This window comes from Oenanthe melanoleuca, chromosome 3 (assembly GCF_029582105.1).
Source record: "Oenanthe melanoleuca isolate GR-GAL-2019-014 chromosome 3, OMel1.0, whole genome shotgun sequence".
NCBI classification, from domain to species: Eukaryota; Metazoa; Chordata; class Aves; order Passeriformes; family Muscicapidae; genus Oenanthe; species Oenanthe melanoleuca.
Genome location: NC_079336.1, coordinates 99,477,673 through 99,549,761, shown reverse-complemented (window position 1 = coordinate 99,549,761; position 72,089 = coordinate 99,477,673).

Below are 72,089 nucleotides of genomic sequence, written 5' to 3'. Positions count from 1 at the left end.
TCTTTGGAGGAGCAGCTTCCCTTAGCCCTGCAAACACCCTCTGTTTTTCCCAAAGTCAAGTCCATTTCCCTCAGTAACCTTGATTTCACCAGCTATCAGTTATACCACAAATAATTCAGCCTCTAATTAGTCCATCTGTTAACTATTCAAGTACACATGACTTATCTTTATTATGTAACATAATGGTCAGTTGTCTTACCTGCTAGTGATATTTTGGTATGAAAAATATGTTTTTCTGCTTGTGACATTCCCACGTTGCCAATGTGCCCCCTGTGGAATATACCGCAGATTACACACTTTTGCAGTCTGTGCCAGGCAAAGTGAGAAGGATTTCAACCTCTCTAATATTTTTTTCTGCAGTTGTTGTTACTTCCAAGAACATGCTGGGGCTTTGTAGTTACACCCTTCTGTTCTTTGCCAGATTTCTTCAACTCAGAGAAATTGATGCTAACAAATTTTTATGGAAAAATTTATTTACGTCTGATTTAAAAGTCAGAATATTTTTTACCTTAATTTCCTACTGTCAGTGCTGTGGGCCAAGGTTACATTTCTGTTGCATGATGAGAGTCAGTTATTAATTGACCACTTGAAATAACTAACCTGTATTTTCTGAGCTGGCACAGAGATGAGAACTTTTCATTCATTCAGATTTGTCATGATCTAGAGAACTAAACTTTATTATTGGTCATCAACAGTGCTGTGACAAATCCTCAAGTTTCTAAATCAGTTTTCAGGGAGTTTTTTGCTTCTAGGACTTTTCTTCTAGAATATTTGTCCTTATTTGGCAAAACGAGCTGCATGTTCTGGAAGGTTGTGTTTAAGGGTTGACTTTTTTGGAGCACAACACAAGACTGAGGACAGATAAATGTGATGTATAACAGTTTTACTAGAACATGTCTATTGTACTGTGCTCACAAGGGTTTATAAAATTATTGTTATCAAAAGTTTATTTTTACCCAGGAGAACTATCACATTCCTGATTGTCTTTATTATGACACCCTCCCTACAAAATGGGGAGAATGGATCAGGAGACAGAAGAAAGTTCTGCTTTTGCAATCCTGACAGGATGTGTTCTTCATGGGTTCAGAACTGACCTGAAACCATATGTTGCTGGAGGTCTCGTGGTATCTCAGCTCATGGAGACATTTCAATCAACCCAGCCAGCAGTGAGAGGATTCTTAAAAACTGGACAAGACTTCTGGATTTTACTTCTATAAAACCTCCTTTGTCATTCATTACCAGTCTGTTGCCTACCTTGAAAACTCAGAGTTTTGATTCAACTCAGTGTTGAACTCAGAGTTCCTTTTGCAAACTGGCCAACAATTATTGGCAATATGTTGTTGAGTGTTGTCTCTGATTCTCCTTTATTGCTTCCACCATTCAGGGAGAGTCCCAGAAGTTCTTTGATGGGACAGAGAAGAATGAATGCCAAAGTTGAATGAGTTACAGCCGCTACCACCTAATTAAAATGATTTTGCGCCAGTTGCTTTTGTTGGGCAGGATCCACACATAATATGATTTTAATCCTGTTTATATACACTCCTGGGACAGATTTGAGATCAGTGCTGCCATTTAAGTGAGGTTAATCAAGCATACTGGATGCAGCCTTTGTTTCTGTGCTGTGTGGGAAAGGTGACTGGAGCTGCTGGGATCCTGGCTGGCCGCTCCCTGGAAAACCACAACTTTCTTGTTACCAGAGTGTCTGATCATTAACCTAGCCCCACCCCAGAGCCCCCTCCTGCCTGCCCCTTGGGGCTGTGCAGCTGCTCTTACTCACAGAGCAGCTCAGAGTTATGGACTGGGTCCTCCTGGCAGTGGATCCGTGGCTGTACACAGGGTGGAAAACAAGTGAAAAATAATGACATCTTCCCTCAAAACAAACACTATTTTTTGTATTCTCAGTGCGTTTTATGTGTATGTAAAGGACATTATGGCAAAATGAAAAAGACCCTCATAAAAATCCTTCTTGAAAAGTATTGTTGCTGACAGCCGTGACCTCTGTGAGTCTGCATGTTTACCCATAATTCATAATTAACAAAGACATTAGAACTGCCACTAGAGGATTCTGGGCTTTATTTCTTTCTAACTGGGCAGTACTAATGCTGGAAGTGCTCCCAATTCAGTGATTTAACATTTCAGGAAATCTTGGAGAGGCAGCAGAAGCCTCCTTATATAGTTCATACTCTGGGACTGTGGTTATACAGATATGGCTGAGATAATTATTCAGCTCTTGTTATTGCTATAGTTCTGCACCTGATCCCTGAGCCATTAGAGCACTCTGCAGGTTATTACAACTATCAAACATCAAGGTCTCTTTTCTAGTCTCTCGACTATGTGGTTATCATTTTACTTCTTTTAAATCCTCCATCTGCAGAGAAAGCTTCCATGCTCTAACCTGGAGATCTGCTAACGCTTTTTTTTATGACTTCCCAAATGAGGCCCTTTCCTTACCCGCACATTAACATAAAAATATGAACTTAGACTTTCTCTGCTTGTGTTGTATTTATTTTTTTTTTCTGTCTTGTTCGTTTCTTCTTCAAGAGCCTGAGTGCCTACACTTTACTCTAGGTGGAGAAGGAGCACAAGGAGGTAGAACCATAAAACCCCATGGAATCTCACCAGATCTCAGCATTTATGGGGATGGGTTAAATCAGTGCTGATTTTCAGCTGATACCCTTCTTTGCTTTACAAACATTTCCACCTCACTGCTGCTTTTCAAATGGGTTAAAAATCGAATGAAGATCGAATGGGACCTTCAGATGGGGCTTTGACTCTGGCTGTGCTTGGAGATTGCTGGAGCTGGGGCAGTCCCCAGGTAACACTGAAGATGGGGAAGCTTGTTGGGAGAAAATCCTTGCTGTATGTGATAATATCACTTTATTGTCACCTTGCTGTCACTGATGACCTGAAACCAAACCCAAAAGCATCATTCAAATTGGGGAAATGTGAATAGCCCAGTCCTTGCTGTTTAGGATAATTTTGTGAAGCAAGAGCCCGGAGCAGACCTGTGTCATGGGGGAAAGTAGGAGCTAATGCTGAGAGAGCTGGGCTTTGGGAATGCTGTGTCTGCAACCAAACACCTGCACAAGGATTCCATCAGCACCCTCCTCCACCAAGGGCCAGGGCACTCACAGACAGCATGGCAAAAGGAGCAAACATATGCTGGCCTTATTAATATTGCTGGGCTGTCGTCCCCCTGCATATTCCCCTAAATGGGCATCAGCTTTATGGGCACATCAGGAGGATGTGGAGCAGGAGAAAATAAAAACATCATGCATGTGCTGGGTTTGGGTTTTTTTTTTCCTCCATTTTTTCAGCACAATGTGTAATTTTACAGATATATAATTTATGTTAGACAGAGGAGTGAATGTATAATGCATGTTATGCTATTTTTAAAATCATAGATATTAGCAAGTGTCTCTGGAAAGCTGTGGGTTTCTGAAATGAAAGCAAAGGGTAATTATGCTGTGACTGGTGCTTTACTTTTTCTCTGGTTATTCTTATGTGTTTTTACTGTCTCCTCTGCATGGCATTGCATAAGAATAGCACTTTAGCACCAACTCTTTGTTAAGGTCTTTCAACAGCAACTTTTAATATTTTTGGCTTATAAATACCCATAATTGCCAATTGTGTTTTAAATTCTATTAGTGTGACATTAAAATAAACAGGCTTTACCCAAAGGTTGTTGAGAGGGATTTCAATATTGTCTTACATTGAAATAGCTCTCTGAAATATATCAATATATGTATAAAGTAAGGATGTGTCTGACCACTGGAACTGGTCAAAATGGTAAAAATGCACAGAGTTTAAGATTTAAATCATCCATTACTAGTTTTTTCCTATACTTTTGGGAGCTACCATAAAAGATACCTTTTAAATGATTAAATTTTTTTAAGACTTAAAATTACTGTGGCTGACAAATTGTAAGAACACATTATTCATACACACAACTCCAGCAAGCTACACTGCAGGCCTGCAGAGCCTTTCAACTTAAGGAGTTATATTTAAAAAAAAAAAGTAAACATTCTTATCTTTCAGGTGGCTAATATAAATCTGGCTAAATACACTGCACTGCCTGCAGGATTCCTCACCAACACAACTGATGAAAGCACACAGCTAGGGAAATAAAGATAATTTACTTAGCTGAATATTACTGGCTTTCTTAAAGATAGATTAATTAGGAAGTAGGATCAAAATCATTTAGAGCAGAAAGAAAAGGCATTGGGAAGAGCACTGAGGAGATAAGTGGTGTCACCCTTAATACAGATGCTGTTGTTCTACACAGCTTTCTCTTATTTAAAATCAATGTGTGCTTGCCACTTTAAAGCCAGAGTTCCAATTTCATGCACACATGCAAAAACTTGGACTTGCATCCTGGTGGATTTCAGATAGATATAAGAATTGACTTTGACCTTAGGATGGAATAATCAGCACCTTGTTTTCATTAATCCTTGTCTTTAAATAATAATTACTAGATTTATGACATTTATTATCTTATAACTTGCTTTAGATTGTGAAATTACATCAGTCAGAAAATGGGTCATGAACTAATTTTTGGGTATTTAATATTACACCATGAGTGGAGCCTTGTTATGCTGTTTTTCATTAAGGGTGACTAATGAGAACTTGATAGAAATGGTTAATTATGCATTTTTACTTTTTTGTTGACCTAACATAAAGTTTCTTGCTTCCCTGTGCCATCATTCCTTTGTGGTGTTTGGAGACACCTCTGGGAACGTCACCTTGGGGTGCTCTGTGCAAAAGTGACTTCACTTCAGTGGTTTTCCTTTTGAAGGCAGAGACTCACACATGGGATGTGGCATTATATGGATGGTCTGTTGGACCAACAGGGCAGTTCAACAATAAATCCTTACTTGCCTGGTCTGAGAGTTTAACACTGAACCACCAAACTTCAAATTAGAGGCCAATCTCATTGCTTGAGTTTCAGTGTTTTTGTAGACTTTGGCACAATGACACCTCATTTTTTCATAGGTAGATATCATCCACTGGAAGGAAAAACATACAGATGTTTTATAGGACTGTATTTTATTCAGAATTGTGTCAGCTTTCCTGTTAGTTGTACAGATCCTCCTTGCTGGATTAAGGTATTCTCAGTTCAAGAAAGCAACAAGTTTTAATACCTAGTGGTAAAAAGTACCTACTTTAGTGCACAGAAAATCTTCAGAAGACTTGTCTTCCTGCTACTTTTCCCAATGGATGAGTGTGTGAATGTTGGTAAAATCAGAGTGCAAGGGAAATGTTTCAGGCTATTAACAAAAGTTAAGTGAATGTTTAACAAAGCAATGCTTATATGTTTATCCTTCCATGTATCCCATCTCTGCTCCTGGGGTTTGTCCCACATTGTCACACGGAGATGTACTCATTGACATGTACATCACAAAACCAAGTGAAAAACTTGGCTGCATCCTTCACTTGCTCCACTGCAGCTCCTCTTTGCAGCAAGTATTTCATATAAACTCACCCTCTACTTGGGTCTGGAATAATTGGGTAATAGTGGATGGTGCTTCAGTTCTTGATTTCTATTGCAGTTACACCTTAATGTCTACTGTTTTTCTCATCTTTCTGATGGATTAGAGGCAACAACTTTCTCCCCCCACCCCAGACAAGAGGTTTTAAAGAAGTGAGGTTAGATTTTGATTTGTATTCTTGCATAGTAGTCACTTGCTAATGTCAGAAGTCTCTATTCTGTTCTTTTAATGCATGCACGTCACTAGTGCTTAGGTATGAAGTGATATATCATTTTCCATTTCAAAAGCATCGATCTAAGTCTCCTTCACTGAGGGGGATTTCTTTTTTTTTTTTTTTTTTTTGTTTAAATAAATCTCAGTGCAGCAGTGTAGCAGTGCAGGTCAGTGCTGCAGGAGCGCTCGGGTCTCGGCGTAAGCGCTGCTGCAGAGCCTGGAAACTCGCTGGCACAGGACTGCAAAGTGACTCTGCAGGGGCTGGATGACTTCCAGCCAGCAGTGAGCCACAGCCAAGAAATGCCAATATGGATAATGCAAACAAGAGAGATTTGGGGCACATTTCGATTTAACCATCTGATTTAATTGACAGAATAAATGCACCTGTCATTGGGTAATATTCTTGTGATTAGTTTTGGCTGTGCTGATGAAACGATGTTAAAAGAATGTCAGAACAACCTGTCCTGGGACTCCTACAGGCAGTTTCAAGCTAAGGAAGGTCAGTTCTCAACTAGATAAAAGATTTAGAATTATTTCTTCTCTTCTTGTGATGGCCTGTGTCTTTTACTGAGACACAGAACAATTTGTCTTGCATATTGTCCTTCTGCAGCCATGACAAAATGGTGTCTAAAGCACACTTCAGTGAAATCTTGGTTTCCCAGGCTTTGTTAAGGCCATTCTGTGTGTGCAAGGAGATGCATTCCTGAGGGCACCCTTGGCTTATTTGTGCACTGTCATTCAGAATCCCATGTGGAAATGGCACCTCATTTAAGAGGAGTGCTGCTAGAACCTTTTGCATCCCACTTCCCTCATCCCAAGGAAAAAAGGCCAGCCCTGAGGCCACAGCCACCTTCAGGTGATCTCTGCACCAGGATCCAGGAGTTGGTTGTGAGCAACAGGGCCTCCTTTTGGCTGGGACAGGTGACATTTCTGAGCCTTATCAGGGCATGTAAAGGTTAGATGTGGGTTAATCAAAATTTTCTGTATTGTTACTGCCTGTGATGGGGTGTCTGTAGGTGGACAAGGCCAACTCTGTTGGTGTGTGATGAAGAAAACTCTTGGTTTGCAAAGATAAACTGGCAAGCTGGACAAAGCTTTGGAGAAAAGACAGACAAAGGTCTCCATTTTGTGGGGAACTGTTCTGCTGGAGGGGAGGGGGTCCTGAGAAGGGAATGAATCCAAACTCCTTCAGGCCCAGGGCCTTACCTACACAACTCTGTTCCCTTTAATAACAGAGAAATAGTATTTAAGTTCATCGCCACATTTCTAGGGTGTTTAATGCACATTTTGGTGTACTCAAGAGCTTCAAGTTGATATTGACTGCTTTTAAGTGGGGATGTTACACTCAAAAAGGAGTTTTAATGACATATTTTGTCTTTGAAAACCTGAATGTACAGCCAGCACTGGCTCCCCCATGAACAGAAGCACAGGGCACCCAAAACTGCTCCAGGGAAGATACACACTTGGACACCCATTTCTGGAGAAAGGGAAAAACTTCTGCATCTGCTTCTCACTAGGATGGCTGAAGTAGCAGTGCCAGACAGGGATTTTGGACTAGATAAATAAATTCAGCATATGAATATGTTTCTGTGCTGAGGTTTAATTTGTGAAAAAACAAATTGGTTCTGATTGACAAGTTATCAAGTGGAGAGGGAGGGAAATTTAAGTTAACTTTCTCATGAACAGGATTTCAGAGCCAAAGTAGAACAAAATGTAAAATATCATTCTTTTGAGTAAAGTTTTGTTGGTTTTGTTTTTCCTAAGTCCACATGAATGAGATTGAAGGAGTGGAACTTGTCCTGTGGAGAGATATCCCACAGATTTAGATGCCATTGAATTCCACTGCTGTTCATGGTGAGTGGGGTTTGAAATCACCCTGCTTTATTGCGGAGATGTGAGTCTCATTTAGAGGGCAGAATTGCTGTACAAGTGCACTTGAAGATGCTTTATTTTCTCTTTGCCACTTTTCTAAACATAAACACACATTACCTTCCAGATAGCACCCAAAAATCCCTTGAGTGACACTCAGTTAACCATGAAATTTGGGGTTGCACATGGTTTCACCCTCACATTTTGAATGAAGTTTTGATTTCAGCCTATTTAGACACTACACACTAAAACCAGTTAATGAGCAGCCACTGGATGCAGCAGTGGGATGCTGCATGTGCTGGGTCAGTCACACCAGACAAAACTTGTTCTTGATGAGAATGATGTTAAAATCATTTTTGAGTTCCACTTGAGGCTCTGTTAAAGGAGTCTGCCTGTGCTCCATCAAACAAGCTGCTCCTTTCAGGAACCTTCTTTTAACACTTTATTTTCCATGATGCTGCCTCTCATTGTATGCCCACTTGCAGGGGATTGGAAACATTCAACCTGAGAGATGTTTTCCTCTAATTTACATGAGGAGAATATTTATCAGGTGTAATTGTATTGATTTCAGCAACAGCATGTAAGGCAGGGACTTTAAGACTTCATAACAACTCAGAAAAATGGGTCTGTGCATATTTTAGACTCCAGTTTGTCAGATTAAACACATTAAAATTCTATGAGAGAAGAAACACTAAAATATCGCTGTAAAATGAATTCAGCAGATTGTGCTGTGGACAAGGCTCACAAGGAGAGAGGGGATAAAGAAAATAACAAGTTTGAAACTTCTGTGTGGTTGGAAGTGTGGCTGCTTTAACTCCTTCACCTTGAGCTTTGAAAATAAAATTCTAGGTTATCATGAGAAATGAGGAGACTGAGCAATGTATGGTATTATTTAGAAATATGTTGTAACTTGCAAGCCTGGGAAGTTGGGGTTTTTTCAGTAGTCTTAGAGGGATTTGGCATTAAAGAGAGAAGACTACCTTAATTTGGTTTTGAAAGTAGAGCTGTTCAGCAAATAACATGCAGATGCTTTTTCTGGTTTCTCTCTATCTAGTTTTTTTACATTCTATAAATGATAAACTGAAGCTTTCATGGAAAAGTTCTATTTCTGTCTCTGTCCCAGCTTTAAGTTCCAGCAAACTGGAGTGGATGTGTCCTAGGTAACAGCAGCTTCCCTCCAGCTTTGAAGCACCCTCGAAGCAAGTGCTGCAAGTGCCATCAGAGCAAAGCATGTCTGGCTGATGGATGGGGGACTCATCACTTCCTAGACTGGTTTCCTTTGCTTCCCCTAATCCCTTCCCTGTTGGTGTGAGCAGCTCCTGTGTGCCAGGAGTGCAGTGCAGAGGGGGAAATCAGGGAAATCAGCTCCTTCTGTCTGCAGATGTGGGCTGGAGTTGGGCTGAGAAGAGCCAGGGAGGGTGGAGCAGTTATGTGGCTGCTGCTTCACAGCCAGCAGAGCATCACCTTCTCAGGGCTGGGGCAGGGAACCTGGGAAGCTGGGACAACCTTTTTCTTCTGGAGAAAAACCCCAGATCTGGTGAAGGAAAAGAGAAGTTGAAGCAATACCTATTTTATTCAATTCTGTCTCTGCAGAGGGGACAGGAAAGACAAAGTGACTTTTGATCCCAAGAACTGAAGTCTAGCACAGAGTAAATGGGTTCAGAATCTCTTGAGTTAATGAGCAGTGTGCCTGCTGTCCTGGAGGTGGCTTTGGCACTAAGTCTTAATATTAATTCCCACTTTCCATCCAGCTATCCCACCGCATCATTAAATCTCCCAGGAAATGCAAATACACATTGCCTGTCATTATTCAATGAGAATATTGTTTAACATTTGCAGTGTATACACAACCCATTATAAAACTCAGTGGTGCATGCTCAGAAGCAAAATGTATTACTGTAGATATCAGTAGATAACTATTTATAATTAATCCTGTAGGAATAGCAGTTCTAACAGTAAGAAACATCTAAACTAAATGGAGGGTGAAAATGCCTGAAGTTATTTCCATGGCTGTTTAGGTTACTGGTTTGGTCATTTCAGGGTCAGCCTTCATTCAGACAGCAGGAGAAGGGAGCTGGAATTCATTGCCCAGCAAATAGTAAATATTCAAGGAGGGGCTGAATTTTATGCTGTGATCTAATTGTTGGTGTTTTGAATAAAAGACATTCTGTTTAGATTTGCATGACTGCATAGGTAAAGCTGGGGGGGTTTGCAGAATACCCTGAATTAGAAGGAGTCTGGCTGAGTCCCAGTTTAAAGCTAAGCCAGCCCTGCAGAGGTGCCTGTCACAGGGGTTTCAATCAGTTCTTCCAGAGGAAGAATTTTTAATTCTCCTTAATATTCACATTATCAACTGGGGAGAGCCCTCATTTCCGTCTATTAGCGTGGCTTCCACCTGTAGGACATGAAAAATGATCTGAGTTGGGTTCATCAGTGCTCTTCCTGAGAAATGACTCCAGAATCGATTTTTAGGGGGACAATACCTTTCATTAGTGACATTACTGGTCATTCTGCCTCTAACACCTCCCCATCAGCCCTGTTCTCTCCCTCCCTGGGCACTACCACAGCCCATTTTCTCCCCTGCTTAGGGTCCATATGCAAAGCACAGGTCTTTTACACCTGGTGGCTGAGAATTCCCCAGACAGAGCTAAGTGTCCTTTCTTAAAAGTGTGGGGTGTTTCTCAGAAATAAACTGCATAAAAGGCACATTATTAACCCCAAAATGCAGTCAAATATTGCTGCATGTGAGACTGGAGCAGGAGCTGTTCTGTAGCCCTGGGCTGAAGATCCAAGTTATATATAGAATATAAAAATATACATAAACTATCCATTTATTAAATATGGTTAGGGGTTTTGTTTGGATTTGGTTTTGGATTGTTTTTTTTAAAGGCTCTTGTTTCTAAGCTAATTTACTTTCTTACCATTTGTGGCTGGTTACTCAGACTTTACATTCTCTGTGTTGCTTGCTCTCTCTCTCTCCCCTAATGAAAATAACAATTCTTCAATTTAAACTTGAAACGTATCAGGGCTGTGACCACTATTTGCTGTCAATCTCTGGAGTGTTAAGACAGAACTCCAGGCTTGGCCTAAAAGCCTTTTAAGACATAGAGGAAAAACCACATATGAAAACTAAGTTAAATTCTTACATATCACTTCAGTATTGGAAAATATTAGCATAGCAGTAAACTTAAAAACGATAGTGAAGTGATTTTTCACAGAATCAATTATGCTGGAAAAGATCTTGGAGATAATTGAATCGTACCCCTGGCTGACCACCAGCTTGTCAACCAGAGCCTGGCACTAAATGCAGGGTCCAGTCTTTCCTTAAAGTGGGGACTCACCACTCCCCTGGGCAGCTCCTTCCAATGTTTAACAACCCTTTGTGTCAAGAAATTCCTCCTGAAGTCCAGGATATTGTGTTGGGGATCTGAATTCTACAAGATATGTTAGTTCCATGGAAATTTGTCTTCAATATGTCCCAGCAACTCAAAGTTGTGCTTGATATTCAATATTGTATTGATGCTGCTTAAGTTAATGATATTTGGGTTTAGGGTTTAAAAATACAAAATCCCAGTAATTAGGAATATGCTACTGTGAAAACTCAGTATTTCAGACTGAGTACTCCAAATCACAGTGAAATCATGGATAGAAAATGAGTTTTGCACATATTTGCTATGACGGGAGTGGAGAAAGATGATGTACTTCATCCAATAGACATTTGTCCTCCATGGAAGCAGACAATTAAAAAAAAAAGATGTCCAGAAATTATTAAAACAAAAAGAACATAATTTGGGTTGCAGAGCAATCCACTGAAAGATATTGTCTACATTTATTTTTATGATGGCAACAATTTTTTTTAAAAAGCTAACAGTAGCCAGCTAGCTCCATTTGTAGCTATACTCAGAACAGTACATTTTCCTTATTAAGTTCCTTATTGTTTATACATATTGAGAATAAAAAAAATACTAGGCAATCCAGAGTTTCTTGTTAGCATGAATTGCTCCTTCCCAGCTGCTTGTGCTGCTGTTTGCAGAGGCAGGATCCCAGTCCCACCCTTGCACATACCTTTGGATAGACCTGAGACTCAGACTGCACTGAGGTTTGACTAAACGCCTTTGGTAGTGGAAAAATGTAGAAACAAGCATCAATTTGGTGGCCCTGAGCTCCCATCAGCACTTGTTTGAAAGATAAGAGGATGTTGGTAACTTTGAATAATTCTAATAATAAATGCCACATCTTTTCCCCTACTTCTGTCTGCATGCAAGTTGGACAAATGGCTTGTTTAAAAACCAATATATTGACTTCTTACTTGTTTCAAACAAAACACAACTGATTATTCAAAGAAGGAAACTGCAAGAAAAGAAGCTGTCTGGAAATCCCCAAACACTTGCCCACTGATCTCCAGTGTGCCCCAGCCTCTGGACAACCTTGCCAAAACCTGTCCAAGTCAAGTACAGCACCCCGGGAAAAATTCCTTCCTGTTTTGTTTTTGAATTGCCAAACTTTTCCAGAAAAAGCTGAAATCTGCACAAATGAGCCAAATGTGCCCAGCAGTAACTCAGAGCCCTCATTTAATGCAGATTGTCCCACTTTGAAGGCTCCAATAGAGGAATCCAAGCTGAGAGAGGGGAAGATGCGGTGCAGCGCTTTTACCTTGGCAAAAACAATAATAAAAATGTAAGTATTTCCTATCCTTAAACCTGTATTGAAAGAAAAATATTCCCTAATAATGGAAACCGTTTTATGTAAGCTGTACCTGATGTACTTTTGGAAAATAGAGCACAGGGAAGTCGTGATTCCCCCCTCACCAGCAATCAACCATCTGATCCCACTCAACAGCCTAAAGCACACCTTAAACCTATTTATTTCCAGCACTCAGAAAAGGCAACAAGAACAATTTATTTGACTGAGTTAATATAAATGATTCCATTACAGTTTTGGTGCCCTGAAGGATGGCACACAGGGGCTTTGTATGACCTTTCCTTTAATGTTCCACTAGTTTGGAAGTGCCATTAAGAAGTGATCAGTGGGAATTGTCTTAAGGATGCCACCCACCCTTCTAAGAAGGATGTGCAGTGAGACCCGACCTTAAGGTTTGATTTGAATTTTAAAATGGTATTGCCAGATAAGCAAAGCTCTACATACAAAACCCACCCCCCCAAAATAACAAACCCACAAACCTCAATTCCCTCAGGTAAAAAAAAAAGAAAAGAAAAATGAAAGGGAAAAAAAAAAAGAAAAAGAGCAATTGATCCTGTTGTAATTCAGATCTCATAATAAGAAATGTAATACTAGAAAACAGAATATCTCATTTTGGAATCAGCTTCCATGGTTACAAATGCTCTAAACTGATGTTGAAGATAGACCAAACATGTAGTTAATGTTACACCCATCATCACGATTAACATTTTCCTGATATTATTAGTGTAACTCTTAGATTTTTTTCCTCTTTCTGTCATTCATATTAAATTATGTTCTCACTTCCCTGCCTTTAGTAGCTAACTTTGTACTCTGAAAAAATTTATTATGCCAGCAGAGCAAAGCTGATGGATCTGTGTGCGGGACAGACTCTGTAGCATTCATGTCAATTATATTATATTAGGGCTTTCCATTAATTTTGTCTTCCAACTTCATGAAACACTAGAAGGCAGATTCATCTTTCCCCTGATGTAATTGTATTGATTTCAGTGGTGCTATTACCAAGGGAAAGAGCAATACATGACAGCAAATTCTGGCCCCTGAGTTTTGCCAGCCTGAACTTTGCAGTTCCAGCAGAGTTGCTGGACATGATTGTTAGTATTTGTTTACTTATAGCCCCTTTCTTCCTGTGATCACAGTATTCTGTGAGTGTTGTCATTAGGAAAATTGTGTAATCCTGTTTGATGTTAGTTTTCAGTAATTCAGCATTTGGTTCTAGGATGACAATCTCATTTTGTCAGGAAATTTGTGTTACATTGCACAAGCCATTTATATTCCCAGGTATTCTCTTATTAGACAGTCTCAGATGTGATGTGCCTTCCTCTCCCCTGTAATCCTGTTACCAACACTCTCTACATTAAAATACTTTCTCATGCATATTATTTCCATCCCTACAAGAAATTTCTTATGAGGGAGATGAGCTGTAGTGGCACCTCATTGTTCAGTTTTTTCTGTGATTTACACCAGTTTTAATATAAATAGCAGAATTCTTTATTATCAATAGCTGCTTTATTTGTTTTAGAATAACTGCATAATTATGAATGAGGTGCTGTGATAATTTTTTTTCCATGTTTGCTGTTGCATTAGTGGAGTTGCTGGTGAAGTATGATTTTTGCTTAGTTTTTCTGGTGTAGGATCAATGTCTCCTGCTGCAATTACTAATCTACAGATACATTGACTAGGGCTGTAAACAGCACATTAGGTTAACTTACTGTATCCATTTAGTCAAAAAATACAATAATAGATTCTGGTGTATTGGGAAAAGTGGTCTGTAACTGTGCAGGTGGACTGACTAAAGATCAGAATAGAAGGAATAATTGGATTTTTTGGCTTATAACTTTCAGGGTCTTATACATACAGAAGCCATCCATCTCTAAAGAATGTAGGCTGTTGCCCTCTTGGCTTGATGTGAAGGTCACTGTAGGTGGGCAGGATGACTCCAGCATTTCTCTCTGCACATCTTGGTGGGGGAGATCTTGAGTGAAAGAAGTGACTTTTGTAGCACTGAGAAATCTCCTCGTATGAAAGCGGGCGGAAAATGCAGCTCTGTACAGCACCCGTGGGGAGAATTGCTTTGCTGCCTCTGCAAACTTCCACTCCTCTCAAACACCAGAAATCCTTTGGGGGCTGAGAGCTGTGGAGAAACTGGGAGAAGGTGTCAGCAGTCCTTGGAACTGGGAGGTGTGGGCAGGTTCCTGTTTTCCATCTGTGCAGCCCACTCTAAATGGAGCTATTAAGTCAAAACCAAACAAAAGGCTCAAAACTGATCGAGTAGATTTCAGGGAATGCTGGTGTGGAGAAAGAGTTCCACTATTAGGTATTTCATTTCCAAATGCAGTGCAAGGGGGGAAAAAAATAGCTAACAAAAATCTCTGCAACCATCTAATAAAAATGAAGATGGAAAAAATTGCCTGAAAGTAGAGTCAAAACACCAGGTAAGAGGAGAATCACGAACAGACAAAAATGCTGCAAATTCCATACAACATCTGAGAGGAGATTACAGTGTCAGGACAATGGAATCATACACTGAAAATGGTGTTTAAACTGCATTCTGGAAACATTATTGCTATGCTGTAGTTATATTTAACAGGAAAGTTTTTATTTTATTTTTGTATGCATCCTAAGTGTGAGATGAATGTATGTATAAAAAGTGAAGAGAGTATCTAAAAATGTGCTTTAAAATATTACAATGGCACATATATTTAAAAAAAAATAAATCACTGGTTCCTATTTTTTGAAAAATGGAATGTTTAAGGTATGATAAATGGTAATACAACTTTTCATTTTTGCTAGCCCAGTTATATACCAACTGAAGAATCCATATAAATAGTTGAGGTGGATGGCCTGTGGATATTGTACACAAATAAGCTTTCTTAAAATATCTCTTTGCCACCATCAGTGGTGCCTACTTAGAATAAACTGACCTCCAGGCTTTTAGCACTGCAACTGAAATGGAATTTTTTTTAATTTACTTCTGAGGAAAAAAAAAAAAAAAAGAACCCAACAAATTTCAGCCTACAGATCATTGTTATTACATGAGGAATGTTTGCTGCATGAAATACATTCACAGATGGTCCCTAAACATAAGCAGCACATACTGTGTATACAAGATAAGTCATTCTTTAGTTTCTCTGGGTTTTCACATTTAACCTGTTAGGGGTAAAGACAAAACAAAAAAAAAAAAAAAATAAAGGAAGGATGCCAGGAAAGAAATCTCTCGCTGTATTCAGAGGCTACAGCCCAAATGATCCTTTGTGCAGCTGCTCCTCGAGTGCTGCTGTCTGGCCCCTCAGCTCCTAAGGCTTGGGAAAGAAATGTAGCTGGTTTAGTCAAAGCTCAGGGACAAATTTACAGTTCTGCATGATTTTAGAATTTCTGTTATTAGGAAGTTCACTTTATCTTGTCCAGGCCAGTGTGATGTCCAACAGAGGTCAGAGAGCTCGTGCAGACTGACGGCCAGGAAGCAGGATTCTGCTCATCATCTTCCCAGCAGTTTGGGTAATTTCATGCCAATCAGACACCCTCAGAGAGTGACACGCTTGGAGAGGCTTGTGAAATACTCTTCAGAATGTGCCCTAGTCAGACATAGGTGGTGACAGGGAAATGCAGAGCAAGTTGGTGTTTTGGGAGCAATTGCAATTATGTTTTGTCTGCTCTGGGGGCTGCCTTTCACATGCACACACAACTTTGGGGATGCTGAAAGTTAGCACACAAAGCAATCTGAAGTGGTGGGAGCTGTTGAGCACATCACCTTTGTCTCAGGAAATTCCTGAGCAGTGAATTCCTGAAGTCTGGGTAAAGAAGTTGGGGGAATAAGCACCTCCATGTGCCTCGTGGGCTGCCCAAAGAGAGCTCCAGCTGGTGAGTGGCTGTGTGTGAGCCTGGTTGGAAATGCAGGCAGCACTGGGAGCACTGAGGAGAGGAGAGCAGATGCAGACAAGTCATTCTTTGGTTAAACTATAGCCGTAACCATAGCCAGTCCCTTTTCCCCACTGGCATTAGTCCTCTATTCACTCTGCATCCCAGGAGGTAATGGATGCACTGATGGAGAACAGAGCTCTCACACAAAAGACACTGGCTCAGGGTCTTATCTCTGGGCTCTCTTTTCACGTTGCTTTTGGATCCTGTGTTCATTAACTATTAATTTCTGGTTTACATCATTTTATTTCTCCTTATAGCTGCTTAAAGGTAGAAAGGTGGGAATATTTTTCATTTAGTGCATTAAACTCAAGTTCTACATGACCACTTTGAAGGAGAAATTGAACAAGGTTGTGTTACTATGCAAGAAATCAAATTTAGATAGACATAAATCTAGAGGGGAAAAATTAACCAGCAAACCTAAGAGGATTTCTTCTCTATGTGAGTTTACTAGGGCTCAAATGTGTATCCTTTTATGCAAGTTCTGTGAGGAGGAGAGGATCTGCTCACCAAACTTCGTATTTGCACCCGTGGGTGAGGCTCTGCACTCGATCAGTAACGATGAATGAAGCAGTTGTGTATTCACCCAGACCTGCAGCTAAAACTGAGCTAATCCTTAATTAGATCTTTTCAAAAGTAAGGGGAAAAATAATCCTGGTGTCTTTTAAAAATACTTTTACATTTTCCTGCGCTCTGCACCTTCTGATTCCTCAGAGGAGTGAAGGCAGGAATGCTGAAAATATAGTAGGAAATACTAACTTTATACCTAAGAAATGTATTTTGGATTGCATTAAAGGTCTCGTTCTTTCTGGATTGTCAGCCCAAATCTGCAGGCACCCAAAGTTTCCAAGTCTGTAGATAAAAATCTGTGTTTGTGAGAAGTACTCAGTGTTTTTCTGGCTAGAATTAACAGCTGAGCTTTCTCCATCACTATACACCTTGAGATATGGATCTCCCAATTTTTGTTACAGCTTTATTAAATAATCTATTTTAAAAAAGATTTCTGATTTGCGACTCTCACATAGAGTTCACTCTTCCACCACTCCAAGAAATCACAAAAGCACATTCTTGATTGACAGCATTCAGCTGGATTAATCTCCTGTTTAAACCTGAAGAAAGGGTGTTGTTGGGTTAGAGCCTTGACAAATCTGAGAGGCAACTGGATGAGCAGGGGCTGAAAGAGTGGGTGTAACACAGAGTCTTCAGTTTGGGTTTTGAGAGTTGGAGGTGCTGGAATTTGTATTAATTAAAATGTCTTGGTGGATGTTAGTATTCTACAATATTGTGGGGGAAAGAGGTGGAGATGGGTGGTTTGGTTTGCTTTAATTAGAGAATGTGAAGTTGACTTCTGGCTTTGGTAGAGATGAGATGCATGGGCTGAAAACAAAGGATATGACCTTGCTGAGTGCTGGTGAGACAGTCTAGACAGACTTATATGGATGCTCGAGAAAGCTTTAAGCAAACAGGCTTGTCCTGCTCTGATGTGTCATATTAATATTATTTCACTTCATGGCTCTTGATCATTTGAGTATGTGGCTCTCAAAACAATCATATTTTGCCTAATAAAGTGAAAGCAGTATTAAAAATTACTGTTGCAAAATAGGAGGCACCAAGTCTCTAAAAGATGTAGGCACCTGCATTTCTAAAGCCAACACAAGAAGGAAATGATTGCTGGCTTCGTTATGGCATAGAAAATACAACTTAATATTGAATTCTCATCAATCTGTGCAATGCTTAGAATGTCCCAGATTATGTTAAGTCAAAAAAAACCTCTCTTTGCTAACACTTTTTCTTCTTTCCTTGCACACTGTTTTGCTCTATTGTGCATTCAGGCTGAGGGAAGGCAACCTCTTTTGTGAGGACTAAGTGGGCTCTGCTGTTTCAGTTTGCGTGATGTAAATCAATATATGTGTTCAGAACCTTTCCAGCTAAGGGTATGGCTTTCTCTCCAGCATAGCTTTTGTGACATGGAATTAGAAAATGCCTTTTCCCTTCACATTTATTGTACGTGTCCTTCTGTAGAGTAATCGTTCTGTTCCACGTTTCCAGAGGAATTTGGGTCATTGTTTACTTGTGGCTTCATTAAAGAACGTCCAGTAGGTAACAATTTCCATCGTCAACCTTTGAATATCAAACACACTATTATAATAGTCTTTGAAAGCACTGCATGGAGCACAGAAACCTGAGAGACGCCAGAGCTGCTCTAGTCAAGTTATAAAAAGAGCACTAGCATGGCTGCCTGAACAGAAGGAACGTGTGGGGAGATCGAGGGCATTGCCATGACAATTCCGACCGGCGCCTCTTTGTTCTCCTTGCGTTCCCACATAGACTTTCTTCTCCCAACATCAGGAGCAAATGATGATTAGGAGAAGCCGTGCTTGTTGTGGAGAATTCATGGCCAAACACCTCTTCTTCTGTTTGTTGGAGCTACAAAATACGTGGTCAATGGAGTCTAATTTGAATGAAATTTTATGGGCTCACAGAGGTTGGTGTGAAGTAAGGAATGCTCTACTTTGACCTCTGTAGCCTCTCTACAGAGAGCTTAATAGAGAAAATGTTTTAAATTACAGTATGTTCCAATTATGGCATTTATGGGACGGTGTGAGCTCCCTCTACGGGCTAATTTAACGTCTGCAAATTCCAATAATTCTTTTTTGTAACAAAGCCTCTGTGTAGCCTCGTGGATAAGGTGCCTGCCTAAGGTTTCTAAGGTTGTGCTCTTTTGAGCGTGTGCAAGATGGCTGCCACAAAAGTGTTTGAAGCTGCCGCGTTTGAAGCTGCCGCGTGTGTTTGAAGCTGCCGCATTTGAAGCTGCCAGGTTTGAAGCTGCCGCGTGTGTTTGAAGCCGGCGCGTTTGATGTTGCTGAGTACGTTTGTAAATTTGAGGCAGACTTTAATATTGTTAGACGGTAGGGGAGTCCTTTTCAACCTTTTTTCATTTTTCACTTGAACTTTTAAAAAGTTTTATTTTAACTTTTTTTTTAAACTATTTTAACTACTTATGTCAGCTGAGGAATGCTGTGATTCACAGCCATTATTGTAAGGAGGCTGTTATGTATTTTTAGTGCTGCTGGGACCATAGGAATTTTTGAGTGACTTTGACTGCAGACAACAATGTGGAGAATAATCCTGACTGTGAAAAGTGCTGTTGGGGCTGCAGAAAATTACAGAAAAATTTTGACCAAGGGCAGTCATGGCTGCTCTGAGAAGAAATATAAGTCTGCCCGGGTGTGGAATTGTGGGTTGCTAAGACTGGGAGGAAAAAAAATTGCTGGAAAGAGAAGGTGAAGCTTTGTAGAGAATTGACAGCATGTTCAGTTAGCTGGGAGCTACAGGTTTGGAAAAAAAATTCTGATGGGACTCCAGAGAAGCCTTCAATGATGCTGGGAGGGAAGAACTTGGGCTGTTTGAAGAGTAGGGGAAAAGCATAAATAGTGCCATTTGTTGAAAGCTACGAACCACCAGAAATATTAGGATGGAAATGCTGAATGCATTGTTAAGAGCTGTGAGGTGTAGTTCGTTTCTTCTGCAGGAGAATCATTCTGTAACGTTATATTACTTAGGAATGAAATTTTTCAAGTCTGAAAACCGGCCAAGACTTGGAGTGGGACTGGCAAGTCATTCTCTGTTGGGTGGGAGACACAAAGTTTTTATAAGTTAGCTGAACACTGAGTTTTACATGAGCAAGCAGCATCTTGCTGTTGTGAAAGTGGAGCTTGGTTGAAACCTAGAGGTTCACATAATTTAACTAAGTGAGTGTTCTTCAAATGGGACCGATTTGCTGTGGCTGAACCACAGGTGGTGACTTCTCCTGGTGACACCTCTTCAATGTGCATTGGGAGCACCAAAACACCTGCACTTCCTGCTCTCTGGAGCTCCTTCCCTGCCACTCCTCCAGACCTGGAGCACCCCTTCCTGGTGAGCTTTGTTCACTATCTTGGAGACCCTCTGGACACCCCATTGGCTCAGGTACACTTTGGAGCATTAGGAGATGGGTTTTGCAGCTATGAACGTGTTCCTTTTTTACCATATCTCTCCATCATTTACCACATTGTGTTCTTGGCATGAGATCGGGATCTGGGAGCCTGACTCGGATAACTGACAACAAGATGTTGAGATCACAGATTATTTTGTTTATAGCACTGAGTCTCCCTCAGATTAAATCATCACCTTTTAATTTTTCAGCCTTGTCTCCTCTGTTCCGGTGATTCTTTGTTCAGGTGTGCTCATTTTACCACCGGAGCTGCTAACACCAGCATTGTTTTGTATGGAATTGCACAAGTGATGAAATGATGAAAAAATGGTGTGGTATATGGCAGAGTTGGGTAACTGGTGATGACTTGGCTTCCCTGGGAAATTTTCACTTAGGCATTTTTAATTTCTGCACAGTAACAGGCACTGAATGGATCTGACTGATAGTGTTTGTGATATGGTACTCCTGATTGTTCTACAGGCATTTCTCATCCTTATTTTAGAATATTTGTTATGTTTGTTCGACTTACAATGTTGTTCTTACCCTATCTAATTTATCAGCCCCATAAGGAAATGAACTTCTGTGTTTTCTTTGCTGATTACACAGACTTTTCATTACTGTGAGGCACTTTTTAGGTAAATCAAAGTAGCCTCTGTGCCATGTCTGGTAAAATTCAGAGGAGCTCAGCTGGATTTCCAGTGCTACAGCCTGGCCCTTCTTATTGGTTTTTGCATGGCTCTGAAGCAATGACTCTATCCATGAACTTCCTCCCAAAATTTCAGTTGTGTATAATAACACCTTGTGGTCTTAATAACAAAATCAGATATAATGAGTAACCTCCTCACTTTCGTTTTCCTTCCAATAAAGTTTTTTATTGAGTATCATCAACCTTATCACCATGCATTTTGATGATTTTGAAAATAATTTTGTGTCACACTTGTGTGTGGTTGCTTCTGTCTTTCTGTTTGTCTTCCAGGTTTGGTAAATCAGATGATTACTTACTTTTTGTACAGTGTTGTTAATAGAGAATTTATTGCCATTCATTCTGAGCTTTAAATGCTTTTCTTTTTAGCATTGTGCATGCTTTTTCTGTGGGTTTTTTGCTCTGTCCTTTCCAATCTGTTACACTCCCTTCGTTTTGCTGTGCTCCTTGTTAATTTGAAGTGGAATTTACCTCTGACTTGTGTTTCAGTGCATCCTGCCATCGAGTTCAGCTCCATCCTCTTGCTCTTAACTCAGCAGTGTTATTATTGCTGGGGATTGTGCTGAAACCCTGAGCAGCTTCTTTACCTAAGAGCTTTTCACTGGTGTAAATTAATTAAAGTGTTATCCTAAGCAAAACCATTGCCTGAGCATGAGATAAAGTGTTTTGACTTTCTGAACCAAAGTTGTGAAATTTCAGGCAACTTCTTAATTATTAATTAAAATTAAGTGTCAGCCCTGGTAACTTACATCTTCCCTGTTTCTGAAATTATATTTTTTAGTTCTTTGCCTATATCTATATTATTAGGCTTGGTTTTCCTTTCATTTGTGATCCTGAAATGTGCTTCTGTTAAATGAAGTTGGTGCTATTGTGCTGGTTTATAAAACAGCACTGATAATCAATCTTAGGCATCTCAGTTTATATTAAAATTCTACAATATTTAGTCATCTTGTTGAAAATATTTGTGGAAATAGTGATAAAAAAATGAACACTTCACTGTGCACAGTGTATTTCTTCAAACTATACAGCATAGTCTGTCTAGTCACTGATGTTTTTCCCTTTTCCTAGTGGATTCTTAGCAATTTGTGATATTACTAGTATATAGTTGTACTTAAAAGCTAGGCTACTAGTTATACTTAATTATATATAATTATATTCTGCTTCTCGGTCACATACAAAAGCTTTCCAATGAGTAAGAATATGTGAAGGGTCTCTCTTATTGTTCCTTCCCCTCTATTGTGTGGCTCATGCACAAATGGGATCATAAGGAATGGGAATGTGGTGTTTGCTTCTCATGGATTCTGCCTTACTTTTAGCTGAATTTATATTTTGCATCTCTTGATCTACCCTTTTTTTTCAAGAAAATTGTCATTCAACAGCAGTTGCATGGCTGTAGATGAAAATTATTTATGTTACTGTTTCTCAGATTCTTGGCTTCCTTTTGTTTTGCAACTTCTGTGGTTGAACAGACAACATGTTCCCAGTTAGATGTGCTTCCAGCTAGTTAAACACAGTCCAGCTCCCTTTCAAACTGCAATGCTGAAAATTTAGCTGGAAAATCCATACTTGGAGTGACCTGGTTTGAAAAATGCTGAACTCCGAGATGCCCAAGAATTGGCAGATGGTTGATACTTTGGAGGGACACCACACTTGAGAGTGCACCTTTTGGAGCTGTACTTAAAGCACCTTGATTTGAAAACATCAACCTTTGTCTCTTTCTGAAAAAGCCCAGCCTGTGTTTGGCACTGCACATTCCTTTCCCCAAAAGCTCAGAACAGCCCAAGCGTAGCCAGGAGAAAGTGTGACATCTGGGAAATGGAATTAATGGGGTATTTATTTTTCTTTGTTTAGCAATGGAAATTCATCCCAGGCATACGTCCACCCTCCCTCATTTCTTCATTTTGTGCCTGTGGAGTTCAGATCTCTAAAAGAGAAAATGGAAAGTTTTGTGTTTAGCCATACAGTAAATGTATTGCAGGGTAAGATTTCTCATGGTGCATGGTTCACCTATTCATATGTCATACTTAGACTTTGCAGAATACCTGAAACTTTGCAAAGTTTGGATTATTGTGAACATAAAGGCAATCAGTTACAAAAATAAACACTTTTTATTGTACAGTCAGCCAGATTTGGGGCTGCAGTGGTGACACGATGATTTGCTATCCCGTGGTTAATCCATCCAGTTTCACTCGCCTGATTTGGTTCAAACTTGGAGCATCCTTAATTTTGTTCCCTGTCCAGAGGACAGAGAAGTGCCATTCCTGTTGATTATAAAAGACATGAACAAACTGAGTTGATCTAATAATGGAAAAACTCTCCAGTGCTGTTTTGGTTCCTTCCTGTTCTTTGTTTGGCTGCTTGTCCTTCAGGAAGATATATTTTTCTTATGCACACCTGTATGTGCTTGTTAACAATTTATTTCTATTTTAAAAAAGACATTTTCTACTATGTGGTCAGTATTTTTTTTTATAATTCGTTATGCCCTGCAGAGTAATTCTATCCAAGAGAGAAAACAGCCACATGATTTTTATGAATGGTCAAATACACTTGAAAACTGACTTGCAGAATTCGATTCATGATGCTCAAATAGTGGGAAAGATTTACTTTATTAAAAGTGATGGGAAAGCAAGGAAGTGTTAATCAATTGGATATTTTCTTTGTGATATTTAATTCTACCTGCTCTTCTGTTTCACAGTAAGGATATCTGAATAATAGTGCAGATGATGGGTCAAGAGGAGTCTTATGCCAGCTGAAATCCTTAACTCATTGTCTGTGGGGTTCCCCTTGCTCTCTAAAAGGTTTTTTTGGCATTATATACAGATGTGTCTTTGCTCTGCCCCCTGAAATTCCAGCAAAGAGAAAGCAGCCGAGAAGCAACACACTGGAGTGTGGGGTTCGATTTCCTGTGTGGATTTACCTTTCCACACTCCGGCTGATCTTAGTCTGCTCCAGTACACAAAAAAGCAAAAACCAGAGCAGGTGGGATCGCAGGTGAGCCCTCAAGGAGGGGCAGGGGTTTGTTTTCCATGCACTGCAGTGTTTCCCTCCCACAGCAAGTTAAAGCACACACCTAGCAAGCAGCGTTTCCATCAGAATTCCCAGCATTAAGACACCTGACTGGGAGCTTTTCTGTGCTTTCCAGATATTTATCTGTGGGAAGGAGTGGGATCTTTAACATCCACAAGGGTTCTTTGTGGAGTGCTTGTGTCTCCCACCAGGAAACACCCTGATTCACTATCAATGCAAGGGAATGAGGCTGTACATAACATGCCTTTCTCTGCTCCAGGATTTAAAATAAGCAGCTTTAATCCCTGCAGTGTGCATGGGGAAGCGAGGATAGGTGTTGTTGTTTATGGTCTGTGAACAGGCACCGGAGCGAGATTGGTACCGGCAACACTTTTCCCCTCTGAATAATAAAGTTCTGCACATGAAGGGAAATTTGAGCATTAATATAGAACCTTTTCTTTAAGCTCCAGGACTGCATTATGCATCCATATCTTGGGCCCAATAAAATGAATGGATCCTTTTAGTTTTCCTACTGTTATGGGTTTAAAACAGGCGAAGTCTTCTATTTTTTCTACTGCAATTTAATCCAATTTTAATATTCCCCAGATAATAGTGAAATAACCAATTCTGTCCGATTCTGCCTTAGATAAAAGCATCAGCATGTTTGGAACATAAACCTTATTTTACCTTTTGTTGAGCTGCCCAATTTAGTAAGAGCAATTCAGTGCTGTATCTTAAGTGTAGTATGACTTAGAACACTGGAAGCTGCCTGGAATGTGAAAAAAGGGAATAATTTATATTTAATTGGTCTAAACCTACCTTTCCTAGGTCAATAAGAAGAGGAAAATCAGCAGCATTAATCAAGATAAAATTATCAGCTGATTAATCAGTGTTCTAATTACTGCATAGTTCTTTCCCTTTTCAGTTTTAATTACTAAACTTCATTGTCTTTTCCATATGGCCATCATGCATTCACAGTACACTTTTTCTCCTGGTGAGATCATTAATATAAAAAATGTACATTCAAGACATTACTGAAGATATAAGAAATTGCTACTGCCTACTAAGAAATTACCAAGGAAGCTGCAAATCAGCCATAGGTTATACAGGAAAAGTCTAATAAATCTACTAACACTTAAGAAAATAGATACAGTAGAAATGCAATTATGATTATCAAATCAACCTTTGTCCTAAAGTGAGTTTTGCCAGTCTTATTTCATCAAATCTGTCTCTTGGTTGGGTCAGAAACCAATCAAAATCTGATTTAAGTTGGCAAAATCCATGGGTGACCTCTTAAATTCACAGGGCTAACACTGACCACACAAATACTTTCCTAGCACATTCTCTTGAGCAGAATATTCCTTCTTGCTAAGGCTCAAGTCCTCAAAGGTGTTTAGGCACTTCAAACTATTTCAGTGGATATTAGAGAGATAAATTCTCTTCCAAGGATTTAATCTCAAATAAATAAATCTGCCACGTATGGGCAGAAGTGCCCTGACTTATTTAGGCTCTGTGCAAGTCATTAGGAGAATGAAGAGTCGGGCACTGGTCTTTAATGTTGTTTTTTGAGTGAGGAAGGGGGTTGGAAAAGTCCACAGCAGGAGTGAGTTTCTGCTGAAATCTCAGCATCTCATGATGTGTCAGTCTGCAGTCTCTCACAGCTGCCTTTCTAGAGAAGTCATGAACTTAAAATGCTGAACAGGATGTGTTGCTAGGGTTTTATGGAAGGTGCACCAGTTAATTTGTCAGCACCTAGGGAGTGAAGTGAGGAGCTCAGCGTTCCCTGGGAAGAGCTGGGGCTTCGGCAGTGAGAGCACCCAGTTCTGTACACTTGGGAAACACACAACAGAGTCTTGCATCATTCTCATTTTTTGATGACTGCCTTAAAGCATTTCCACTGCCTGGAACTTGGCAGGTTCTGTATCTGCTCTGCAAGGTCTCTTGCATCCTTCAACATGCTCTTCACCCATGATGGAAATAATAGATTTCTACTATCCAGCTTCCAACAGTCCTCTCATTTAAAAAAAAAAATCAGTATCCTTGTCTAGTGGCTTTTAAAATCAGGTTTTCCTGAGAAGAAATAGTCATACCAGTTATTTGGTTAACTGATTAGTAATTGAAAGCCTAGTTTGGAAATTGTACAAGTTTCCTATGAATATTCATAAAAAATAATTAACTTGGCTTCTGATTTAGAACTCAACAACAGTTCACGTTTGGGTTTGGTTTTCTTTTTTTTTTTTTTCTTGATAGATGAGTTAATTATATGCCGAGGTCTAGTTTGCTGAGGTTTCTTTCCTAAGTGGTGATTGACTAAGTGCTGCTGGTGACAATAATCCCAGGCTTTTTTTTTTGTGCGCGTTGCTTTGGGCTGAGGTTTTTTTTGTTTGTGTGTGTGTGTGTGTCTTTCCCAACGTTGGCACATGGCCACCACCCTGCGAGGGACGTGGGTGCCCCGCTGGAGCCGCTCCAAAGCCCTGGGAAAGGAGGATTGCGAGAGGACTTCAATTCAAATCTGTGCCGCCCCCAAGGAACCCGCTGGCTGTGACAAGGGGACCAAGGAGGCGGGATGGGGACATCGGGATGGGGCTGCGGGATGGAGTGCCCGGCACTCAGTGACCAGTAGCCAGCCTGGATTCGCCGCTCTCCCAGGTCCTTTCCAGCCGAACCCAGTGTGTGACTGTGTGAGGCCAAAGCCAACCCCCCCTTGGGGAATGGCAGGACCACGGGCCCAAGGACACGGGGGCAGCCAGCCGGGTGCTGGGAGGGGACAGCGGCAGAGCCCGGCCGCGGAGCAACGCTGCCATCTAGTGCCACCCGCCCGCCCCGCCTCGCGGCTCGCTGCTCTCCTCCAGCTCCTTTCGCTATTTTTTTTTAATTTTTTTTTTATTTTTTTATTTTTTTATTTTTTTTTCTAAAAGGTTTTTATCCCGTCAAGGAAAAACCGGCTCTTGGAAAACAACCAACTCAGTTGGAACTCGGAGATAATAATCAGTTTCTCTGGGCTTGTGAAATTGGCTCATTAAGCGTGCTTTTTAACAGAAAATATTGGAAGCGATTAAGTCTGCTTTAGTGAGTGGGCATGAAATGGCCAACCTTCGGCCACCCACGGCTCCTAGGTGCCTGGCGTCGTTTTATGCATGCAGAGTAATGTCTTTACTTGAAGTGCTGTTTATTCATCACCTGCTTATTTATCTCTTTGCATTTGGCAGGCACATCGATCAATGTTAAACTGTCACACAAGGTTATTTTTCTTTTACATAACAGTAGAGGCCTAAGGTAGTGGCATATTAAAAGTAATAACTTTCTAACTTGTAGCTCGAGATGACAGCACCATTTGTACCTGAATATATTATAGCCAGAAATTCGGGGGAAAAAATTTAAAAAGGGGGGAAAATATTAAAGAAGTTACAAAAATGGATGATGTCTGTTAAGAATTAATGTTCTCCCAAGGTCAAAGGCTGGGAGCCAGCATTCCCTGAGTTGCTATAATCATGTGTTGTGGATGTGGCTCTCCACCACACAACAGATCCACCTCTGACCCATGGGGATTAACTTTAGGCCTTCACATCCCTGATAAACTCCCAGGGAGACTCTCCTGCACATGCTGTTCAGCACCCAGCCTGCTTCACCCCATGAGAAATCAGCTAGTTCTGCTTACAAGTGGGTTGATTCATCCCCATGTGTGGATCCAATCGCTTGTGTCCATGTTGTGTTTGTGCAGCAGTCACCTGGAAGTCAGGCCATGCCCAGGGAAAACTCGAGTTGAACAAACAGGGAGGGGTGTAGTTATCAACAACGCTGCACAGCCATCTGAAAAACAGCAAAAAAGTCAATGTGGAAGTAAGTCTTTTCATTCTAGTTTCTCTCACCCTCACACCCCCCTTTTCTTTTTTTGGTTCTAGTATTCTGTTGCTTTCAAACACTGCCCAGCTTTGATAGACTTCCTGTCTTGGCACAGGGCCAGGCAAGCTTTCTCTGTACAAACAGGTTTTCTTTTTATTTTCAGTCCAGCCTAAAAATGCCTACAGATAGAAGAATGTCAGATCTTTTTAGTGTTGAATTTCAAAGCGGTCCTTAGAATTCTTTCCTCCCCTTGATCTCGTCTTTGGATTGCAGCTTGGACTCGCTCTCTGTTTCTAAATATAAGCTGTGGACAGTGGCTTTCTAATAAAGTGCTTTGATAGGTTTATGTACATGGGAGTGAAGCATGGGGCTGTGGTGGGCTCTGTGTCAGCACCACTGCTCTCCCACCGCTGCACGTTCTGCCACAGCCCCGGCTCGGAAGTGGCGACGGAGAGATGGAAGCAAGGCCACGAAGTGCACTTGGTGCAGATGGCATCTTGCTTTCTGGCTTGAACAGAATTTATCATTGAGCCTGGTTTGTCTTTGGATCTGCTAATTCATGTATTCATTCCTGCTCTTGGGCAGACACTTCTGCTTTATCTCATGAAGTGCAAACCTGGAAGGGAAGGAGGGGGAAGCTCGTCCATTAAAAAAAGCAGCACCTCCACATGGCTATGCTCTTGGATCAATATTTGCATCAAAGTGGTTTAAATGTATGTGGCTCTAGGGCTGTCCATTCTTTCAACCTGACCTGCAGCATTGATTAGGGCTAGTAGAAGGAAGGGAAAATAGCAAATCCAGTAAGATAAAATTAAAAAAAAAAAAAAAAAAAAAAAAAAGAGAAGTCAGGAATGTCACTCTGACTCCTGAAAAAAAGAAGCACTTAAAGTGCTCCCATCATTTGTATGACCTCAGCAATCCCCTTAGCTAGACACTGCCCCTCTTCACCACCCACATGTGGCACTTGTGGTTCATTTGATGATGTTTCTGAGAATAACAAAGAGTATTTCAGATTTTATCTGAACATAGGTGAAACTTCCTTGCTTGGGATGTTTGAGTTACCTCGATTCTGGTTAAAATATTACATTGATTGTTTTAATTGCTACTTTGCTTTCTGCTTGTGCATCCTAATTCATGGAATGCACAGAGAAAGTTTGTGATGTGGATAAAAATTAACTTCTACATGTTTTCTTCTCCCATGAAGAGTGCAAGCCCTTCCCTGCACTCCTTGGACATTGCACATGCAGGGAGTGCAAGGCAATTCACACCCCAAAGAGATTCTTGTCTCAGGAGGAGCACAATTAAAGCAAAGCTGTAAGACTGACCCTCAGTTTTGCTCCTTCAGTTGTTTTTTTCATAAAATATCTTTCCAATTCATTTTGGAGCAATAGAAATTGAAATCACCAAGAGAGAGGGCTCTTGGTGAAATCTTTATTTAAATTGGTTTTACCAAGTCCAGGATTCCCCTCGAAGACTTTGCCTTTCTGTGCCTGCTGGGATTGGATGGTGTCTTGTGACGAGATCAGGGCTTACCTTTTTTCCCCCTTTTCTCCTTTTTTATTTTAATGTATAGACTAATTTGTTTACATTTGTTTTGCAGTGGATAAATTTGAAAAGGCAAGTTACAGTTTTGGATCTGCATTTCTTTCTCTTTGGTCTCAAATAGACTTTTGGTATTGAATTCTCTGGATGTAGGATCAGCCTTTAAACTTTGACCTGCATGTGTGATTTCTTAGGCAACAGCTAATTTAAAAGCAGAGAAGATTTAAGATCAGCTTTTTTGAGATGACTGTGATTTTTGATAAAGAGAAACAGAGAAACACAATGACAGACCATAGTTTAATACATAAGACAGGGAGGGAAAAAAATGACAGCTAAGAAATTTATCATGTAAACAAAGAAGTCCAGCCTATTGAATGGAATAAAATTGAATAAGTAGAATGATCTCTCCTCCATGCTCTGCAACTCCTGGGCTGGCAAAGCACTTAGCACCTACTCAGATTAAGCTGCACAAATACAACAGTATTAAGTTAGCCTCACAAAAGAGGACTTCCAGTATTGAGAGTGATCAAAGGATTTTAGCAAGGCAGGCTTGCCCACAACCATAAAGGTCTCCTAATAAAGTAGAACTGAGCAATTAATTTACTTGACAGAATGTCTGTGAGCAGTTTGCAATTTCCCTGTATTTACTTGTTATTCAGAGTCACTTGATGTTTTTGGGAACGTTTATCCACAGAATGGATTGTGAGCGGGACTCCATGAGGATTCCATACCTGATATGTTAAATTTGGGCTGGGTTGGTTACAGCTAATTGGTCATTTCAGTCAGAGGGAGAAGCAGAAAATTAGCATGTCTAAGATACTTGCCCAAATGTTAAACCACTGTTGGCCCCATAAACCTTGCCTGCAGCACTTGGCATTTATTGTCCATTCCCCTTGTCTCAGTTCACGTGTCTCCCAGACATAATTTAGGGCACTGGCTGCCAGTAGCCCTGTCCTAAAACTAATATACAGCTCCCCATAAAACAGTTCTTTCCTGACCTGGCATCGGTACCTCCTGTGTTTGTTGTCTTACAGAATTTTATTATCCCCAAGGATAATGGCTCCTGCAAAATGGCTGGGGATTTCATGGCTGTCATGGCAAACACAGGCTTGGAACATGTGCTTTATATCTAAGGCAGATGGGCCAATGTGCTGAGCTTTGGGGGCTGTGAGGAGAATTATGGCTCTAGGCCTTTTCCTCCTCCAGACATGGGGTTTGGGTGCTACCACTCCTCCTCTGGAGGCTGGAGATTCTCATAGTTCCAGCTTGGCTTCAGGTGTGCCTGGAAGTTAAAAATAGTATTTTTCTGGTTGCATTATGTTACCAGCAGCCTAGAGAGTGCAGGGACTGGGAGCACTGGAGAGCCCAAAGTGTTAATAGCCGGCCAGTTCTGAGGTATTTTCATCTGAAACCCAACTTTGTCGCTGTGCAGCATTTTTAATTCATGTTATTTGGCCATGCACAGCAGGTGTGAGTGCTTCTGTGGAAGAATGCACAGCAAGGAGGCTACAGGCATAATAACCTCCATAATTTTATCCAGTCTAGTTCACCAAAGTTTCCTTTTGAGGCAAAGTACCAGCATTGCTTAAAGCTGTGGTTAGCTCTTAGGAAATTAGCTTTTAAAGGAAGTCTTGCTAATACTCCTCCACGTCCTTCCTATTTTCTCTCTCTTCTCCTCCCTGAATTATTTCCTCACTGACAGCCTCATGGCAAGTGGAACATTTAGTTTGGATTTTGCTGCCTAGTGTGTTCCATGGAGTAAGTTTTAGGGTAAATGTTTCTGCACTTGCATGGTGGTTATGGAGAGTAAAGAGAACATTTAATGGTAGAACTACAATGAATTCATGCTTGATTTTTTGAGAGGCCATGTTTCCAGTCACCTGCCTTATAACACCTCTTACAATTTAGGTCACTTATGTAAAACTGGATATGGTTTCTAATGTTAGACAGGCAAGCTCTGCTGTTGGCTCAGCTCCATTCCCAGGCAAAGGTGAGGTTGCTCTGTGCGTTGCGTTCCCCAGTGCTGTGTTCTAACGTGTCCCTGCCTCTTGAGCAACGGGGCTGTCCCACTTAATGTGCTAATTCAGCTCCCTGCCTCTTGTGTGACACAGGATTCCAAAGCTGTCATTAAAAATTCCTTAAAGTATGGCTAATTTCTAATTAAGCACTAAAAGAAGAAACATTTTTATCTTCCGAAGAAATCTCGCCCTTGCTTTTGGTGTAAGCATTTAACAAACTCAATGCTCAGCAATAATGATGTTTGAGAAACACAATCAGAAAAAGAAAATTGCTTTATAAAGTTCCCTGATAAAGAATATCCAGTAGAAGTGCCAGTTGAGAGGGTCTCTATTTCCAAGTCACCGTGTTATCTGGACCTGTGGACTTTCTAAGATGAGATTAATGTGCAGAAATTCAGTATCTGTCTTGTGCAACCATCTGAGGTTCTGCTGGGCAAATATGGCATGACATATCAGCCCCAGTTACAGTTGGCTACAACCTGCTCTTTGGAAATCTGCTGCCTTATGTGGGCCAGACCAGGCTTTAGTTGAACATTGACAATAATACTGGAAAAGATTACCCAAAGGATGTGGAGATTATCCACCCCTTTGAGTCCTTAAATGATACTGAACACTTTTCTGAAAGCAATGCTCTAAAACCCAAAACTCCACTGTTTGATACCAGATTTGTTGTGTAAAATCACTGGCTGAAGTTGCAGATATTACCTTGGATAGTCAGTGGGTCTGTCCATCTCTCATGCCTGTGGCTCCAAGGGTGTGCACAGAAGCTCCTGGGAGCAGCTGCAGGTGGGGGCCTTCATTTGCAGGAATGCAAACACTTGCCAAGTATTTGTACCCCAGGGGGTCTGAGACAACCTAAAGGTTGTCAGAGGGTTGACAACCCCACCAAAGCAGTGAGGAAGGTAAATCGTGCTGGTGTGTGCTGCTGGCCCTGCACACACAGACCTCACCTGCTGCCCCAGCCAAAACCTTCCAAACACTGAGCCCCTGATCAGCAAATTGTCCTTTAGTCAAGGAAGATGTCAGCAAGCTGGCTGGCCTCCAGGAGAGCCAAATCCTGTTAGTGGAATATCCTGCAGCTGCCTGAAGAGCACAGCTTTACCAATGGGGATAAGGGAGAAGTTTTGTCTGTGCAGACCAACTGTCCATACAATCAGTAGTGGCCAAGTTTGATTCTCTGTACTGGATGAGTGCACAAACAAATTAAAAACAGATAATATCAATTTATGATATAAATGAGAAGGGAAAAAACACCAACCTGTAAGACAGAACTCTCTTCAGATATGTGCCTGTCCTCTCTCCATCCCAAGGAAGTTTTGATTCCTCTCTCTGATGCACAACTTACCTTTATGTACTTTGGATGCATCCAAACAGAGAAATTTGAATATTTTCTTGGTTCTGGCTCAGCTCTACAGACAGGTTTCAGCATCCCCAGTTAAAACTGGATCTCCACTCTTTAACACATGCTGGTTTTACTCATGGGACTCCTTCATCAGCCCTGGAAATATGGCTAAAGCCCAGTCTAGGACCTTGAGCAGGGCACAGTGGCCCAGTACTTCCCAATTAGGATTTTTAAAGATTCTTGAGACCATAATTTGGCAGCAGGATGAGGAGTTCCATGTCCCTCTTTGCTTTTGGGAAAACCTACCTGTAGAAAAGGTGCAGCACTTCTGTTCTTGCACAGGAGCTAAAATGGAGACTTAAATGTTGATTTTTTTACTTTGGTGGGTACTTGCTGATACAGAGCAATGTGAGCCAAAGGCAGTCAAGCACATCAGTAGTTCAGGCTTTTTTACTCCTATTTGAACAATTCTTGATTGAAGCTGGGAGAAGGCAAATATGAAGAGATGTGTCTGATGATTCTAAACTGCTTCCACTAAACCAAATCTTCCATTGGAGATCTTTCTCATGGGGCAGGAGGAGACAACTTCCTTTCTCCTCCTATATTTGTCAAACATAATTCTAGTTGAGTTTTTCAGTTATATACTTGTATTGAAAGTGGGACAGGAATCTTTAAGAAATTAAAAATAGTCCATATAATGATCTCAATAGGAGGGAGATTATCGAATTGAGGAGAAGAAAGTCTAGAGAATTAAGATGTCAAGTACTGTAGAGCCATGTTAAGAGTCACTCCATGTACTTTGGAAAAACAAGTATCCTAAATTCTCTGTAAAGAGACCAAAATGTACCTCAGCAAGGCCTCACTCAGCTGTTTTAATCTCCTCACAGTTGTGTTCAGCCCTTTTATAAGAGAGAAAAATTTACTTTAAATAAATTTAAGGAGGAACATAGATAAATAATATTTAAAACAGGAATTTAAAAAAAAAAAATTGGGAACCTTAATTCCTCTGGGAACAGATGCATATCATCATCTTCACATGCCTAAGCTACACGCCCTTAGGCTGTGAATGTCAAATACCCCTTTATCTTCCAGCACTCTGGTGTACAAATAAAGATGTTTCTATAGCAATTCCAGTTTCAGGAAAAGGACAAATGCTGAGTGAATATGATCCAAGGGTTCCAGATATTAGGGTGATGCTCATTATCATCTAGGCTAGGATGTGATATTAGCTGTTTTCAATAAAAAACACACAGAGCAAAACGCACACCCATGTAACAAGTCTCCATTGACCTTAGCAATGCTTTTGATGCTCTCTGACTTCCAGCTCTGTGAAAATTTTTGGCAATATTTCCCAACTCCTGGATGTCCAGAAAAGTTTGTGAAATTATCTGTCATCTGCACAATGGTGTGCTGGATAGAGGCTGGGGCTGGCACTCTGTTGGATCCATTTGTAATAGCAAAAGGAGTCAAGCAAAGGTATATTTTGGCACAGACTGTTCTTTGGACTGTTCTTTGTAGTAATGATTGATGATGCCACTAGAGACATGATGCCAGGAATATTTATTAAATTTTGAACATCTGGCAAGCTCTTTAACCTGAGCAGATTGAAGGCCTGCACAGCACTGAAGGAGAAGGTTATATGTGAACTCCTCTGCGCAGGTGGTTGTGCTTTCGTTGCACACACTATAGAAGACCTCTAGTTCACGACCAACAAATTTGCTGTGGCAGCTGAAGTCCACAGATTTATCGTCAGTCAGAAGAAAAGCAAGGTTGTGCACTAGTCCAGAGCTGGAAAAGCACCTGCAAGATACAGAATCGGTGTGTTGGCGTGGGCAATGGATTAAATTTCTTTTTAAGAGACTATCAGATGTCTAAGAAATCATGTGCAGAATTAAAAATACATGTTTTGCATGTGAGATTGCATCATAAATTGACACATGCGTGGTATCCCACAGAATATCAGGCTTAGTGTTTATTTTGCTGTAGTAATTTCCACATTAGTCTGTGCCTGTGAAACATGGACAAGTCATTGCTGGCACATCAAAGAGCTGGAAAAATTCCATCACCAGCACCTTGGAGCTATTATGCATATCAAGTTGTAGGATAAGAATCACAAATAACAAGATTTTGCAAAGAGATTGCACAAACAGTATTGAAGCAATTACTATTATAATAGCATTATTTTGCTGGACTGGACATGTCCTCTGTATTTAGGACACAAAGCTCCCACAGTCTGTGTTGCACAGTAAACTTACAACAGGCAGCAGATCAGAAGTCAGGAAAAGGAGAGGCATTTGTCCAGGAAAAATCGCTCCCTGGTTGCCACACAGATGCCATCATTTGGGAAACTCAGCATCAGCTATTAATATGGAGTACTACAGTGTAAAGTGAGACATGTTGGTCAATGGAGCTGAAAAATAATTCACAACTCCAAACTTGTGAATAATTTTGCCCTTGTTGAACATCTGTGATTAAATGGCAGTCTCTTTAGATGTGGTTGTACTAAATTCAGTTCTGAAATAAACCAAATCGTCGCTCAGGAACATTTAGGCATCGTTCTCTCCGTGTCCAGGGATGGTGAGGTTCCACTTCAGGAAACCACTGGGGAGAGTGATGTTGGAGGCAGCACTGGGTCCTGCTGGTGCTGCCCTCTGTCCAGCCCGTGGGATTCTAGGATTCAGGCAGGTGTGGCTCTGCTAATGGAGCGGAAATCAGGAGAGAGCGAATTGGGCTGACAGAGAAGGAACCCTCGTGTGATGCTAAAGAAGCTCCACAGCAGCCAAAAAGAGAAGGCACCAGCTCAGCTTCCATTCTGGAAGCACTGCAAGTGATTAAGCCTGGCTCCAGGAGGATGCATTTTTCTTTCCACAGCTCTCTAAGAAGGCATGAGAGGTTCATGGGAATGGAGAGCTGCCGTCTCCGACTCCTGGGATCCCAGAGCAAAGCGCCCAGGGGAGGCTCTGCAGCCTGGAAGTTCCCTGTGGATCAGGATTCCTTCCCCATTCCAGAGATCCCTGCAAGAGGCCCACTGTGCACAGGCCTCCTCCCCAGCAAACAAAGGGACAAACATTCAGGGGGGTTCTTCCCTCCTGCTTCCTTAATATGCAAAGTTCTAATAAAAAGGAGATTGGAGGGAAGGAAATAATCAGATCAACTGCTGTCATTTCCATTTAATTGCCGTGTTTGCCATTTCAGCAGCGAGCCCTGCAATGTGCTCAAGGCAGTGGGAGAAAGGCAGCCTTTGGTTCAGCATTCTTTAAACAGGAGTTCTTCCAATCCCAGCCAAGGTGGCAGGAGCTCCAGGGGAGCTGCTGCACTAAACAGGTCAAAGGAAGAGCACAAAGCACATCTCAGAGTTGAGGAGGTGATGGTAATAAATGTAAACAAGCCAATTAGAATATATTGTTTGCTGAAATGAAACTTCAAAAGCCAGGCTGGTTGTACACGACCTATAGGAAATGAAGTGGAAGCAGTTCAGTGTGTGTAAAATTGATAGGCAGTTTTTATCTCACTATCCTTTTTATCTAGAGCATCTGAAACCCAGTAAATATATTCGCTTGTCCTACTTTTGAGAGTAATTTTTCATCACATTTTCAGTAATTGGATATCACATATTTTACGGTCTTACTCCGTGTTGTTGGAATAGCCAAAAAAAAAAGGAATAAAATGATAAATTGAATTACTTTAGGTTGGGCAGTTTTTATGGGAAAGTGAGATAGACTGGATGCCTTAGGTGTAATCCTCTAGACCACGTTTGAAAACTTTTAGGCTAGTAAAAATCCCAATCGCTGCCATGCAGTATTTCACCTCTGAAACAAGATACTGTTTACTGAAAGGGGAAAAAAAAATCAACAGTGTCTTAGTGTGAAACCTGTCTAGATTTTTAATGAAATATTGGAAGGAGGAAATACTTTTGTCCTGGCAAGACCTCAAGGGTGCTTTTCTTAATTTCTTAGTTCATTTTGTTCCCTTATCTAAAGTATGTAAAAGAGATTTTGTATTTCAGTTATGAAAATGTGCATATTTTATGCCACAAAAGAGAACCTTTTTTCCCTTTCCTTTCTTTCCCCCCCCCTCCTTTTGGTAAATATTCTTTCAGAAGAAACACAATCGATGTAGTCAGAGCTAACAAGCAGATGGATGTATTTGAATGCCATTATCTTATGTACAATGATATTATCTCTTTCATGAAAAATTCAGCAGTTTGGGCTGCTTTAGTCAAGGAGAAGGAGGAAGTAGGGAAGAAAAAATAGTGAGAAAAACATGATCAGACTTGGAATCCCTGAGGGGGTCACATTGCATCATTTAGCAGGAGAATAACCAATGCAGAAGGAGCAAAGTTGGTGGAGTTGCTGTCTGCTCTCCTTATGGCGTTCTTGGCTCCGAGCTCTCTTCAAGCCCTGCAGCTGTAGGTGGGCAGCTCTTGGGCCTGCTAAAGCATCACACCATGACATTTTTATCATCAGTCTAGGAGAAGAAAATAAATTTGCTAACAGAATATAGTTGGCAGGCTAATACTGCCTTGTCACATTCCAGACATCTCCAGGTCTGGCCTGATCCAGGGGAAACAAGAACGAGGGCCAAGAAGTTCATGATGGACATGTTATATGAAGAACAGAAATGCATTAAAAGGGGGGGAGGTTTCTCTGCAGCAGAAATTGGGTAGGCCTGGTTATTTCAAAAATGGGACTACTTGTGCCTAGGAAATACCACCTGGGAGGTGCAAGGCTCTGTTCCTGTAAAATCTAATCTTAATCCTCTCTGAGGCCTTTAACATTTTATTTCTTTTATTGAAAAAAACCCCCAGGATTAAAACTAGCACTGTTGGGGTAGAACAGTGCCCTGTTCTCAGGTATCTGCTGCATCCAGTAACCTCCAGCAGCTGATCAAAACCACTTGTATGCAAAGATTTGGGTTTTGCTCTCTCTGGGAATGGTGTGTGGGAAGGATTCCCACTGGTGTTTGGTTCTTGTGGCATTTTCTGCTGCCCAAACTTTTCCCTGTGTGCCTGTCCCCATGGTGGTGGCACTTGCAGGGACAGCAGAGAAGGTGTCAGTGTCACTGTGTGGTTTTCAGGGAGGAGCTGGCTGCAGAAATTTTAGGAATTTCACACCAACACGTTGATGTGTGATGGAAGAGTCCCTGTTCTCCACAGTGATGCTCCCCTAATCCTACAGGATGAGGTGATTTGGTAAATTAAATCAATTTTTACTCACCTGCCCAGTACAATGATGGCCCTGAATCACAGGGTGTGTCCTCCAGAAGCATCCTGTCCCACAGGGTCACCCTCCCTCAGGGCATCCATCCCATTTCACTCAGCCACATGTGTGCAGTGTGGAATTCAGCTTTGTTTGCACTGAAGGAAAGAAAAATTCAGGGGAATGAATAATTGAGAAAATACATTATGCAAACAGTGCAACTTCTTTGGATGTGTCACAAAATGTCTTAATGATAAATGTTTATGAAAATTATTTTCATGAGTGACCAGGCAGATTGACTGAGCTTTCTGGAGTTGTGGGAAGAGATGTGCAAACCCAAACTGGACCTTCAAAAGTCCTTGCCCAATATGTGATGTTTGCACCCAGTCATGCTGCCTTTTTCACAGTGATTTGCCCAGGTTCAGGACATGTAAAATTAAGATTTACTTTACTGTAAGGTCTTGAATGTCATTGAAATGTTCTGATTACTAAATGGTTTCTCTTTGTTTGAATTTTATTTATAACAGTACATCAGGCTGAAGTATAAAGGTTTTCTTAGGCAACCTTAAAATTATTATGTCTAATCAGGATTTTTTTTCTTGCCAGAATGCTGAGTTATTCAATTCCTGTGTCATGTCCCTTTAGAAAAATAAAAGTGTTAGTTAGGAAAATATTCAGGTCATTCCTATAAAAATAACCTCCATTTTTTCTTTTTGATGAAATGGGGTTTGTTGAAAGTGCTGGCATTTCGTGGGCTGAAAGAAAAAGTAGGACTGAAAAAATATTTAATCTAAGTTGTAAAGGAGCTTGGAACCACACCACAAGCATCATAATTAACTTTAATAATTATAAATGTAAATGCAGACAAGCCACAAGGTTTTAATGGTGTGCCACATGCTTCTGCTAATTATTTTAGAGTTTGGACACATTCAGTGCCAGCTAATTATAAACCCTGCTATGGAAATCATCTGTTTATATTAGACTTATTGATCTCTAGTGCTTAAGCAATATGAAAAGGGAAATCTACAATGCTGTACCATCTGCTTTGTATTCCTAATTGCTTTTAAAGAATCAAATATATAAATAGTCAGCTTTTTATATGTTGGGCTTCAAACTCATTCAAGAAACATGTTCTGCAAATCTAAGCGAGCAAGGAAAAGATGCAGCATTAATAATTTCTCTCTTCCCCTCCAACTTCTGCCATCCTTGGGTCTCTGCAGTTCATTGACCTCAACATAGAACAAAACCTGCATCTCCCCAAAGTCCCACATATTGGTCAAGCCAGCTGAGAAGTTGTGCAGTTTATCATTTACATCTTTTAATTGCACATTTTCTTTTACTCCTTGCCATCAAACACACCTTATGGCCATGAACATTTCTTGTTATTCCACTTAATGGATACACAAGAAGAGGGGAAGGGAAATTAATGTTCAAACTAACGATCACCTCCTCTGGGAAGTATTTGGCTTTATGGCAGATTAAGCCTGTTGGGCTGCATGATGGCCATTTGCTTGGGGGAGGATGCACACTTTGATACAGTTTTTCTCTCTCTTTTAAAAAAAATTTTTTAGAAGTAGCACTATTATGTATTTCACAGTCATTTCTTTGTAAAATTGCTGATAATCATGGTGCATAAAATACTGTTTTCAGTGCTTTAGCTGTTTGCAGTGTCACTTTTGCTGGAATAGGTTCTTTTGTTAGATATTTACTGTTCTGCAGCCCTTTGTTGTGGTTTAACCCTGCAGGCAGCAAAACCTCACAGCCACTCCCTCACTCCCTCCTTTCAGTGGGATGGGGGAGAGAATAAAAAAAAAAAAAAAAGTAAAATTTGCAGGTTGAGATAAAGATGTTTGAACAGGACAGAAAAGGAAGGGGGGGAAATATACAAAGCAAGTGATGCCAAGACTGTTTTGGAGCAGGGGCCCTAACCAGCTTTTTCTCCAGTTTTTCCCCAAATTGTTCACTGTCCCTGTTATCCCAGGGTATGGAATGTCCCTCTGGCTAGCACAGCTGTCCTGGCCATGCTTCCTCCCAGCTCCTTGTGCAGCTCCTCACAGACTCAGCAGTCCTTGATTTAGGGTGAGCTCAACAACTACAACATCCCTGTACTGTCAATGTCATCTCATCCTAAATCCAAACCACAGCACTGCACCAGCTACTGGGAGGAAAATTAACTGTCCCAGACAAACCCTTTCTTTTCTAAAGCTGGGATTTTTCCAAACTCTTTTTCTTTTCCAAAGTTAGAAATTCTGGTGGGACCAAAAATTGTTTGTTTCATTGTCTCATTGTGGGGTTCAGCTCTATACTGAGATGTTAATCCTGGAGGAATCCTGCAGTGGACATAAGAAGGAGGGTGAAGATGCAGAAGGGTGGCTGGTGTGGATTGTCACAACTCTGCACACACTGACAATTTGCACAGGACAGCAGAGTGCCCTAAGAATGGCCAGCTCTGACAAATTGAGAAACTGGGCCAGATCCCCAGCTCGTGTCAGCTGTAGTAGCTCTGCTGAAATCCATGGAGCTGTGCCAGGCTGCACCAGCTGGGAGTCTGGCAATTGCTGGGTAAAATTAAACAAGTTAATGCACTTGACTGCTGCAGTTAAGGGGTCCTGAACCTCTGCTGCTTTGCCTCTTGAGGAGCTGCTCAAACACCTCCCTGCCCTCACACAGGGTGTAAATGTGTATGGGGGCACAGTGGGACAGAGCCTGTCCTTAAACACACACCTCAGAGCAGTGTTTGTGGGTGAGGATCACTCTTTGAAATTCCATTATTCTGCTTCCTGTGTTTTTTAAATGGTTCTGCTTAGCCTGGCACTTGGAGAGAAAAGTCTGCCACTTATGGCTTTATGCTTATCCTTTCCCAGTGCACATGCACACCCTCATTTGAATCTCTCTGAGTGCACATTAGTAATGTGGGATTCTATTATTATCAGAGTTTATTATAATTAGGGCTCCTAGTTTTCTGCAATTCAGCAGGGAAAGAAGCGCAGCTTAAATTTTAGTTTTAAAATTCAGGCTTCTTCCCAAAAGTGAGGCACCAAGCAAAGAAACAACACTGGAATAGGCTTTCAAATGACCTTTCTGGTAAATCTCACATTTATAGTGAACAACATCATTTGGAAGCTTTTAGAGAGCTCGCCATACTCCTGGTCTGATTTTCAGATAATGGTCACCTTTCCATTTAATCCCCCAGCATAAACAGGGATGGTGGGAGTCACTGAGCAGGTAACACCATCCCTGTGTTCTGTAACAGTGTGGAAGGATGGGTTTTCCTTGGTGACACTCAGTGCAGGGCCCACTGTGACAAAAAGGGACTTGGTTTGGCAGCTTGGCAGTGGCCAGAGGCTCTGATGCTGTGTGGAGGGGAAAGTCACTGTCATCTCTGAGGCTTTCATCTATTCTGAGTGCATCCAGCATCACTGCACCTTCCCCAAGGAAAAGCCAGGCCTCCAGGGGAGACACAGCAGGGCACTGCAAGCACAGGCGTCTTCCTTCCTCAGGATGGACACAGGAAGGTTTTTTCTACTCCCAGACACCAAATATAATTATTATGACCTCCTCTTGTTCAAGTTTCCTCTTGGAAATCATCACCTGAGCCAGTGATGATCTGTCTCCATGTAGTGTTTAACTTCTCCAGAATGTAAATGTTATACCTCTTCTGCAGTACTTTCAGAGGGCTTTCCTGGTGCCATTAGCATTTTAACATTATTATTAACAACTGGATTACTCTGTACCTTTGGATGGCTAGGAAAATGAAAGTGAAATGTCAGATGCAATTAGGAGAGATGCCACCTCCTGTATTCCCCCGACTCCTTTGTTTGTCGCCTTCCCATGTGACCCCCACTGGGAGTAAAACCCGCAGTAGTCCTCAATGAAGTTGTCATGGATGAAGCTTAAGCTGTAAGCACAGCTCTGGTGTGGTCTAGATGACTTTAAAGATCATGGAAAGTACCTAATATTTCATCCAAAATGTGAGCAGGAAAGAATTAACTCAACAGTTTTATTGGATAAGGAAAAAACAATTCTATGCTTTCGATAGCCTTCAGCTATAGCTCCAGGTACTGTGATGTTGAATAATTTAGTCTGAATTTGCCAGCATGGGGATTATTACCATTGCAGAGGCAACATTTGATGGACAATGTTGGAGGTGGTTGTTTTTTGTAGCTGCTCTTGCCCGGACAAAAGGAATTTGCTCTCCGGATCGAGGCAGCTTCTCACTTGGATGACATGAGTCCTCACCCTTCAGCCAAATCACAGGCATCCAGTGTACAGCCTGGAGTGTCAGATCAGTGCCTGAAAGCTCTGCCAGAACCCCACAAGTCAGGATAGCTTCAACCATGTTGTAACTACACGGCTTTGTAACCTCCCGGGGTGAGGATCCGGAGTTGGGTACGGAGATGGATCTGTCTCCTTGCACCTGAATGTCATATTCTCCTCAGAGCAAATGGATTGGCTTTTGTGTGGAGGCTGTCATGAAAGCAGTAAAAACTCGGGTTTTTGGCAAGCAGAAGCTGTTTAAGAACCAAAGGAAACTGCTGTAAAACAATAATTTGAAGGAGTAAAGCAGCGCTAAGCTGCATGGCAAGTTTCAGCCGATGCACTGGGAAATGCAAAGACATTAAACTCCCCAAAGATAAGGGTTCTAATAGCAACTTCAGTGACCCTCCAGTACAGTGGGGCTTCCTTGCTACTGTAATTAGGGTTATTGCAATGAAGCCAGGCATATAAATGTTAACATTCTGCTCATTAAAACAGTCCTTTTCAGAGAATTAAGGATTCTGCATTTTACATTCATAAAGTGAATAATATAAACTTAACTTGCGGTTGCTTTGATTGTGTGTTGGAAAGAGTTAAAATTCTCTATGTAGATCACTGTAGTTTTATTATGTAAGATGACCTTAGGAACTGTCATCCCCCTTGAATTTATACAAAGAATTCAAAGTAAAGGTTTTCTAGGTTACACTTCTTTTTTCAACCCTTTGTCCTGTCAGCTCAGTCCTAGATATCTTCATCTGCCGACATGCCCAGATGTGCAATGAATGTTGATTTGAGCTGGCCCCTCAACCCCTCCCTGCTGGTGTCATTAAAACCAGGGAGGTAGCTGCTCCCCTGGCATCTTTGGCAAGGCTTGGCTTTACACTGTGGACTAAATTATTGATGAAGAGCACTTCTGTCGCAGTGTGTTTTACCCACCTTTAAATGAAACAGTGCGGATAGAGCTGTCATTGCCTCCTCACTCCCTGCAACTTCTACATGACATTTATGATGTGGTTCAGATTGCACTGAAGCAATTAATTTCCAGTAGAGCCTGCACTCAGAATGAAGTTCCCTGACAATTACCAAGGGCTGGATTTTCAGGGAGCACACCACACAGTCATTGATACGGTATACAAAAGAAAACATCACAATACGCTGCAGAGGTTTGTTGGTCTTTTTTTTTTCCCTCCCTGAATCTGATGCTTAGTGCCTGAACACCCTTTTCACACCAATAACTTTTCTTAACAATGTGGATGAAACCTGGTGTTCAGCCCCATGTTTGGGCCTGATCCTGCTGTGTGCTGAGTGCCTCCAGTTCCTGCAGCAATCGGTACGACCCAAGTTTTGCCATCTGTTAAGAAAAGCCTTACCAAAATGCCTGTCATTTTTGGTGAGAGACAGCCAATATCTTCACATCAGACATCTGTCTGCACCTGGAAGCAAAGCCTGTTTTTAATTCTGCATTCAGCCATTCAAGTGGTACTGGTGCTGTAGGAGCTGCTCTTTTATCTCTCTTCTAGTTGCTGTTTGAACACAAGGATGGGTTTTTCTGGGAAAATGGTGTGCTCCTTGCCTATGGTTTGTGTAGGATAAAGAACAGAATAGTAGGTTTTGTTTAGATAGGATGTTTTCCTCATACCTAAAACTCTTCCTAAGACCTTGACAGTGAGTCTTCCACGTGAACTATCTCCTAATCTCCCCAGTGATGAGGATTTTGTTCAGCTTTGGGCAGATTTTGTTCAGCTTTGGGCTTTACAACCTGTTTTATTGTAGAAGGGAATAGTGATCTGCCACTTCTCTTGTCATGGAGCCACCAAGTTCCAGAGCAGCTCCCAGAGCTGGACAGGAGTAGCCATGGGTTTGTATTTTAGTTGAAGCACAGCCAGCTCTGATGACAGCGCTGTCAAACTAACACAGGGTGAGAATTTGCACTGGCACCTCTGCATCAGGGTGATGGGCACTTTAGGAATGCACAGACAAAAATACAGACAGGATATTGATGGGTAAACTAATGTGTGGACTTGTACTTACAAGCTCAGGCTCAGAGGTGAATATTCTGACAACTGAAACGTTTTGACACAAGTTCTTATTAAGAAAACGTGTGAACCAGTTTGGATGGAATCAAAAGTGTCTTTACCCAGACCAGGAAACAATCTGCTGGAGATTTGGAAAGAGCTGTAGCTGCCCTTTTCTACAGCCCTGGTTTTCCTACTGCACCTCATGGGGTTGCAGTAGCAGAAGGTGACTCTGTGAAATGTGTTTTGGCCCAGGGGATACTGTGGTGTGAGCACTGAATTCAGAAGTGCATGGATTTAGGAGCCTCTCTTTATCATAGCCTTTAAAATTCTAACTGTGCTGCAGTTGTCTGGGATTTTTTTTCCTAATGCATGATATTTGAATTTCCTTCGAAGAAGAGACACTGTAAATAAATCAAGTGAAGATATTTTTTTTCCATGACATAATTCAAAAAACCATCTCAAGAAACACCCAATGCCTCTGCCTCCCCAACCTGATTTAGGGTTTAGAGTGACAGAGCATCTGGAATATTTTGAGGGAAAGGCTACTTCCTTCTGCCAAGAGGGAAACTCTTCCCTTGTAGCTTGGTCTCAGTTTTGTGGTGAGCTAAATGTGTCAGTAAATAGCACTCAGAGTTGGTGTGGCTGCATTGCTGCAAGCTGCCTTAAAAAGTCTCTTCAGGATCTACCAGGGCTCTGAAGAACTACTGTTGAAGTTGCTGGAGCCAGAATAAGATCCTGTAAAAACTGAGTAAGGAATGTGGTGTGTTCTTCATACTTGAGTGAAATCGCACTTTTAATGATCTCACCCTCTTTTTGTAGTTGAGGTTAAGCACAAAGTCTTGTGGGATGCATTGCAGGATTATGTGAGAGAATGAGGGATACATATACAGAAATTTTAGGACATCCTGTAAGGAGCATTTCAAAACTCCTGTAGATATTTATGATCTCTGTGAGAAAGCCCTGGTCTTGCTACTTGCTCTTAACACTCTGGGGATGAAATGTTTTAATGAAGCCTTGATTGTTTTTAGTCCCTCTTCTTCCCCCCCACTTTGTTTTATTAAATTTTTTTGAATAAACCAGGAATTTATCATCATGCCCACTTCTGCAAAGTAGTATTGTAGTGCTGTAAGCCTGATACACAGTTTCCATGTAAAATCCCAACATGTCAATCCACATTTTAAAAACTCCAGTGTCTCTACTTAGCAATGTAAATAAAACTGCTTTATTTACAGAGGCTTAGGAACTATGAGAGATAAAGTATAGAAGAAGGAATCACCAAGTGTGTGAAGAAATAGCATAACAGCTCCAGATTTCATAATGGAACAGGTTAAATTTCTCTTTGAGTGCAAGTTAATATATTTAAATACACGGGGGCAAATTTCCTTGTCTCCTGGAGAGTTAGGACACGACTCTGTGCTCTGCAGCAGCACTTTTCTGCTGGTGCTGCAAATGTGCTTTGGACCCATGTTAAAGGATGCTGCTCCAAAGCAGAGAATTAGACCTCGGCTTGTAAGATAGGGAGATGATGCAAAGCAATTTGAGCAGGAAATCCTGGGACATTAGTGATGCTCCAAGTGCAAATTTTAATATGGATTTAACTGCAGAGCTGCTGCTGAGGCCTCGGTAATGTTATTTTAAGGTTAATTTGGAAGCCTCGTTCGAGGTTTTGGCTGCCTAACAGCCACTGTCATTAGTGAGAGTCGCATGGTTGAGTTCCTGCCCTGGAAATCTCCCTCTCTCCAGTTGTTTGTGTACATAGAAATAAATGAGCAAATAGACCATTCTTTGAGGAGACAATTTGGTGTATAATAACACATTAATGTTTTAATCCAGTCATCTGTACTCCCACAAGGCAGGCAAAGGAGCCTCAGATCTGAGTTCTGAACCTTTTCTTAATGACAGATTTCTTTGGTCAGAAGCAAGTCAAGCTCTCCCTTTGTCATCCTGGCTTATTTTTCAGTCTTGCTGTCTTTCCACAAGACAGCAGTGAGAGATTGCTATGAAACTAATTAATGTCTGACAGACAGATCGAACCAAATATCCAAAGGATTCAGACTACAGTTCATTCCCCTTTACAAAGCAGAATACCACGAGGCAAGAAACATATAGATGACATTATTATACTAACAAATAGCTGAGGGAATTTTCTTGCTCATTTTATCCAAATTAGACAATTTAAGACAATTATGGTTCAACTCCCCTCCCAGACTGCAGCTCAGTTACCTTGATGTGTTGGTGGCTGGAAAGAGATACATGTGAAATATTACCTGGGAAGGAAGCTGTGTGCTTTAGTGGACCTCTATTGTCTCACAGACTGTGACCACAAGGGAGAAATAAGGGTCATGTGTCATATATGCATAGCCAAAGTATAGAAGATTTATGGCTTAGTGAATATGTAGATATGCTGGTGTTCTTGACCAAGCTGTGGAAGCTGTCCTTGAGCATGTCTGAGGTTTTGCTGTTACAAAAAAAAAATACTTCAAAGCGAGAAAGAGACAAACAATTACACACACAGAGTCTTGGAACACTTGGGCAGTGTTCTCTGCAATCACAAAAATAATGACTGCTCATCCTGGTCTCTTGGGGGGGAAATTTCCATATTTTTGCTTTCGAGGCACTTTCAAAGCCATTTACTGCCATAATTCATACACCGCTGGATTAAGAACCATATGCCTCTTAAAATCAGCAAGAGGCTATGTGGAGGATTTGCTGATTTAAGGAAAAGGCAAAAATAAAAATAAAATAGGCAGATTGAGACCTACTTTTACTTCAAAGGATATAATCACACCAGTTTGGCAGGCCACTCATTAAGAAATAGTTCCCGATTAATTGGATAGAGTGACAACAAAAAATCTCAAACTGCAGTGTGTTGACCACTGCATATGATTTTGTCCTTAACCTTGGTGTCTGTTTTCACCAGTTCCCTGTAATTGTTGGCAGGTCATTCAACCCAAGCTGTATCCAGGGGACTAAGCAGTGCTGGTGGATCAGGAGAGGAACATTTCATCTGCAAAACAGAAATCAGGGAAGGTCCTGTGGCATCAGCTCTAAGGGATCACAGCTTGCTGCCTTAGATCACAGCACAATGCAAACTCACTGCACCTGTCAGAAGAACATGCACGGATTTCCCTGCTCTGAAGCAAAATACCTCCAAATTCTGCAATTCCTAATGTTTTCTGCAATGGGAAATGGAAAGAAAATCTATTTTCTCTTCATCCTCTTGATGGCTTTTTCTATTTACAACCAACTTGCCCAATGATAACAGCATTCCCCATGAACAGTATGACATTAAAATAAAATCAATGCTGAGAACATGGGGACAGATACAGTATTTGTGTCTTTTTGGCTAAATTGTAGTTAATAACTTTTCTTAAACTTGTTGCTGGTTTTTCTGTAGCAAGTTTTTTTTTGATAGTTTACTTGCTACACCCCAGCACTCTTAAAAACAGATTTGCTTCTGCTTAACTGGAAGACCTCTTGCATCAAAATAGAATCTAATGTTTGACACATTTTTTCCTGGACAAGATCAGGAGGGCTGCATACAGAAAAATTTAAAATCATGTTCCTTTTCCCTTTGTGGTGATATTCCTGTCTATGGCAGGAAAAAGGGAAATATGAGAACATGATGGGATTTATGCTAATGCTGGTTGTGTCACTCCAGTAAGGACCCTCTTCACTGCACTGTTGGTTTCTGAGACAACACAGTAACTTCTTTAACTGAATATTTTGTAGAGAGAACCTTGTTTATGTCCCTCTTTAGTTTTAGTGCCTGGATAGCAGCTCTTGGGGAACATCTGCGAGGAGCTGCATTGATTTCCCATTTCTCAGAAGGCTCCACCTGGAGCCTTCCATCCTTTCATTCCATCCAGCAATTTGGGAAAGATTTGAAACAGTAGGACACAGTTTAGAGGAGAACAGGGAGGATAAATCAGAAGCCCAGAAAATGTGGCCCACAAAGATTAAAGGAAATGGGTTACTGAGCCTAAGGCACTGATGTCTGGGAGCAGGACTGTTCTTTTCAGATAGATAAATTTCCCTGTCTCTGCTGGACAGAGCAATGGACTGAAAGTAGCAAGAGCCAGGCTGGATTTTAAAAAAGCCTTCCTGGTCAGGGAGGTTATAGCAGCACTGGAGGAGGTGGCTGGAGTCCTGCCTGGAAGCAGGTAGAGGAACATCTGGTAGAAAGAATGTAATTTGCTTTCAAAGGAAAAATGACCTTTAAATCTCAGGGTCTTTCCCCACAGAGTGATTCTGGATCCCTCCATGCAGGTCCTGAAACTGCTGTTGTTACAGTATATTATAGCATTCCTGCTAGAAGATCATATGAATGAAGGATTTCTTACTTCCCTTCCTTTTCCTGGAAAGATGCTATCCATAGGTGGAAAACCTCACAACAGAATTGGTTTGAGTAAAGGCTATTTGCTTACTGAAATTTTTGTAAGGGCAAACAGGTTCAAAAGCATCTAGAAAAGAGATTTTTGCTCATTTTTTATCATTCATTCAATTTCTTTTTTGAGGTGTTAAAAGCTTAAAAGAAACCTGGCCTAAACCTCCATGTTCCCATCCCTTTGGCAGAGGTATATCTGAGGATATTGACTGAACAAGCCCCCCAAACACAAGCCTTGGAATTCACTTTTTGCTCCTTTTTGAAAGAGCAAACAATCACGTCTGCAATAACGTAAATTTTGCTTTCATTATGACTGTACTCCCGCGAGCTAATTACATTTCAGACACAAAGCCTGTCAACTTTCCTGCTCTGTGGTGATAAAGGAACCTGCTGGGTAAAATAGCCACCACTCTTGTGTTATTTCAGGAAATATCTAGCCAACTGTGGGAGCCAGGCCTTGTTTTTGTGTTGAAGTGAAGAAACAAAACAGGAAAACTCCAGTAGTTACAGTAAATGTAAGTGGCCATAATGATCAATATGATTGGACAACATAGTTGAAAATTAATCACAGTCTTTGTTTAAGGAACCTGTCTGGTTTTGCCTTGCATGTTCTTTTTCGTGTTTATTGAGAATACCAACTGAAATTGAGACCCTTTGCTCTGGGCTTTAAGGCTGCATGCTTTCCTTTGCAGCCAGGGTGGGCTGGGGCTGTTCCAGAGCTGTGCAAGAGTGGCTCAATTTCCTCCCAGCTGATGTCCTAGAGGTTATCACCCTAACCAGTTTAAACAGCTGTCCAAGGAGAAAAAGAGCATTCCATCAGCCCTTCTGCAATTCAGTGCTCATGCAGCCACTCAGCTTTGAGATCTGTTTTAACTAAACCATCTGATATTTTTTCCTCTCCTTTTTTATTTTTTTTTTTTCCAGCTAAGCGAATAAGAGCACTCCCAGCTTTGGATTTGCCAGCTGAAATGTGAAGGTGACATGGAGCAATGGGTGATGAACAGCCCAGCAAACCAAGGGTGAAGGCAGCATCTTTCCCTGCACAGCCCTTCCCATAATAGGTTCTGGGAGGAAGATAAAGGCGCTTCCAGAGGTGGCTTTAGAGGCCCAGCTGACAGGTGCTGGCTTGTTTAGCTGCTGTGCCTTGATTGCATTTGATTGTGTGCCCATCACCTGAGCAGATTCCAGGAAGGAGGCACATTCTGCTCATGGCAAGTTCCTGGTGTGCTACATCAGGCTTTGGGGTGGGGCTTGGCCTGGCTGCAGCGCTCGGGGCCAGGAGGGAACTCCAGGGAGTGTGAAGGAGGTTTTAAGGGGAGCTGGCTCTTCCCTGGGCTGTGTGGCAGGACAGCACATTCTGTTCTTTTGGTTGCTGTTGGTGTTGAGCTGTAATTTGGAGGAGGTGCCCAAATCCAAGGCACTGTAGCTTCTAGCTGACTCCACACCTGGCCAGAGGCTGGGGAGCTACAGGGGTTGTCTGAAATGGAGGGACAGATGGGAGGAGAGGGGGATGAATTCTTATTTAGCTGTCCCTGCTAGGTGAACAGCAGATGCTTAGGAAGATGCTCTTTCCTTCAAGAAGCTGATGTGTCACCCTTTGTGAACAGCTGTGACCCTACAAGTTATTAAGCACCACATCATTCTCCTTCAGTTTAGCAGCACTAAGGGTGCTCCAAGATCAGGGAAGTCCCTGATCCTCTCTGATTATTTAACTTAAACCTTTGGTGGTAATTTCAAACCTCCTCCAGATTTTATCATGCTGTTCACAACCTCATGTCCATTAACTTCAGCTTCATGAAATCCTCAAAGCCTGTGCACTACCAGTGTCCCCCATAAGATCTCAGAGTCACATGGAAATACTGGTTTCCTGCAAGGCTTTTTCCATATTGGAATGGTCACTCTCACAGCTCTCCATTGCAATGACAGGTGCATCCTCGTGGGTACTTGTCAGAAATATCCACTGCAAGGTCAGAGTTCATGGTTTTTAGGACATCTCTGCTTTGCTGATTAACCTGCCAGTGCCTTCTTCAGTGGAACAACACTCCTTTATCCTGGGGAGAATCTGACCCAGAGGACTGAGGAGGTAGGACTGTGAAATCAGGTTTTATTCTGCTTCTGAATAGCACAAATGCTCCCTTTATTTATTAAATTAGTCTAAAAGCTTAGGTCAATGTGCAAGTATCTTGTTAAGTAGAGCTTGGTTTAACACTTCTTTCATTAAATAGTTGTTCTGAACATATTTGGTATTTTGAGAGACAGTGGGGAGGACACAGTGGCCTAAAAATGCCCTAATAATGCAAAGTCATTTTTCCATACATTTTCATGAGTATTTTTGATTATGCATTGCACACATTCTAAATACATAATTACATGCTGTCTTGACCAATTGAGTAAATAATACATTAAAAATAATAAAAAAAGAATATTTAACAAATGGAGTGCAATGGCTTCAATGTGGGGAACATAACATAGGTTTAAAAAACCTGCCTAATTATGCACTTAACCAAGACATGAGGACAGTTCCTCTAGAGCCACTCTGGCCTGTCAAGTAAATAATATGCATTTTACAAAACCAACTAATTATGGATTTACCCACGGGACTGTAAAAGATCTGAAGATGCAGGTAAGTAATATGCACTTTATAGCTAACCAGGCATGGGGAATTTAATTTAATTAAAAATCTGTTAGGTAAAAAAAAAGAAGGTAAATAATGCCAATAATCTCTCCAAAGCCAGAACATTCAACTTAAGTTACTTCCTGTAGCATCTTGATAAAGTCAATGCACCAGTGCACAATTGCCAAGAGTGGGTGCAGCTATTTTTGTTGAAGGAGATCTTACTGCTTTCCTAAAGTTCTCCATGATTCTTCTGGCATCAGAAATGGCAGCTCAGGGCTCCTTTTTGGGATTACATTGTGGGGTCAGGGGTACAGCAACATCTGCCTTTGCTCACACTTTTCCATTTTTCCTGGAGATTTTTATATGAGATTGACCACAGGCCTCACTAGGGAATAAAGTAAAAATAATGGAAAAGTGGATTCATATTTGTTTTTATTAAGATTCATTTCTCAGGCTGCTGGAGGAATTTTTTATCTGTTTTGGGGGATACAAAGACGATTTGTTTTAAGCTGAGCCACTAGAAAAGTAACACTAAGGTTTGAATGCTGAATCATGTGTCTCTCTTGGAAATAGGTTATAGAGAAAAGAGGGCAAAAGGTGCCATCCAGACTTTTAAAGAGTTTTGAAGGAGAAAAACATTGTGAGCTTAATCCTGCCAAGTGCCAAGAACATTGTGTGCACCTGAGTGTGTCACTAATCCTCTGCACACGACTGCACAGAAACTGGTGCCCAAGGAAGAGTGATGCTGGAGCAGGCTCCCTTACAAGTTACCAAAGCAGGGGGAATTGCAGTCAGGAGTGTTAATTAGGGCAAATGAGCAGTGCAGGTGTTTGTGTGTGCATGCACACACTCTTCGTGGTACTAAGGCAGGGATTTCTTCACTGAAGGCTTTACCAGGGGAGGCTGAAAGGCAGCAGCCAGCACATTTCCTTAGGAAACATCCCTCAGCAGAAAAGCACTAAACAGTTAATGGTGACCCATCCTTACTATTTCTCAAACAGCACACAAAGCAATTTCTGATTGTTTGTTTAGTATTCCTCTTTTTTTCCTAACATCTGAAAAACAATGTTGGGACAGTTAAACTACCCCTCAGATTGCTGGGTGATACACAAATACATTGTGTGAGGTTCCCCCCCAGTTTTATACTCCAGAGTTGTGTTCTGAATATAAATTCCCAGCAGCTATTGAGATCACAAGTATGAAATCTGAAACTGCTGGTTCTATGATGATAAAGGGACATGCTCTTTAAAGGAACCCAGTTTTGCTGCAAGCAATGAACATGGGATGTGGAAAGAGACCTAGATTTGAAGTAGAGTTTGAAATGCTGCAGGGATTCCATTACATCCTTCTAACACTCTTCTCCCTTGGTCACATAGAGGCTTTTTTTTAGTTGTTTATGTTGTTTACTTTGAGAATGATAGATTGGAAAACTTGTATTAACCCTTTTCTCCTTGGTTCCTTTTTTTTCCTCACCTTTCCCCACCACCCACTCCCCAGCATTATGGAATTCAGCAGTTCTGTTTGGGATCTGAGGAACTCTATTGTTTAGCCACAAACCCATCTTCTCCAGTTTTTTGTCTTTCCTATAAAATACATCATTCTTTTTAAAATGTAAAGTGGATTTGTGGTATTTGATTACCTACTGAAACCAGATCAGAAATTTATTATTGGGAAATCAAGTTTATTGCTAAGAGAGACTGGAGCACAGTCAAATTAACAACCTGGTTTGTATTTTAACTATGTTATGGTCTCACCATTCTGCTTATGTTTCTTACCAAAAAAAAAAAAACCCTCAAAAAAAAGCCCAAACCCACAATTGCTGTTTATTGCTTAGAAATAGCTGCTTTTGCTTCAGATACTTGAGAAAGCAGAGGAATGAAATCAGCTTGTGGCAAGCTGTGAGGGTTTCAGGACCAAGCACTGCAAACAAAACTCACCTGGAGCTTTTGAGGAGTGAAAGATCAAGACTGCAGCGAACAATTTCTTGCCAGCAATTGCCTTGACCGCTGGGTCAGCATTGGAAAAATAATATTATAATCTTTACATTAACTTCAGCAGTTTCCTTTGTGCCAATTGCTCCTATTGTGGCTGTGCTCAGCTAGGCTGGCATGACAGGAGCTCTGCTACTGGACTGCTTCAGAGGAGACTTGCTTGAGTTCTCAAGCAAGGTGAATAGGACTTGGGGAATCTGACAAAAATGTTTTATCTGAGCTGTTCTCTTAATTAAATTAGTCCCATTCCAATAGGCAGCTGAATAGTGATGTCAAGGAGGAGACAGCCACCTTACAAAACCTCTCCTGTAAAACTTACTGTATTTTTAGATTTCTTGGATTCTTTCAGTGCCATCTGTAGCTCACACATCACATTCTTCACCATGCCGTTACCTTCCAGAAGTAGATGAAAAATCAGAGATTATTTTATCTAGGCCAGAAAGGGAGTATGCTGAGAAAAATCCTTTGTGAAGGGAGAGATCAAGCCATGGCACAACATTAGGGAACACGGGACTCATTAATTTAGATATTCTTTTAATATTCATGGTTTAGTAGCAGCATGTCAGGATCACAGAGCAACCAGTGCTGATGTTATTGCTGCCTTTAAAAAATTCTTGCCTCGAGTCCAGGCAGTTTAAGAAACATTTTTGCTTCTCTGATGGTCGAATCCTGCTCGCTCTGCCTGTTGGGAAGCTCTTCAAGGATTGGTCCCTTTTGCTCCTTAAGACCCACAGGATTGTCCCTGAGACCCTTAGGGTGTGTGTGAGGAGGTTTCATAGGTCTGAGCAAAAAAATCATGGGGTGGTTTTGTTTTTTTTTTCTCCCCCTCAGCTTTCTTCCAGTAACTCGGAGGGAATTGGAATGAAATGCGTGTGGGATTGCGGTGCAGCAGAGGGAAGAGCTGTGCGTGCTGGGCTGGCCAGCGGTGCTGTTGCATAGAGTGTGAGTGCCCTCTGCTGCACAGCCCGGGGAGCTCCGGGCCGTGCCTCTGACACAGGTACAGCTGGAAAAACGCTGCTGCGAGGGGGGCACCGGAACCCTGCAGGGAACCACTCCCCAAACTCAGAGTCAGTGGTGCCATCAGTCAGTGGCATTTACTGCATCAGATGTAAATATCAGAACATTCAATCAGGAATTTCCAGAGCTGTAGTAACAAGCTGGGTGAATAAATCCACTATCTGTATGTGAATAAAGTAAAATGCTTTGAAGTACTTAAAAGTAAATTTTAATATATTCCCTTAGTGCTCAGGTCATTCAGGGTCATCGTTCCTAACTCATTTATTCAGAACAGAATTTAAAGGAAAAAAATCTAAGTTCTTCAGGTGGAGCTTCTATAAAATCTAGCAAATCAATTTTAAATAAAGTATTTTAGCTATTAAGTATTCATATTATTTTGTGCTTCTCCATATAACTTATACTGACAGCAGCTTTTACAGAATACTAATATTCTCTCACACATTGCATATCTAAAGCTACTAATTACAAATCACATTTTACACAGGCTTTGAAAAGGAAGCTCCAATACTTTGTAGAATATTCTTTTAAATAGCCTAGTACAATATTAAATAATCATTAGACAAAGATTATTATAAAATCAGGCTGCCAAATTACTGACTTTGTGTTTTCTGAAGCTCTAATCTTTTATTTCCTCCTCAAGCAAGCCTCCAACTGATTTGAAAAATGCAAGATTTAGGTCTATGGCAGAAAAGTGGAACATCCCTAAGATGTAGCTGGAAATGGTATTTCAGTATTATCCAAAAATTGAGTGCAGATTGTATTTTGGGAACCTGCAACTAGGAGACTTTGCCAAATGGTCCAAGGGCATCAATGGGATGTAAAGTGCCTTCAGCTACACTTGGAATATCAGCTGGAAACAGCTTTGAAGTGCATTCTAGCTTTACAATAAACAGCATTTCAGAGTGAAGGACAGTTCTTCACCTCTGGGGCTGCTGCTCCTGTGGGATCCATGGGAAAGTGCAGCCTGTGTTCCTCATGGTCACATCTTTTGAGTCATTCCAAATGCCTCCACCTTTCTATTGTCCCAAGTTCAGCATTATTCTGGACAGAGTCTTAAGGAATTTGAAACATCAGTATGAAATTAGTGCTGTGGGAAATCAATTGAATTGCAATGTAACCCCACAGAAGTTAGCTTGAACGTGCTGGAGATGAGCAGTGCAGGTGGCACAATCCATCTGTGCCTCCTGACACCTCAGTCCAAACTCGTGTTTGTTTTGCTGCCTCAGACTTGTATTTTCTCGTGCTGCCCTCAGTGATGTAAATCTGAACTAATTTAGGAGTGGCCACACAAGAAATGTGTGTTGCAAAGCTCTGCAAATCAGCACTGCAGGGCTGACAAAGCCGTGGGTGGGAAATTCCCACACAGATATATCTTCCCTGGATCTTCTCCTGCTCTGTGCCATTGTTCTATTGCTTCCACAAGGATTGAAACTCACCTCAAATCTCACAGATAAATCACATTCATAACCTAAAGTGGGTATGCAATTCCATGGAGAGCAAGCTGGCAGAGGCAGTGAGGCTGTTGTAAATACAATTGTGAGGCAGCACTGGCCCAGGGCTTTGCTGTGATGCTCCTGCTGCTGCAGCCTGGCTTTGGCACAGCCTCAGCCCTGGTGCAGGCAGGAGCTCCAGAGCCACAGGAGCCACTGGGCTGATGAGACTCTCCAGCACTGCTTGCTGATTCCTGGGGAATGAATGTCAGCAATTCCTGCCCTCAGACCTGCAAGCAAAGGTGCCAGTCTGTGGCCAGGCTGAAGGCTGGGAACAGACTTGAATGAATGATGGTCAGTCCAGGTGTGTGCTGAGAACTGGCTGAAAACAGGAAATGCTGGGATCTTGGCTGTTGGCATCCCCAGGAGCTGGTGGGTAATAAAGGCATGGCAGAGAAGGGTTTTGACTTTCAATTCCATCCCTGGTGATTTCATAATGCAAGTGAATCCTGTGTTTGGACAGCAGATCCTTAAAACAGAACTCTTAATCTCATGTCATACACAGAGAGAATTTTAAGAGCAAAACTTAAAACCCAAAGAGTTTCTTGAGTGTTGGGGTTGGCCCTTTGTCTGTTTAATAACCCTGGCCTTCTTCTAAACATTGTTTGTCTTTTCTGTTTAAAAGCATCACTGCAGGTGATGCCCCCATTTTCCTGTGCCATGAGTCTCAGAGTGACCTGGCTGCTGTTTAAACCGTGTCCTCTGCACATCTGCCATCCTCACACCTCCTTTGTGGCTGGGAAGGCTGGGGAGTGGCTCCCAGGAGAGCTCCTGGCAATGTGCAATCTAGAGGTGTTTTCTGACAGTGCATCTCGCTGGGTATCACACATATCTCTAAACATTTCGTGGTGGATCTCTCACATGATGTCTGACATTGATTTACAAGCTGCTCTTGAACTGAGAGAGTAAAGCAAAAAAAAAAAAAAAACCGAGCTTAAGTTGAGCCTCAAAATTAGAAATAGTTACCAAAATTGTTGCCTTTTTGATGCCTCACTCATAAAACTAAGGAGGCAGACTACTGCTGGGGTTTTCCTTAAAGCCAGAGTTCTCTTTTTATTTCCCTTTAGAAAAACGTGGTTTGAGCAGTCAGGATATATAGTCTTGTAACTCTGCAAAATTGTAGTGTTATTAACTTTGTGCAAGTTGTTACAAGAGGAATTGAGGTGACTCAGGATTCTGTGCAGATACTGGAATGAAAGCTGTACTTCTGCAGGAGCAGCTACACTGCTCTGAAGAAATTCATGTAGCACAGGGCAAGTGTTTGCTAGAATGCTTTCAAAAAGTGACATCCAGCCAGAAATGAGGTACAAATTCTGGTTCATGTGCTCTGTATCTTTTCTGTCTTCCACACAAGCTGTAGCTTCACTAAGTCCATCTACATCGCTCCTCTCTGCATTTCTTCCTGGCAAAGGGCAAATCCAGAAAATTCATTTCCCAAGCTCTTTAGCAGCTGTTTCCCTCCATCAAATATTTCTAGGTTATATCCAAGTGGGATGGCCCCATCCCAACCCAGTCATTATAGCTGCTACCTTTCCCTGGATGGAATAGAGCTGAGTTTTCTATTTTTTTTTTTATTTTTTTTTAACTCTTTTCCAGGACAGGGAGATTGTTTGATGTGGTTTTCTCCATCTTGAGGTTCCTTCTGAAAATCTCAGCCTGGGTTGCTCAGCAGCTCTTGCCCTTTGCTGTGGATATTTTTAATAGCTCTGATGGAGAGGATGCTTCTGCAGAATTAGAAGCAATTTTGGCCACTGTGGAGCCCCACAAGTCAATAAGGTTTATTTGCTCCAGTAATCACACAGAATAATTTTGGCTGTTTTAAGCCCCCCCGATTCTAGGCTAACAATGTACATTTGTGAGGATAACTGTATATTAATTTCATATGCAAGTCTCTTTATTGAGAGGAAATATCAGAAATTAAACCTTACAAGTATCCAGAAGCAATTATAAAATGAGTAGATTATAGTGGTAATACTGTAAATGGAAATTCACTGAAATGTCAAAGCACTTGCCATAAAATGTAGCAATAATACGATGCTAAACACAATACAGAGAGCTTTCAAATATTAATACCTTTATTATTTTCTCTATTAATACTGATAAAGTTCAAACAATCATCACCAAGCTGATCAGGGGAATAATAATATCATTACCATCATCTGCTGGAGGGAGCTATAATGGTGCTGTCACTGTGTCCTGCTGGAAGATCACTTAGGAACTGAGCTGGATCCTGACATAAATCCCTGGAGGTGAATGACAGGACATTACCAGGCTCAGAGGATAATTGTAAACTTGCATGCTAATGCCTCAGACTTGTGAAGATCCCAATCGTTAACAAAACTGGGAACAAATAGTAAATTAATTTTTCAGCTTGCTTGGCACTGTCTGCTCAGGAGAAAAGTTCTTTGTATTCCAAGGCTTAGTGAGCTTCACTTGTTATTTATTCCATTATTTCTTTTATAGTGATCTGTACATAATTCAGCTCTCAAGGCTGGTTTATTTAATGACCTAATCATCAGGCAGCTCCTGGAGTTTTAGAAGGATGGATATCCCTTTTCCTACAGAGATTCCTGCTTTGCAGAGGAGATTTCTGAGCTGCTCAGAACAACAGACCTCTGGCAGAGGCAGATCAGTGCATACCTTGAATATCTCCTAACTTCTGTAGCCTCTACTCTATCCCAGTGGGGGAGAGATCTAAACATGGGTATGTCCACACAGCCACATTTTTTACAAGTGATGGAGTACATTTCATTGCATGGTGTTGCTGGTCATGGACTTCACAGGTACATTTTAAAAGTTATTTTTGTGTTAGAAATAACAAGAAGAAGAAGAAAAAAAGAAATCGCAGAAGAGCAGCCTGAGCATTTAATTATAATGCTGAATATTAATTAATAAAAAACATCAAAAATAAGTTGCTGGCTGCTGTATAATTAGGTATCTACACCCATCAGATCAAAGTATGTAAATGAACTACATTCTAATAAGCCCCACTGTTTAGCTGAAGAATGGTAATGAATCTTATTTGCCTGCCTTAACTTAGCCAAAGCCACTAACTATGTGATTTTCTTCTCTTTGTACATTTTTTTGAGTTGGTACAAAAAACGAGATAATCAATAATGGTGGATATCTCCTGAGTGATTCCCACTAATGCTAATGGGAGTTAATTGCTTATATTTAGAGGAGACTGTGCAGTTCTGGCACCCCAGTGAATATAAATTACACAGTGGTGGAGACTGCACAATGGGCTAAATCATTCCCACCCACAGGAGGAGGAAAGTTCCTTGGGGAAAACCTCTTTATTCCTTCCACAGTGTCCTGTGCTGCTGCTCACAGGAGGGCTCTGCTGGCCAGGTGACAATGGCCTTACAGGACATGTCAGGGGCTCCTCACCAGGCCTGGGGCTGTGAGATGTGTCCTTGGTGTCACAGCCCCCCAAAAAGGGAGCAGCATCTGTGCTGCCACACTTTCCTTGTCCCTGTGCTTCACTTGCATTTTATCCTCCTCTTCCTTTCCTTGCACCAATGCAGACTCTGCCAAGACTTGGCAGCAGAAAGTCCCCAAACCCCTGGCACAGGGCATGGCAGCTGGGGGCTTTCATTCACCCTCCTGTGTTGGCACAGCACTGAGGGGCTTGGAAGGTACAGCTGGAAGAAAACACCAGCTCAGGGTACCCACAGCTCCTGAATGGGCTCAGGAAGCCACATGGTCAAGAAAAGCTCTGGAGAAAGTTCCAGAGGTCAGTCTGGAACCCCAGAGGTGTCCCTGGTGATGTCCAAGGAGCCCACTCTGCTGATTGCCCCCGTGCTGGCACAAGCCTGGCACTAATGAGGGGAAATGGGGTTTTTAATGGGATTAGGGTTTGTCAGAGCCTGTTTGGGAGGGCCATGCAGTGATGCTGCATTGTTAATTCTCTTTATTAACATCATGTAGAACCAAAATTCTGCCACTTCACTTCTCAGTCCCCGAACATCCCATTTAAATTAAATTGGCCTGACATGCCTTTATCCATTTTTAAACAAGAAACAAGACAAAACAAACAAAAGCTATCACAGTTTAGCTGAGTCTGTGAAAAGTGCTGTGTTATCTGAGCTACCAAAAAAAAAAAAAGCCAGAGACTTATTTGAAGATGAAATTTTGCATATTGTTAGTCTATAATTTAGGCACTTCAGGATTTAAAAAATGATCTGGCTGAGTTATTTACAGCAGAAGAGAGGGAGTTGTGTGTGCAGATGAGCTTCTTGTCATCATGTTTTTAAATCTGTAATGGGCATAATGGATTCAGCTCTACAATGGTAATTTGCAAAGCCCCATTGATTTCAATGAAAGTGCAATGAGGGTGGTTAAAGGTATTGGGAGGGCTGGTGCTTCCAAATGAAGGGAGATTAAAAAGGCCAATATTAGCAAAAGGAACAAATAGGAATGAATGGGATTAGACAGAAGATTTAGGATCTGGAAGCCCAGGCACAGGTTAGCTGGTCACTGCAGCAACCTCTCCCAGGATTTAAACAGAAGACAAAAGGTTTTGTGCTTCCATTTCAGGTATTTGAGTCATAAACAATGTTTTAATTTCTTACACACTTTTAACTGCTGTTCACATCTACCCACTGCTTTGGAGATCATTCATTGCTCCTGTTTGTAGTGAGGAGGGAAGGATGAGTGAGCCCCAGGCAGGTGTGGATGACCCACCCTCAGTCACTCACAGCTCTGCAAACCTGCCTGACACGAGCTGTGTGCTCCAGCTGTCTCCTGAGGCTGTGGCAGGAGATCCAGCTGACTCTGAAGATGTGGTTGGGAACTCTTGGCTACCTCAGGAATGGAGTGGTGCAGAGGCAGTTTGTGCACTGGGGATGCTGCTCTGGACTTCTGGATTTGTCTGCCTTGGGAACCAGCCCTGGCTAAAGGGTGTGAGTCAAGAGTAGGTGAAGTTAGAAGTGTTTTTGAGAACTTGGTTACTGGGCATGGGGGGTGGCACAGCAGCACATAAGGTGAATTTTTCAAGGCCCAATGCTGCCCAGCTCCCCCTCTGGCACTCAGAAATAAATCTGCTTTTGAGAGCCCAGTGGTTGTGTTTAATATCAAATGTGGCTGACATCTCCCTCCTTCCCTGATCCCATCAGCTGTAAAAGCTTTTCCTGAGCTTTCTCTGCCTTCCTAGCAGGTATGTTTGGATTCTACTGGGAGCACTTCCTTTTGCTCAGCACGAGCTGCACCAGGAGACTTTCCAGCTCCTTTTTCTGTTCAGCTTTTCTTTCTAAACAAACACTGTCCCGTGAAGTTACTTCACTGTTGCTTTCTAAATCCTGTCCCAGAGGAATGTCCTGTTCCCAGGAAGGGAGGAGGGATGTTTTCCTGTGCCATCTTTGTGTCAGTATCTCAAGACCCTTCCAAGCAGATTTTTTGACTGTGGGCTGAGCCCCTATAGAGTTGTTACTACCCTGTGTGACTGGTTACATATAGATAGATATATAGATAGATATATATAGATTGACAATGTGTGTGCTGGAAGGGTTTAAAACAGTTACTGAGAGATACCACATGAAATCCCATTTTAAACTTCCTTTCACCACTTCAGTGTTGAATTGGTGGGACATTTCATTCTTTAAGGATAATAATGATTAAAACTTCTTATTTATCTCTGCTCATCAAGGTAAAGCCTTGTTGGCCAGGACTGGGAAATGAACTTAGTGGATATTATAAACCTCTGCATGTTAGTGAGAAGATAGGTATAAGAAAAGGACACTCATTCATTTTTTTCTCTGTTCTTCTGTCTTTAAGCACATAAACACTGAGAAGCCTCTGGGGTGACACTTCTCTTTCATTGTGGTAAATCTCTTGACTTAAATGGGCACAGCGTGTGTGAGGCACGGACATTCAGATCTGAGATAGAGTGTTGAGAAACTGATTTCTCTGTGCTTAAGCCTGGACATAAATGCAGTTTTTCAATCCAAAGAGTATTTTATTGTGAATCATGTTCTTATTCTTGAAAGTAATGTGAGCTCTTTATCTGCCATTGACAGTCCTAGTGTAGGATTTCAGGAGAGGAACATCTCAGTTGCATCACTTAGATTGACACAGGTGCCAAATCCATGATCTATTCTCACCCTCACACACCTCTTTCCTTTTTGCTTTGGTTTATCCAGGAAAAATGTGCCAGATCATTAGAGATGAGGTGTAAGCTGCAGCAGATGGTCTTTACTGCAGAGTACAGGAACTGGTTCTTATTTTTGTATGTCCACCCATTGTCTATATTTCCAGCTATAGGCTGAGACAACATTTCCTGGCTCAAAGGAAAAGAAAGAAAGTTGCATAAGATATGTAAAGTTAAGGTATTTCCCCAGAACTTCCTCTGATTATTATTGCAATAATGCCAAAGCCTCAGATATTTTCCTGACCTCTGAAGTTACACTGAGTACAGCTCAACTGTGTCTCAGGTATAGTTTGGTTTAGTTTTTTTTTTTTTTTTTAATTTTGCAGAGAGGATGTTTCCTTTAATTTTATTTATTTATTTATGTTACAAACCTACAATTTAGTGTAGATCAGTATTACACTGTGTTAGTGGCACTCAGGTATCTCTGTGGTCCTTCAGCTTTCCCAAAATCACACCTCTGGGGTCTGATCCAAAGATAACAGGTGATTTCAGGCTCTTCCCCAATATCAAAGGGCTTTGGAACAGGACTTGTGGCTCATTCAAAGCCTCTGCAACATCACAGAGCTACTCAGTGAGACCAGGAGTGCAAATTATATTGCCTGTCCGTTTTTATTGAATGAAAAATTCAGCAGTGCAGTTAAAAACCTTAAACCTGCCTTGCATCATCTCCACAAAGCTGCAGCTGGAGGCTGGGCTCTGATACCCCGAAGGGGAGTGCAGTGTGTTCACAGCCAGGCTGGGGCTGCCTGGGTGCTTTATTCCTGTTCAGTTTGTCACAGCATGTGACAAAATGGCCTGGGAAAGTGTTTCCTTCGTGATTCCAATCTTAAGGTGCATCAGGCAGAGTGCAGGATGAGTGCAAGAAGTGCCACAGCTCAGGAACGTGGCAAGCTGACAGAAACCTACAGGGAGCTGGTTAAATCTACTTCACTTGAGTGGCCAGCCTGAGAGTACAAAGAGGTCAATATATCCATAATTATTATTATAATTTTCTGTTTAAAATATGCCAAGTTCTTTGCAAAGAAAAAAATTAAAAGAGAATTTCTTTAAAAAAAACCTTTTAAATTACAGCTTCAAAGCATTAACTTGTCTAGTAGCTTCCTAATTTCCCCAAGGATCTAAAAAATAGGCATTAGGATTCCTGGAGCAAGACAAAGACTTTTAAAATTCTAGGTTTTTAATATACAAGCATTTTATATATGTTACTGCAATGGAGCAGCTAATTTTGTGTGACTGTAGCTGGTTACTGGAGCCTGTACAGAAGTAGCTGTAGTTATAGGCAGAGTGTGCTGTGTTTTTATCTGCAGACAAGCCTTCAGCACTTGGGAGAAACAAAGATATTTCCATTTTATGTGTCTCTTTGTCAAAATGGTTTGCTTGTGGAGAAGAATGACTTCTCTTTCTGAATTTGGGAAGTTGTAAATAACGCCCATCTTACGTGCTCAACAAGTTTATTTTCTACTGTGAACGAATGAAGTGTTCTCCATGGTGATGACAATGAGGAGAACATTACCAATCCATTATGCAGCACTCCAGAGAATTAACTTTGGCACAGCAAGTCAATAATCCTCCCAACAGCCTCAGGAACCTTCTAGATAAGTATTATCAGTAGTAAAAGAATGGGATGCTGAGTTCTAATTTTTTTCCTTGTTTAAGCTGGGCAGGTTGGGAGATGTGTGTGGCAACTGTTCATAGTGTCACTCTGAGAAGTTTATTGTGCCAAATGACACCTGGTGCGCCAACTACATCCTGCTTGCCCCTAATTCAAATTATCAGGAAATGTTAAATCAGGAGTGGTGCTGTACCTTACCATTAGGGAATATTCAGGAGAATGCAGGGATTGTGTGCCTGTAGGCAAAGTGTTTTTTGGAAAAACTGTTGTACATTGAAGGGCTGAGCTAAAGACCTCTCAGCTTGGAACAGTCAGGGATAAGACTGTTAGGAAAAGGAAATCTTTAGGTATAATTATCCAAGTGTAGCATAAAGATGCTGCCATTGCCAGTATTTTTGTTCTATGTCTAGGCAGGAGAATGACCATGTGATCAGATCAAGAATGGTAATGAAACACCTCCCATGCCAGCCATAATTCAGGAGAATATTAAGCAGGAATTTCTCAGTGGGGAATGGCAGGATATCTGTGTATCCCTTTGTTTGTGGTGGATGAGCAGGCAGATGTGAGCTCTGAGAAGCCACCACAGCCAAAAGGGTTAATGAAATTCTTGAATGAATGAAAAAGAAAATTTCAAGAGAACAAGAGAGGTTCATTTACTTGGTTTTGGTGCTTGTGTGACTGCTGCTGGCAAACTCCTGCATGCAGCTCTCCTCTCCATAATTCAAGAGGATAATGACAACTGGAGAGTGTTGAGAGAATAATGACAAGAGTGATTAAAGCACTGCAAAGGAGAGAGATGGGGATGGCAAGGAGAGAGACACTGGAGGAGCTTGTCCCTGTTCCTACAGATCCCAGCTCCTCAGAGCCCCTTCTTCTCATCACAGGGATTGAATCACTCCTGTATTCCCTCCCCAGGCAGCTCATTTTGGGAGTCACCCCACTGAAATAGGTACAAAATCCTGTCCTGGCACTGGGCACAGGGGCAGCACCTCAGCCTGCCTGAGGTGTGCTGGACTTGTGTTCATTTGGTTTGGTTCCCAGTGAGATGTTGTTTACTGGACACTTCTTTTCTAAAGGTTTCCTTTTCCAAGGCCAGTGTATCAGGCCTTTATGTAACTGCTGAATAACTTTTATCCAAATTAGAAAAACGAAGGAAATAATTATATCCATGTTGTTATATGTAATTTAATTGTTGGCCTTAGTGGAGCACATTGTAATAGAACTTCTCAAGGTAAAATGTGTCCTCCTGAAAAGGTTTTATGAACTTGAGGCTATGTAAATTACTCATTTGAAAGGGTAAAGGCTAATAATGCTGTGAAATCTCTATAGTTATGTAGAAAATATTTACTTCATTTTTCAGGTGCCAATTAGAGGTTTGTATCTATTATTTCTCTTTGAAAATACAGGAACATTTCAAGGAATATTAATATGAGTTATTAATAATCTGAAGTACTTTTTGATACAGTTTATCTTTCCATGACAATGGATTTGAGGTCATTTTATTACCTCCTATTTCCAAAAGTATCCTTGGAACCCATACATTTCAAAACTGTGTGTAAAGAAATGTAACATTAATTAAGTTATGAAAAAGGTATTGGTTCTTTTCAAGCATTTTAAAGGACATTTTTATTAAATAAGTTACAAGCTGCAAAATACCCCGAGAAAGAAAAGATATTATTGTTGGTTCAGTGCCTGATGACAGCAATTGTGAATCTGGGGAAATGGATTTGCACAAATCTGTGATTTCTTAACTGCTGTTCCAATGATATGGAATGCTGGATTCTGAGAAAACATGGGTAAAGAATAAGAAATTATCACAAAAACTAAACAAAATATTGTGTTCAAGTCCTGTCTGCCAGAGTAAACAGCCATTACTGTAAGAATGGAACAGCAATCCCATGGTGAAGTGTTTTCACTTTCTCCTTGGATTCTCCATCCTCAGTTTAACTGGGCTGATGAACTCCTGCTACAGGAGGGGACATAAACAATAAAAAAAAATCACTGAAGGATGCAGAATGTAGAGGGAAAAGTGTCAGAAAAGACTTCATAAAAATTTGCAAGTTCACTTCTTACTCTAGAGAAAAGCATCATATTTGGCTCTCTTATTAAAAACTAGAGCCATATGTCAATTTAGAAACAATTATTTCCTTTAAAATGTGTTACACAAGCAATTTGCCATTTTAAAATCATTCTGCTCATTTATGTAGAAAAAGAAAAAGAGGGGAGTTTTGTTTCTTGGATGAAAGCAAAGCTCAATATTTAATTTCTTCTTTTATTTTGATGCATATTTTAGTACTCTGACCATAGATCTGAGAGCAGAAATGCCATTATATATGCACATAATACAATAAGCCTCATGCACTCTCTGGTATCCAGGTGAGCCTGGCAAACCCTTGAATATTCCTTGGGCTCCTACATTCCCAGTTCGTCATCCAGAGCCCTGGAAGTTTCAAGGCACAGACTCAGAGCTCAGCCCTGACAGACTTGGGGGTGCCCAGGGTCTGTCACCTCCCTGATGGTGCAAACCTGTTGCACAGCCTAGGCCTTTTCCAGGCTCAGCCCTTCCCCAGGCTCAGCCCTTTTCCAGGCTCAGCCCTTTTCCAGGATCAGCCCTTCCCAGGCTCAGTCCTTTCCCAGGCTCAGCCCTTTTCCAGGATCAGCCCTTCCCAGGCTCAGCCCTTTTCCAGGCTCAGCCCTTTCCCAGGCTCAGCCCTTTTCCAGGCTCAGCCCTTTCCCAGGCTCAGCCCCTTCCCAGGCTCAGCCCTTTTCCAGGCTCAGCCCTTTTCCAGGCTCAGCCCTTTTCCAGGATCAGCCCTTTCCCAGGCTTAACCCTATCCCAAGCTTAACCCTTTTCCAGAATCAGCCCTTTTCCAGGCTTAACCCTTTCCCAGGCTTAGTCCTTTTCCAGGCTTAACCCTTTCCCAGGCTTAACCCTTCCCCAGGTTCAGCCCTTTTCCAGGATCAGCCCTTTCCCCGGCTCAGCCCTTTCCCAGGCTCAGCCCTTTTCCAGGATCAGCCCTTTCCCAGGCTTAACCCTTTCCCAGGCTCAGCCCTTTCCCAGGCTCAGCCCTTTTCCAGGATCAGCCTTTTCCCAGGCTCAGCCCTTTCTCAGGCTTAGCCCTTTTCCAGGCTTAACCCTATCTCAGGCTTAACTCTTTCCCAGGCTTAACCCTTTTCCAGAATCAGTCCTTTCCCAGGCTCAGCCCTTTTCCAGAATCAGTCCTTTCCCCGGCTCAGCCCTTTCCCCGGCTCAGCCCTTTCCCAGGAGCAGCCTGGGTCCTGCAGCGGTGTTGGTTTCACCCATCCCCAGCTGCAATAGCAGAGCTCGGGCTGTGCTGTGGCAGGGAATGTGCAGCGCAGCTCTGCTCCTCCTGGGACCACAGGGAGCAGAGCAGACCGTGGGGTTTGCATCCTGCACGGGCAGATCTGTGGGACAGCAGCACGAAGGGATTTGTGGGAGTCCCTCCGATCCCTCGGGGGGTTTGCAGGGACTGGGGCAATCTGAAGGAGACAAGGAATAAATTGCAGGAGTTCAGGCTGGGAAGGTCCTGGCAGGGCTGGAGGGGCTGGAGGTGCTCACACTCTGCTGCTGGCAGAGCAGGGCTGCAGGAGAAACGAGACAGAGAAATATGGGTTGGAAGGCTCGGAAGGAATCTGCAGGCATCCCGGATAGTGCGGTGATCCCGGGCAAGCGATGCTCTTGGCAAACATTTATTCCGTGGCTGTTGAATCGCTGCTGAGTGACAGCATCCCTCCCCCCGCCCGGCCGGCACTCTGCAGAGTTCCCTCTCCTGTGAACTGCGAGGGAGAAAGGACAGAACTGTTCTTCCTGGAAATTCCACTTGAACCTGGGTTCAAGGATAAATATTACCTCCCCTCGGATATGTTAACTATTTTTTAATGATGTGATCTGATATTTTAACAGTGTGCACAGTGCAGCAGAGCTTTGGGTTTGTTGTTTAAATATCTTTGATGGTATGTCATAACAAATTAGTTTCTAAATGTTGCCAATTTGGCAGACAAAGCTGATTATTTCCTGCAATCACACTGCATATGTGCACAAGATTATAATTAATGACCAGGGATGCCAAGCACACTTTAATAATGATCCTTCAGCATTTAAGGGACTGTTAGAGTTATTGGCATTTGTGCCTCGTGTTGCAGAGGATGGGGGCAATGAATACAGATAGATCTATCAGTGTCATGGAATCCAATAGTTTCCTGATTTTTCTTATAAATTGGAGGATTCACTGGGAGTTATTGACAAAGCAGCTGCAGTGAATATTAACAGTGTTTGTGCTGCTTTCACTGAAGCACCACGAACTCCTAATTAGAGTGGAATTGCTCTTTTGGCAACTTTGCAAGGCGCTTTTCCTTAGCATATTGTCCATTTTGTGTAAGGATTCCAAGGAAATCAGGGACACATCTTTGAAGAGCACCTGAATGTCAAGACAGCAGAGGGCTGGATCAGAATAAAAACTAAAGTGGAAAGGCACAGTGGATGCTTAAAATAAAGAAAAGGTAAAGCTTGTAATACAACCCAACAGAAACAGAAACTTCAGGACTTTTCTCAGGATGCTCCAGGAAATTTCTCCTGTTGAAATTGTTGACTGTAAATTGAAAATCTACACATTTTTTCAAACTGAAACTTTATGGAAAATCTCTTGGCTATAGATATTTTCACCAATATTTATGGAGAAGTTTATTAAATAGACAGTTTTTTTAGTAAAATGGTTTCATTCAAACCTTGAGGGAAAAAATTAGTTTATCAGTAATTATTTTACTTCTTGTCAACTTTGGTTTTCAAATTTATTTCAGCCGGACCTAATTCTTCACCCTTTCAATTTTCAATATGATTTGTGGTAGGATTCTGGGATTTTTGATTATATTTTAAAGGTGTAAAAAAACTTTAGAAGAGGACAGACTTCAGCTCATTATTCTTTAGCAAGTTGTCTTATATGTCAGATTTTACGGAGACAGGCTGGAGGATTGACACGGATACCTTGAATTAAAACCCACTTACCTTGGACATCTAGGAGGGAGGCATTTCCCAAGAAAGGGAAAGTGTGTTGGTGCTGATACATCTCATTAAGTCCAGACCACTAAGTTCCAACCAGCAGAAAGTTAAATTTTACTCTGACTCGTGTAATTGAACAAAATCTGAGCGCGTGAGAGTTTTTACAGCCCAGGCAAGAGTGTGTGAGGGCAGTGGGGAGAATGTCCTGGCTCAGTGGGAGTCCCACACCTCAGCTGTTTGCACAGGCAGTGCTGCAATCTCTGCCAGCCCCGAGGTCTGTGTGGGTCACTTGTGCTGAGCTGATGTTTACTTGGTGTTTCATTCTCTTGATTACAGGTGATGATTTTTGCTCTTGGTTCAGAAAGTCTCCTCTTGCTGTGGACTATTCTTGCCAGAAAGCCAAGTGCCCAGAGCTCAGATCTCCCCTGTTCTGCCCCTGCCCTTGGCCTCAGGGGCTCAGTTCACCTTTCTGCAGCTCAGCTTTCCAGGCTGTGGGAGAGGTTCCAGCTCCACAGGGACAGTGGGGACTGGCTGATATGGAAATGTGCTGAGAGCCACCACTGCCTGGAAACATATGGTTATTATTCACTAATAAAAGGGAATTAAAATTTCCCTGGTGATAAAAGTTGTAGAATGCAGTTATATTATTATGAGGAAGTAAGAATATAATTGAGGTCTGTTATAAACAGAGGTGCTGCTATATGAGCTGCTCCTGATATTGATCAATAACCATCTCTCACTGTAATTGTTCCAGTTTGTTTATTGCTCTGCATGGGAGTTATTGATCTTCTCTTTCAAGCTTCTTTGTGTTCTTCCAGTTTCTAATTCATTCTTGCTTTTTTCTCTTAGAGAGTTTAAATAAAAGCTTGAAAAGGATTATCAAGCTGAGCCTTGAGAAGAGATTGCTTAAAGCCAGCATTCACACACCCCCCTTCAAAAAGTAAATCAATAGTCCTGGTGACCATTGCAGCTTATCAGTGAGAGAGCAAACTGCAATAATGCCTTGGCTCCTGCTGGGCTCTGATGCCTCTGGGAAAGCCATGTCCATCCATGTGCCCATTTGCACTTCAGGTTTTATTAAAGAGCACCCACACCTGAAATTCCACCCAAAATTTGCCACAGTGGCTGCTGAAGCATTGCAATAACTTCATGTGCTGCTTGCTGGGTGGGGAGACACTCCTTTCTGCAGCTGCAGTTTGTAAATGATCTGGGGGGGCTCCATCCATTAGCCCAGTGTCACAGCTCTGGTGGCATGGCTAATGCAGGACATTCACACTGAGAAGTAGAAGACATGGTTGCATTAGTCAGCTGCAGTGCTGCAGCAGAATATCCAGAAACAACTTGGAATCAGGTGATGTCCTCGATTTGTGAAACTCCCTGGGTGTATTTCCTGTTTGTGACAATAGTCCCAAACCCAAAGCTTTGCTGCAAGGGAACCATTCTGCTCTGTGCTTTCCATCATGATGCAGTTTAATGTCTTTGCATGGAATGAGTTTGCTGCTGTCCCAGGAGCTCAGTTCCCACACTCCTGTCCACCCAGACCTCATTTCAGAGGAGCACATTCCTCTTCCTGAGTTCCCCACTCACAGCTTCTGCTCTGCCTTTACACCATTTGGTATTTTTACTTGCTGCATTCTACAAGTGATGATGAACTTTCTCATAGTTGAATTTAGGAAATACCTGCTGTAATAACTCTTTCTGACATGGTCTCTGGGTGTCCTTTTTAAAGGGTATATTAAATACCTAAAGGGGAATTTAGGGGTTTTAAGTTGTTACCAAACTTGCTGATGAAATTATGAATACTCCCCCCCAACCATGAGCTTTTTGCATTTTTCTTCATAATTTTTTCCAGACCTGGTAGCAATAACTTCAAGACTGCCCCCTTCTCCTTCCCCAATTTTCATCCCTATCACCAGGTATTAAAATGGCTTGTTTCCAACTAGGAAAAATATATGTCATATAAAATATCTGTGCTTTTCTAAATGGCTTGCACATCTCATTAACTTAATATTTTTTCCATTGGTCACTTTGGATTTATTACTTTCCAACCATAATTTTTTTTAAATTTAATTTTGACCTGGCATTAGCCTAAAATTAAATTCTGATCTACCCTCCACCTAAAATGGTCTGGGGAGGAAGCCATTTTGCATTACATTATCATCCTATCAAATTTAACTAATTTAAAGGTGACATGAATAAAATATTCATTAAAAGTACAGTGCCCATTTGTCTGTGATCTTTAGTGATGTCCCCATTAACTTTCAGTTGACTCTCAGTTGGAAATAGCAACCTCTCTTTCCCAGCTTTTCTGGAACAACTTTGATTTAAATGAAGAACCTAGCCTGCCTTCTTGCTCTCTTACTCATTATTTGTTCACATTCCTTTTTATTGCCTGTCTCTGGGCTAAAATACTTCCCCTCATAATAGTCTGAAGTACTGATGCTCTGATTATTATAGCAAAAAAAATATCATGGCATGATAGAGCTTCCTTTAACAACATAAAGAAAAATATTCCAGGGGGAATTCAGCAGCTGTGTGGGGGGGAGGAATAAATGTTTTGTATTTGCTTCAGCAACTTCTCCCTGGTTGCCTTGCATCATTCTGGTACAATTCCTGCCTCTTGGCATCCACTGAGCCTCCTTAGGAGAGTGGTTCTGGAAGCCATGGATTCATCCACCAGAGAAGTTGTGTTTGGTCCTTTGGATGGGAGAGATGCAAAAATGGGTTTGTGTGAAGAGGTACCAGAAATAATCTTTCAGTTATAACCAAGGATATCTTCTTGTGATTAAACAGGAGTCACTGCTATTGTAAAATTATCTACAATCTTTGAAATACAATTCCTTCATACTGCAAAGAGAGAATACTCCATGTTCTGAACAAGTCTTTTATATAAATGGAGCTCCATGTCCAGTTCTTGTATTTGGTTCTGAAGTAAGGAATCCAGCCAAGTTGGGATATTTTGCCACAAGAATCAGAAATTGGTGCATTCTGGGCTAGATTTTGAACAGCTGTCAGTTGTGATAGCTCAGCCTTTGATGGATCTGTGCTGATTTGTCCTGGGTCAAAAGCCAACACAAACTTTATAGCAGAACACAGAAAGAGAATATTCTTGTTCAGGTTTTTGTTTGGTTGGTTTTTTTAAATCATAGCTGGCAATATCTCATCCATAAGTTTATATTCAATATAAACAGAAATAAAAATTCTGTTGGGCATTTTAAACTTGGTTTGTGGCTGCTGTGAAACCCTGGACACTGAGAACTGCCCTATTCCCAAGTTACAGGTGCAGTGTTATAACACAGGCATGGAATCATCATTCTTTGCACACTCCACTTTTGCCTTATTGATTGTGAAATGATGGGGTAATTCCAGGGCCTTTTTTCCTTAGAGATTCTCATATAAAGGATTTTTTCTCTTTCCAAAGTTAATAACCAAACTCAGTTGATGCCACTGGGGTGGGGATGTGGTCATTATTACAAACACTTGTCATTCTTCTTCCCCTTTAAAGTGAGACTACTCTGGGTGACTTTAACTGGAATTCAACATTTATTTCTTTTTCAGACCTTAGCACCTGCAAGGTCTATAAACCCTTGAATTATTTTAAAAAGTAATTTTAAAAAATCTGTTTATCTGTATATGTAATTCAGGCAAAAATAACCTTAATTTAATAAGAGCCAAAATGAATCTTCACAGTCCAGTGTCCTGAATTCTTCCAATTCCTTGCTG